The 68,534-nt window shown below is 48.9% G+C and overlaps 2 pseudogenes; one reads left to right on the forward strand and one right to left on the reverse strand.

The window, feature by feature from the left end:
• The first annotated feature begins 3,214 nt into the window (after window positions 1–3,214).
• LOC113894653 lies at window positions 3,215–6,537 on the forward strand (annotated as a pseudogene).
• A 6,940-nt stretch (window positions 6,538–13,477) lies between these two features.
• LOC113894654 lies at window positions 13,478–53,133 on the reverse strand (annotated as a pseudogene).
• Between the last annotated feature and the right edge of the window lie 15,401 nt (window positions 53,134–68,534).

The following is a 68,534-nucleotide window of genomic DNA, read 5'->3' on the forward strand; positions in this document are numbered from 1 at the left end:
CTAGGTGCATGCAGTTCAGAATCTGATACAGAGCAGGGCAACCATAGAGAAGACGTAAATATTTACCATGACCTAGAAGTTCACCCTAACATGATTTAAATATGAAGAGTTCCATCAGTGAAGATATAGCTTAACCTCCTGGCCATCACTTGCATGCATAGTTGCAATTACAGTGATTTTTAATTTTTTCACTTAGCATATTTTTTTATGTTTTACAGTTTCAACTTATTATATCTTTCTTATTCTTTCCTTTCACTATTTGAAATGAAGCAATGAATGAACAACTTTATGCAAGTATCATTTGCTATTTATCAAGTTAGATTGATTATCCACTCTAAATTCATCCATTACCCAGAACAGCAATAAAAAATTTTCCCCTGTGGGAAGATGCCTTCTAATTTAACTACATGTATTCTTCCAACCAGTCTGAATGGAGAATCATATGTATCTTTTTAACCTCCATTTCAACTAGGCTATAATTGCTTGATTTAATGTTGGTAATTTAATGGCACCAAGGGCTTCCCAGGTGGCGCTAGTGGTAAAGAACCTGCCTACCAGTTCAGGAGACCCAGGTTTGATCCCTGGGTTGGGAAGGTCCCCTGGAGAAGGAAATGGCTACCCATTCAGCACTCTTGCCTAGAAAATCCCATGGATGGAGGAGCCTGGTAGGCTGCAGTCCATGGGGTCGCGAAGAGTCAGACACGACTGAACGACTTCCCTTTCACTTTTCACTTTCATGCACTGGAGAAGGAAATGGCAACCCACTCCAGTGTTCTTTGGAGAATCCCAGGGATGGAGGAGCCTGGTAGGCTGCCATCTATGGGGTCGCACAGAGTCGGACACGACTAAAGCAACTTAGCAGCAGCAGCAGCAGCCAGTATTCTTGTCTGGAGAATCCCAGGGACAGAGTAGCCTGGTGGATTACAGTCCATTAGGTCGCAAAGAGACAGACATGACTGATCGATTTAGCAGGCACCACAGAGTAAAGATGTAAATTACCCAAAGAGGAATTCTTAAACTGCAGGCTTTCCAGAGTTCAAGTCTAAGAGTTGTAATTTAATAGCTTTATGACCTGAAAGATAAGAATTATCACTAAATGCACCTGGGATTTATTGACATTTCTTTAAGAACAAGAATTTTCAAGAACGTTTCAAATTCTGAAGTTCAAGAATGGCTGGGTAGTCCAGCTCTGTAATTTCTATAATACCCAGCAGGTGGCAGTATTGCTTTTTGTTATCATCCCAGAGAAGCCAGAAGAACCTGGAATTCAGAGCACAGGAGGATGGGTTAACCTTGGACAGAAATTTTCAAATTAAGGAATTAAGATTTTTCTTTTCACTAACCAAAAAGAACCCACATTTCTGTCCACCTGGGAAGCCCCAAATACAGAGAGTGTACAGGACCAAATTGAATTCTTGATTTGAATCTGATTTGGCTCTATTGAACTCGTCACTTCTCTGAACCTCTGTATTTATTTTAATTTATTTAAGAAACCTTACCGACATTACTGATAAGACAACTAATAAGAAATAGAAGTAAATGGAAACCCACTCCAGTACTCTTGTCTAGAAAATTCCAGAGATGGAGGAGCCTGGTAAGCTACAGTCCAAGGGGTCACAAAGAGTCAGACACGACTGACCAACTTCACTTCACTTCTTCAAGAAATAGAAAAGAATCACAACTAGACAGACTGTAGACATACTACATGCTCTGTATGGTCTCCCAAAGTTCAAGAAATAAATGATATTGTCTGCTGCACTGAAAGATCTTGTGGATTGGCAGAACCGAGGCACTAAATTCTAAGGAACTTGCTCCAATGCTCTGCTCCACTAAAGAAGCACTGAGATCCCTTGAGCCATCAACTTGCCTCTGCATCATAATTTCCTAGTCCCTAGTCTGTAAAATCCAAGTTTATGCCTTGTGAAATTGTGGCTGACATCTGGCAAGGATTGCTCATTCAGCCTTTCCTTCAATAAACATTAAGCCCCTAACAAGTTGGGGAGAGTTTGTTCCTAATATGCCTACATTCCTTTGGTTCAAAACTCTCTGTTTTTCTTCTTCCCTCTTTGGCTTCTTTGGGTTATTTTATATCTTATGTTGACTCCCTTGGAGGTGAGATTACTGACTTCCACTTCAATATGTGTGTGTGCGGGTGTGTGTGTGCGGGTGTGGGTGTGTGTGTGCGGGTGTGCGTGTGTGCATGTGCACACACCCACTAAGTCAGTTAGGTTGTGTCTGACTCTTTGTGACCCCATGGACTGTAGCCTACCAGGTTCCTCTGTTCATGGCGTTTTTCAAGCAAGAGTACTGGAGTGGGTTGCCATGCCCTCCTCCAGGGGATCTTCCCAACCCAGGGGTCAAACCCACATCTCTTTATGTCTCTGCATTGCAGGCGAATTCTTTACCACTAGGGTAACCTGGGAAGGCCTCCACCTCAATGTAGTCCCCCATTTTTCCTTAAACTTCTCTTCTACTTTCTTCCCTGACCTCTCCCATCATATACAGTATATTTATTTTGTTGTTGCCACAGTAAATAATTAAGGACAGATGTAATTTTTAATTATTGGAAGGGATGGGTTTAGGAAGCAGAAATTTTAAACCTCTGAGTGTATTAGTTATCTATTGCTGAGTGACACATCACCCCAAAATGTAGTGATTTACAACAAAGTAGCTATTTTCTAACAATTTCTATGGGTCATGAACCTCGCCTTGACTTAGCTGGGCCCTCTCTTTGGGGGTTCTCATGGCTGCAGTAAACATATTCGGTCATCTCCAGTCTCCACCAGGGGAGGGTCTGTTTCAGGCTCATTCATGTTGGGGTTGGTAGTTTTCAGTCCATCACAGGTCATTGTGTGAAGGCCTCAGCTCCTCGCTGGCTGTTGGCTGGAGATCACCCTCAGTTCCTTGCCATGCGGGCCTCTCTAGAGGCAGTTCATACATTGGCAGTTGGTTTCCATTCAGAGCACAAGCAAGAAAGAGTGAGTGAGATGGAAGACACAGTCTCTTATAAGCTCATCTCAGAAGTGATATACCCATCACATTTTTGTTTTAGTTCTTTTCTTTAAAAAAAATGTTTATTTTTGTATATTTATTCATTTGACTGTCCTGGGTCTTACTTGTGGCATGTGGGATCGTCAATCTTCTCTTTGGTATTTTTAAGCAGAAGCATTATATTAACTTTATTTCACATATATCCACAGATGTTTGCGGACCAATGCCTGGTGGCTCAGATGGTAAAGAATCTGCCTGCAATTCTGGAGACCTGGGTTCGATCCCTGGTTTGGGATGATGCCCTGGAGGAGGGCGTGGCAACACACTCCAGTGTTCTGGCCTGAAGAATTCCATGGACAGAGCCTGGCAGGCTACAGTCCATGGGGTTGCAAAGAGTCAGACACAACTGAGTGGCTTTCACTTTTTCAAAGATGTTTGTACAACATGCAGTGACCACTCTTGAAGCTTATAGCACTTTTTCCCCCAGTGGCACAAAGAGAAAGGTAGTGACACACATGTATCCCCACTGCAACACGTGTAACTCTGTGTTACATGTACACGTGTAACACACGTCACACATGTTATACATGTAACATTGTAGCTCTGGGTGGAGCCCTACAGAGGGAGGGTTGGGTTACCTGCATGGCAACTGCCCTGCTAAGTCACTAGGAAGATGATGGAGAGGCCAGACTGGGAACTGTCGTGGGCAGAGGCCCCCAGTCACCACAATCAGATGACTTATTTGGAAAAAACCTGATTACGGAGGACCCAGAGCTGTTCGGTTTTTTCCCCACTGTAAGCTATTACAGTGGAATAAAGCTTTGCTCTTTACCAAATCTTAGGCCAGTGTTCTACTTGCATGGTTCTTAAATACAAATTTTTGTTGTGGCTTGTGAGATCTAGTTCCACAATCAGGGACTGAACCCAGGCCCCCTGCATGGGGAGCTCAGAGCCTTAGCCGCTGGACCACCAGGCATGTCCCTACCCCTCCCTTTTGCTGTAGGCTGTATGTTGAAAGTGGGCCACTGGACCTGGCTCAGTCAAGCGGAGAGGACTGCACAAGGCTGTGAGGACCCAAGGGTGAGGTTGCCAGGGCCATCTCAGAATTCATGCTACATAGTGACTGAGAACAAAGGAGGTTAGGATTCTGATGGGACGCTTGAGAAATTGTTTAAAGACAGAAATTTGTTTATTTCTGGGCTTCCCTGGTAGCTCAGCTGGTAAAGAATCTGCCTGCAATGCAGGAGACCCTGGTTTGATTCCTGGGTCCAGAAGATCCCCTGGAGAAGGGATAGGCTACCCACTTCAGTACTCTTGGGCTTCTCTGGTGGCCCAGATAGTCAAGAATCCGTCTGCAATGCAGGATACCTGGGTTCAATCCTTGGGTTGGGAAGACCCCCTGGAGGAGGGCACGGCAACCCACTTTAGTATTCTTGCCTGGAGAATCCCCATGGACAGAGAAGCCTGGCAGACCACAGTCCATGGGGTATCTGAAGGTAAAGTTCGCTGGGGCCATCTTAGAATTCTGCCTGGTGCCTAGCACATGCTATATGATGACTAAGAATAAAGGAAATTAGGGGAAACCCTGGCATGGCGGCCCAGGTGAGGTGGCGGGCAGGAGCTGAGGGGTTGCAGGCAAGGCTGACCCAGTGGAGCAAGCAGAGCAGCTGGCCAGAGCGCGATTACTACTCCAGATCTCTGGTGCATAAGCGGCCAAAGAAGAAATGATATAAACCATCCATTGTCCAGACTTTAAAGTCACGGTGAGAAGGAAGGTCAGGAGGCACACGGCCTGGCCAAGTATTTTTCAGAGAGGAACTGTGCTCTCCCAGTTCAGCCATCACCACGTGGTCACATCCCTGCTCACCTTCTTCAGTTACTCCATTGCTCCACGCATGGAGAAAAACATTAGCAAGGTCAAAGTCAGTATCTCTAAGCAGTGGACCCCAGGTGCTTTTAACAAGTCCGTTGAACTGCCTGTGGAGATCTGGAGCAGCAGCCACATGTTTCCCAGTGCAGAGAAAGTACTCGGAACGCTGGACACCATTTTCCTCTTCTCCTGTGCTGTGGGCCTTCTCATCAGCGGTATCTCGCCGATCGGCTAAATTTGCGATGGGTTCTATCTTGTGGCATGTGCTTTTCCGCATTAGTGGTGTTCATCTTTGGCACTCTCATGGAACAGCTGCATTTCTACAAGGGGCTGTGCTGCAGCCCGGGGATTGTTGAATGGCCTGCTGCCATCCACCGGCTGGCCCCGCGTGGTTTTTGTTACCGGCAACTAGTTTGGGAAAGCTGGAGTTGTTTTTGGTCTCTGGAGTGCCGGTGCCTCAGTGGGCAATATTTTGGGAGCATGTCTAGCTTCTTCCGTTCTGCAGTATGGTTATGAGTATGTCTTCCTGGTGATGCTAGCTGTGCAGTTTGCTGGTGGGACCATCATCTTCTTTGGACTCTTGGTATCACCAGAAGAAATCGGTCCCTCAGATATCGAGACAGAAGAAAATTTTGAAGAAGACTCACACAGGCCATGAATTAATGGTGCTGAAAATGAAGAAGAAGCTGAGCCTAATTATTCAATCCAAGAAGGCAATACTGTGACCCAAGTCAAGGCAATAAACTTCTACCAGGCTTGTGGCCTTCCCGGAATTATAGCATATTCACTGGCCTATCGGTGCTTGAAAGTAAAAGTCGCTCAGTTGTGTCCGACTCTCTGGGACCCCATGGACTAATTCTGCAGGCCAGAATACTGGAGTGGGTAGCCGTTCTCCAGGGGATCTTCCCAAACCGAGGGCTTAAACTCAGGTCTCCCACATTGCAGGCAGATTCTTTACCAGCTGAGCCACCAGAGAAGCCCAAGAATACTAGAGTGGGTAGCCTATCCCTTCTCCAGGGGATCTTCCTGACCCAGGAATTGAACCGTGGTTTCCTGCATTGCAGGCAGATTCTTTACCAGCTTAGCTACCAGAGAAGCCCTTGGAGTTAGTGAAGTACTCCTTCTTCTTCTGATTGCCCTTTTATCTGAGTATCAACTTCAAATGGAAGGAGGCCGAAGCTGACCAGCTGTCCATTTGGTACGATATCAGAGGAATTATAGGTGGAATGCTGCAAGGCTTCATCTCCGACATGTTACAGGAAAAGGCATCAGTGTTAGCTCTCAGTCTGCTTCTGTCCATCAAGTCCCTTGTTGGATACAGTCATTCTCCAAATGATAAGTCCATCAATGCACTTCTGATGGCTGTCATAGGATTTTTTTATTGGTGGAACTTCTAATATGATTAGCTCAGCTATTTCTGTGAACCTTGGTCGTCAGGAGCTGATCCAAGGGAGCAATGAGGCTTTGGCAACCGTCACTGGGATGGTTGATGGAACCAGGGGCATTGGAACTGCCATGGGCCAGTATCTTTGATCCAGGACAACCTAGGGTGGATGTGGGTTTTCTACTTTTTCATTATTATGACAAGTTGCACAAGCCTGTTTATTTCACCATTAATAGTGATGGAAACATGCTCTGTTATGCAAAGACAACAAGCTCACATTTTAAGTGAGTGACCAGTACCCACAAAAGAACAAGAATAATCAAGAGACACATCAGGACTACTATTTCTTTTAATTCGCCCTATTTTGGGTTTGTCTTAAGAACTCCAACATAACCTCAGATTGTTGAGCCTCTTTCAGCAGAGTCAGCCCCTGGAGATGCTGACCAGAGTGAAGACTGGGTTGTTGTTAATGATTTTTATTTATCACCATTGTTTCATGACTGTACCAAATGAAGGCCCTGTGAATCTGCCTGCAACTCTGTTGGCCTGTGGAGGTTCACCCCTTTAACTGTAAATGCTTTATTGGCCTTGGGCCCTTGTTCTCCAGCCTGGAAAGCTGAGTGGCCATGAGGCACCTGTGCCTGGTTTGTAGCAACGACACACTCCATGAATAGAAAGGATCGTTGCATTTTGCTTCAGTCATGAGTTTACAGACAGTAGCTCATCTATGAAGCATCAAATCCTGGTCCAGTGCTCCAGCTGGGTCCAGTGTAAGCCTGTCTTGGACAGAGAATCCCTTAGTTAAGCTCTGGTGGGAAAAATCACATTACGTGCTGAGTGGTTCGGTTACTCTGTGTCTGCTCTGAAGTCGTTCAGCTCCGGAAGCAGAAATATCTTCCAGTGATCCTTAACTCTTCTCCATCTTCATTCAGAATTACCTTCAACTCCTGGAAGTCTTTTGTCTTCCTGTCAAGGACCATGAGGTACCTCAGTTGTAAACATTCCAGTATGTAATTTATAACGGAAGTACTCAACGCCAGGCTTGTTCTCTGGGAACTTTTTAGGATCCACTAGGAAGTCAGAGGCTCGATCTCTGTCATAACTGGGTTCCTTGCGTTACCTCAGCAGAAGACTAAAATCAGAGAAAAAGAAACCTTTTGGCCTTCTATGCATTAAGTATGTGATGTTGAATTACAGTGGATTACTAGGGCCTGAGAGGCATCTAGGTATCTATTTTTTAGAAGTCTGTAGAATACATGTCTTGAAAGCTGTGAATTGTATACTAATTATCAATATTTTAAGGTCATCCTCTATATATATTTTAAATATGGAAGTGAGCAGGTGAAAAATGTGCAATTTTTATGGCTGCCTAATTTACATGGAGTTAGGAAAAAATTTTCAACCTTTTGCTTTAATACTCTCAAATGTATGTTTATAAACTTGTTAATGTTATTGAATCAAGCAGATTTCCAATCAGTTAACTGCTCAATACTGACCAAAAGGAAAACTATGAAACACAGAAAGGGAAAATAAACTGACTTTTATAACAAAAAAAAAGAAAGAAAAGGAGATTAGGATTCTAATGGGATGTTTGAGAAATCGTATTAAGAGAGAAACCTGTATATTTCTATTTTTGTGTCCATATGTTGTGTATAAGTTGGTGCCTTTTAATAAGCTCTGTTCTGTTCTGTACTTGAAGCACCGTATCTCACTTCTGCTTTTTCATGGGCTGTTCTCTGTATTTGAAGCACAATTCCTCCTCCTCCTTACTCAGCAAACTCTCATCTGTGAGTTTCAAAATTCATCTTAGTCATCTCTTCTTCTGTGAAGTATTCCCTGAATTTCATTTTCAAGGAAAGCTAAGTGTTCTTTTGGTTTACTCCTATAGCATGGTAAACTCTATTGGAACTGCCGTTTACATTTGTCTGTCCTTCTGGGCTTTCAGTGCAGTAATAATGGCTTCTTCATCACTGTTCCCACTGTAAGTGCTTGACCTGTAACAGGAGCGTGATCAATGTCAGAATAAAGAAAGAAGAAAGGAAACACCTCATACTTTGGAAACGTATGGTTTCAGTTCCGCCTCTAATCAAAAGGCTTCTGAAAGAGTACAAACTGGAAATAAATGGAGAAGAGCAACAGAATATTTGTTGTTTAGTTGCTAAGTCATGTTCTATTCTTTTTCAACACCATGGACTAGGCTCCTCTGTCCATGAGATTTCCCAAGCAAGAATACTGGAGGGGGTTGCCATTTCCTTCTCCAGGGGATCTTCCTGACCCAGGGATTGAAACCACTTCTCCAGCATTAGCAGGCAGATACTGAGCCATCAGGAAAGCCAATTAGTCAATTACAAGATTTCTTATGTTAGATCATTGTTTTTCCTTGTAAATCCTCAGTCTACCTCTTATAAAGGTAGGATGGTCAGGTGATCAGCTATGGACTTAGTTGGACTCTTAACTTTCTTCATGGGGGTAAACCTATCTTCTACCATTTAATTGATGATCAAGGCATATGGATCTGTCTTTAGTAACACCGAATCTCTTCAAGTTGTTAGATTTGATCTTAAGAATATCAACTTGAATTCTCTACTAAGTCTAAACAGTGGGTAAATAGTTCATTTTTTTCCCCCTAAGTGTTCTACTTTTACTCTCCTTCCAAATAAGACCAAATATATCTTACAAACTTTAACTGGGCCATTTGACTGTCATAGAATAACTTTTACTGAATACATTTAAGTTACACGGAATAGTTATCTGAGATGACACTCACTATTATATTAATTGTATTAATAGATAATGTTGTGAAGGACATAATCTCCTGTGGTCTCCCTTATGTTGATCCATAAAGAAATTTCTCTAAGTTGTTTTTACTAGAAAATACAGTATCTCTTGGGCAGCTGATTTATTTTAAACTCATCCCCTCTGTGGATCCTATAGCCAATAATGTTTTTCCTCCTTTTCAGCTACCAGAAAGTTTTTAGAGACATACCTGTGGTTCGACTTTCAAAACTGCATAATTTATGAGTTGGATTTTTTTTATGTACTAACCTTTCAGTTAACTTTATTTTCCTATCCTTATTTCCCCTTCACTCAGATTTGCATATCTATTTAGCTTTTTCCCACTTGTGTATTTTTGTAAGTTTTTCAAATTCTTTTTATAGTATCAAGACAGGGCTAAACTAAATAAAAATACAATTATCTTATTGGATATCATGGTTAATCCTAGAGCATGTGCACTTCAAATGAAAGTGTATTCTGGGGATTTTTAAATGTAATGTCTGGAAAATATTTAGGTCTAACTGTTCTGTTGTATCATTTAGGATCTCTGTTGCCTTACTGATTTTCTGTCTAGAAGATCTGTCCATTGATGTGGGTGGGGTATAAAAGTCTCCTACTATTATTGTATTGCCATCAATTTCTCCCTTTATGTCTGTTAGTATTTGTTTTATGCATTTGGGTGCTCCTGTATTGGGTGCAATGGCAACCCACTCCAGTACTCTTGCCTGGAAAATCCCATGGATGGAGGAGCCTGGTAGGCTGCAGTCCATGGGGTCACGAAGAGTCAGACATGACTGAGCGACTTCCCTTTCACTTTTCACTTTCCTGCATTGGAGAAGGCAATGGCAACCCACTCCAGGGTTCTTGCCTGGAGAATCCCAGGGATGGGGGAGCCTGTTGGGCCGCTGTCTTTGGGGTTGCACAGAGTTGGACACAACTGAAGTGATTTAGCAGCAGCAGCAGCAGTATTGGGTGCACATGTGTTGACAGGTATATGCTTTCCTGGCCTTTTGGTTAGGATCAAATGTAGTCTGGAGGCTTCACAGGTGGCACAGTGGTAAAGAACCTGCCTGCAGTGCAGGACACACATGTTCAATCCCTGGGTTGGGAAGATCCCCCGGAGTAGGAAATGGCAACCCGTTCCAGTATTCTTGCCTAGAAAATTCCATGGACAGAGGAGCCTGGTGGGCCACAGTCCATGGGGTCACAAAGAGTCAGACACCACTGAGAAACTGGGTACACACACATGATTCCTGTGCCTGGATATCTGTTTTCTTCTTTAGGTTTGGGAAGCTTTCAGCCATAATTTCTTCAAATATATTTTTGACCCACTTTTCCTTCTCTCTCTCTGGAATCCCTATTATGTGTAGATGGCATGCTTTGTAGTATCCCATAGATCTCTTATATTGCTTTCTTTCTTTTTTTTTTTTTTCTTTACTTTCTGTATACTGTTCTGATTGGGTGATTTCCATTGTTATCTTCTAGATCACTTATTTGCTTTTCAGCATTATTGAATCTGCTAATCATTGCCTTTAGCACAGTTTTCATCTTGGCAAATGAGTTTTCTAAGTTTTCTTGGCTCCTCTTTAAAGTTTTTAATTCATTTTTATAGTAATCTTCATTTCTACTGATAGCCTGTCTGAATTCCTTCAGTATTTTCATTATCTCCTTTTTGAACTTGGTGTCTATCAGACAGAAGCAGTCTGTTTTATTATTTATTCTTTTGGTGAGGGGGTTCTCTTGATCTTTTAACTGGAAAGAGTCCTTCTGCTTCTTCATTTTACTTGTGTTTCTCTTACTCTGTGAATGTAAGAGAAACGATTGTCTCCTGCGGTCTTGAAAGGCTATTTTTATGCAGCAGTGCCCCTGTGTAGCCCGTGTGGGTTTAATGTTTTTGGTGCAAGGGCTGTTTCTAGTGTGGATGCCTGTGCCTCTTTCCTCAGTGTGTCCTAGCCGCTATCCCCTAGATAGAAGGTGTGACTGGTGCTGTGATGACCAGAGTCTGCACTGGATGTTGAGTGGGGGCTCCTCTTTGCTCTGTGGTTGTCACAGTCCTGTCAAGGGCAGGATCTGCTTCCTAGCTGATGGAGTAGAGGTTCCCAGATCCATTTCTGGGTTGTGGCATGAGGTAGGCAGAATTGGAATGCTCCTGGATGTGAGAGTTGGACCATAAAGAAGGCTGAGCACCAAAGAACTGATGCTTTCTAACTGTGGTGCTGGAAAAGATTCTCGAGAGTCCCTTGGACTGCAAGGAGATCAAACTAGTCAACCCTAAAGGAAATCAACCTTGAGTATTCATTGGAAGGACTGATGCTGAAGCTCCAAACCATGGGCCATCTGATGCAAAGAGCTGACTCATTGGAAAAGACCCTGATGCTGGGAAAGATTGAGGGCAGGAGGAGAAGGGGACGACAGAGGATGGGATGGTTGGATGGCATCATCAACACAAGGGACATGAGTTTGAGCAAGCTCTGGGAGATGGTGATGGACAGGGAAGCCTGGTGTGCTGCAGTCCATGGGGTTGCAGAGTTGGACACGACTCAGGAGAGGAGCCACTGCATATTCAGAGCTGTCCACTGGGGAACACACTTTGTGGTGTCACCTGTCACCCAGTGTGCAGTATTGCAAAATGTACTGTTCTTGGCACTGCACTTGGCCCTGCCTCAGCCATGGGAATGTCGGCAGTCAGCCCCGGTGTCCCTCAAGCAATCTTTTCACAAAACCACCAGTGCATATGCACAGAAGTCGGGTCCCAGGTCCACAGTTGTGCACCTGGACCGGCCATGGGGGCTACGGAGGCAGCCCAGCCTTGCCTCCATGTACACGCACCCAAAAGCCCACGGATACCAAGACTGGATCCATCCCAGCCACAGCAGCGCCCATGTCTGCTCAGATATCTCGCAGACCCTGAGTTTACAAAGCCAGCAGCGGTGGTGTACATCCCTAGCCACAGGGAGAGATTTCAACCGTTTCTTAAGAACTGGGGCCCCTGGGGCTCAGCTATGGTTTCAACCCTGCTTCTGCATGTAGACAACCCACTGGTGCCTGTGCCCAGAGCCTGCCTAGGCAGCGGCTGGTGTTTACACTCTGAGAGTCCACTGAGGTGGTGCCCTGTTGGCTGAGAGTATCTGTGAGAGTGGGGAGAAAGAGGCTGCTATGGTGGGCCCCCTCCTCCCTTTATGTAGCACTTAACAATGGCACTTATCTACTAGGGCAGGCTTAGGTTTTTTCCATGAACAACCCTAATTGTGACAATAACACGCTCCAGCCCCTTGAGGCTGTTTCCACGCAGCCAACCTCAGCCCTCTCCTTCTCTTCTAAATCCCCATGCTTCAGCACCCATTCCCCGCCTGTACAGCAGACGTGTGTCTCAGGCTGGGGTGCACGGAGTGGTGATGGGACAGTGAGCAGTCACACCCATTCTCTCCTCCCACAGCCCCAGCAAGTGCAAATCTATCTTCAACCTGTGTGGATTTGTCTATTCTAGACGTTTGATGTAAATAGGGAAGTACAGTATGTGGCATCTGTATCTACCTTTGTTTGTAGTTGTTTAGTTGCGATGTCGTGTCCGACTCTTTGCAACACTATCCATGAGATTCTCCAGGCAAAAATACCGGAGTGGGTTGCCATTCCCTTCTGCAGGGGATCTTCCTGGCCCAGGGATCCAACCTGCATCTGCTGCATTGGCAGGTAGATTCTCTACCACTGACCACCAGGGAAGTGCTGCCTTCCTTGGCTAAGTATAATCTTTGGGATGTTCTACATCCTTTTCTATGGCAGAGTAATAGTCCATTCTGAGGATACGCATGCTTTGTACATCCAGGTACCCAAGTGCGGATGCACACTTGGGTTGTGTCCACTTTTGATCACTGTGAATCAATCCTTCAATCCTTTCAATCCTTCAGGCACACCTCGGAGTAGAAGTTACCCTTTTCTTGTTGTTAATAATCCTTATATTGGATGTCCCCTGTTTCACCTGCTGTGGGTTTTTCCTTTCATCACTCAGTGCCTTAAGCTGGGAGGCCCTCCTGCTCGGCAGGTGTGCCCCTGGGGCACAGGGGGAGTCTGGAGTTAGACTCACAGTTTGGCTTCAAATACCAGGTTCAGGGCTGCAGCTCCCTGCCCTGAATGGTGTGTACAGTCTCCCTTCTGCAGGGCTGTCACCAGTCTGAGACGAGCCTGTGAAGGCGCCCAGCACACAGAAGGGCCACTGTTAAGCCTGGAGCCTGGTGAGATCTGGCAGGACCTGCAGGCAGATGCATTTTGGTATCAATGTGGGTATCCCCTCTGTCTTTAAGAGAATCTTCTATCTTTGACTTTTGCAAATGAAGGAGGAAGTATGAGCTTGTGAGAAGCACCATCCATGGGAGGAGAGGAGAGAGAGGACTGGTTCTAGCAGGCAGGGCAAGAAACAGGTCCTTATGCAATTTTTATTTAAGAAATCAGAACACCCCAATTCCATCCATTTCCTGCCCTTAGCCCACCAGACGGGCAGCTGTTCCCCTCATCTCTCCAGGCTGCTTTTCCGTGTCTTGGGCCCACAGAATCTGCCAAGGGCTCACTGCTCTTGAAAGTGAATGAAGAACATCCGGATCTCCTTTGGGTGGATGGCGATGTCGGGGCCTCTGTGGGGTGGCAAGGGACGGTGGGCGCCACCTGGGGGAGCAGAGGTGGTCTGTCACTCCCCTTTGGAGCTGCCTACTTCCCCAGGTCACCACATCCCTGCAACCCCCTCAGAACACTCCTCCTGTCTGCATTCTTGTGGCTCCCTCTATGGTAGTGGTCTTCAGGTGCCCCCTTCCTGACCGGATGCCACTGCCCATGGGCCTCTTTCATTTATGGCATCCCCTGATGGCTCAGCCACAGTGAAGGCATGTACAGGTGGTCCTGGCCCTACTTGGCCTTGTATCCCCTGGGATGTGGCCTCAATGCCTAAGAGCTTTTTCACTGAGGCCATGAAGGGGCCCTGCCTTTTATCTCACTGGGCTCCCCTGAAGTCACACACTGGGGTCTGGCTTCACTCTTGGGATGGAACCTATTCATCTGTCCATTTTTCTACCCATTCATTTTTCTATCCATCCAATCATCCATCCATCCATTCTTGTCCGTCCATCAAACCTCCTTCTATTCATCCATCCATCATGCAGCCATCTTCCTTCCTTCTATTCTTCCATTCATCCATCCACCTTCTAGCCATCTTTCCATCCATCCACCCTTCTGCCCATCCATCTAACCTCCATCTATTTATCAATTTATCTTCTATCCTGTTTTCATCCTGCCTTCTGCCTATCCATCAATCATCCATCTTCCTTTCTTCCTTGCATCTTTCCATCCACCCATCATCCAAACATCTACCTGTCCAGCATCCATCTACTTCCCTTCCTTCCTTACATCTCCTTTTTTCTAACCAACTGTGCTTCCATCTATCAGTGTATCACACGTCAACCAGATATCTACTCATGTACCCAGACTATTCTTTGTGTAGTAGACAAAGAGGAAATAAATGGGTCAGAGAAGAATGAGGAGGAAGGGAGAGCAGGGGAGATACCTACTAGCCTTGGACCTGGGGGAGCTTGATTAGGAACAGTCTGGGATGAAAGGGACAAGGACATGTCAGATGGTGTGATCGTCACAGGCAAAGACCGGGAGGCCAGAAACAGTCAATGATTTCCAAGAGCTAAGTGTGGAGTGTGCAGTGCAATGCACAGCGTGTTAGACATCAGAGCCTCCTGGTGTATGCTTGCAAGTCTGGAGCTCATCCAATCTATGGAGTGGGTGTGTGGCCTTGGAAACACACACACACACACACACACACACACACACACACACACACACGTGCAGCCTCTGTTGAACCCTGGCAAGTAGGCTGACCTGAAGCCTTCCTTAACTTGCTGCAGTAGATTCAGGGAGGCTGAGACCTGGAGAAGGAGGGCAGCCTGTCCAAGGTCACATGCGCCTTAGCGGGCAGAGCTGGGATCTGAGCTAGGTCTGTTGAGCTCCTGACCCTGGCTAAGGATCAGGCTGGAAATCCCGGGCAAAGCCTGAACCAGGGGCACACAAACCTCTGTGTTGGTGACCATCCTGTATCTTCCAGCTCCAGCGCTGCAGTGTGCCCACGTCCCAGGTCCCTGTGAGTGAGCACTCCTCCATGGACACCACGGAGCCCAGACTCCACAGCACAGACTGCAGGACAGGAGCACAGGGAGGGGTGAGCACCCAGCCCCAGATAAGAGGACAAAACAGAGGCAGCAACAAAACCACGGCCCAGGGGACAGCATCCTCCTACATTTCATTGTCAGAGCAAATCCCCATGGACAGGATGAAAGTGAAAGTTGCTCAGTCCTGTCCGACTCTTTGCGACCCCATGGACTATACAGTCCATGGAATTCTCCAGGCCAGAATACTGGAGTGGGCAGCCTTTCCCTTCTCCAGGGGATCTTCCCAACCCAGGGATCGAACCCAGGTCCTGCATTGCAGGCAGATTATTTACCAGCTGAGCACCCAGGTATGGACAGGACAGACAGGATGGTCATCAGGAGAAGCTGGTCTCCCCAGGTGCTGAGCTGGAGGAGCACACCAGGAGGGGGCAGGCACATGGAGCTGCTCCCAGCTGTGAGTCCCCTCCTCCCCGTGATGCTCAGGTGGAGCCCTGCCTTGCTCCAAGATGGCGTCAGTCATGTTATCCACCCCCTTTCCCCATAATGCTCAGATTGTGCAGAGAGGGGAGGCAGGGGGTAGCTCCATCCCTGAGGAGGAAGGACAGTGCTGATTGGTAAGCTGGGGGCTCTTCTGCAGGAGCTTCCCAGAGAGGGTGGAAGGAGGAGGCGTGGAGGGCGAGGCGCTCTGTGCTGCCACCATGCCCCCTTCTGCGTTTATGTCTGCTCCCGAGACTGGTGTCAGCTTGTGAGCAAGAGGTGACAAGGAGGAAGTAATGAAGCCAGTGCACTGCTGAAGCTGGGCGGGAAGATGAAGCTGACAGTGTCTCTGATGACAGCGGGCTGGGAATCAGTGAGGAAAGAGACCACTCCCCACCCTTATATTCATGGCTGTGAAAGGAGGGCATCGGGAAGACACCACAGGGAGGGCTCTAGGTTGGGTTGTTGGGATTCTCTCAGATTGCAAGTATCCCTGAAGCCAAAGCAATAAGAGAGAGATTTAGAGAAATTCTCCATAAGCAGGAGATGGGTAAAGAGCTCAGATCCCCCATGAAGAGGGCAGACTGGGGATAAAGGAGGGGTCTCCATACATCACAGGGGTTTGGGGGGGAGGATGTGGTTGGGCTGGAGGTCAGAAGCCTCACTTGTAGTGTGGGTCAGAGGGTGATCCAGGGCTGAGGAGGGGAGGGAGGACACAGGCAGGAATCTGGGGGCACTGACATCCATCAGGGAGTCAGGCGCCGTATGCACCTTATCAGCTGAGAGCATCAGCATCCTTGTGAGGAAAGACCCTTACCTCTCCATTTACAGGTGAGGACATGGAGGCCCAGAGCCTGGGGTTGGGGGGTGGGGAGCAGGATACCAGGCAGAAATGCCCAGACTCAAACCCTGGACTGAGTGACTCTGATCACCTACTCGATAATCCATGTGAGAATCTGTTTTGTTTTCTGATCCCACAAATAACATCTGTGTTGTGTAAAAAGATTTACCACAAGAATAAAACAAGAAACGAACAAAATACAGGCATGTGATAAGAATCGAAAAGTCTAGAAGAACACGAGTCAGAGGGGGTGGGGTGCCCTCATGCACCCCAGAGATCAAATCTCGTGTTTTTTATTTTTTATTTTTCAAGACAACCATAAGGCATATTTTAGCCAAGGTGGCATCTGAGTCAGGATGGTCACACTTGGGGTTTGACTTGGGGTCACACATGTGAGCATCTGCTTGTGTATCCTGACTCAGCAATCCAGGAGTGGGACGTGGGGTGGGGCAGGATACCTGCAGATTCACCATCACAGGCTGAGACAGGACAGGGTGCTGTCCCTTCTCATACAGGTGGTGGAGCCACAGCAGGACTCGGCAGAAGTCCACTTTGGCCTGTCCTTGATGGCCTTAGGGACAGAAGGAAGGTGGTGGTGAGGAACCCTGGTCTGTGCCTGGTACTTTACACACACCTCCCTTTCGCATCTTCAACCTCCCTTGGAAGCAGCCAACACAACCCCTACTTCACAGACAAGAAAACCAAGGCTCAGAGAGGGGTAGGTACTTGGTCTGCAACAAAAGAAGGAGTGAGGATTCCAATCAGGTCCAGCCAATGTTAACGCTCCCCACCATGCACACAGGGGCCAATGCTGATGCCTAGAAAGTCTTGGCCTCATTCACCGTTGTGGTCCTCACTGGCCTGCCCTCCAACCTGCCAGTTCTCTGGTATAGTCTTTCTGCCTCTGCCCCAGTGAACAGTGGTGTGGCTTCTTGACTCTGAGGCCAGCACAAAGTGATGTGTCATGTCCCACAGATGCTTTATCCTGTTCCTCTAATTGAGGAAGCCTGTGTTAGAAAACAGTCTCCATCTGCTCAGATCAGATCAGATCAGTCACTCAGTCGTGTCTGACTCTTTGCGACCCCATGAATCGCAGCACGCCAGGCCTCCCTGTCCATCACCAAGTCCCGGAGTTCACTGAGACTCACGTCCATCGAGTCAGTGATGCCATCCAGCCATCTCATCCTCTGTCGTCCCCTTCTCCTCCTGCCCCCAATCCCTCCCAGCATCAAAGTCTTTTCCAATGAGTCAACTCTTCGCTGGTCCCTGGTAAACAAAGGAGTAGGGCCCTCCTGCTGGCCCCCACTGGACACATGGCATAGGGGTGAAACTACCTTACGCTGTTAGGGCCCTGAGAGTTTGGGCTCTTTGTTATTGCAGCAGAAGAGTTCATGGACTCTCTTCCCCCTTCCTAATGCTGTGGTTAAGGACAGGAGCAACAGAAACAGGCGGAGACCTCTGGGTCCAGAACATGACAACGGTGATGGTGATGGTGATGGTGGAGACGGTGATGATGGTGATGCTGGTGATAATGAGGACCATGGCGATGATGGCGGTGATGACAACATGGGGTTGTAAGAGTCTGGGAGAGCAGGAGGCCCTCTAGCCATCTGCTGCTGCTCCCCTCGCTCGGTCACTTACTTTTCTCTAGGAAGAAGGACTTGCTTGCTTAGCCCAGGCTCATCTCTCCTCACCTTTGGTACAGGTTGCCTCCAGGAGGTGGGTTCTCAGTGGACTTTGTCTCCAACACAGGTAAGCATGACTGCTGCTGCAAGAGAAGATCCCCACCTCCTCTTCTGTGACATGTGGAGAAAGGTATGAGAGGTCAGTGTGAAGAAGCCATGTGGCTTACAGGATCGAGCCACAGACGCCAACACCCACTTTATTACCCACAAAGGTGGTATTTGGCCTCTGCCTCTTCCTTTCCCTCTTGATCCTCATCCTGCAGACCTCACACTGGAGTGTGCCAGCCCTTGGAGGATCTCTGGGAACATGGGGGCGGCTGAGGCACAGTCAGCCCCATGTTTGAGATGCTCTGAGTGTAAAGGGACACATAAGGTGTACCAGGGGCTTTGGCAATATGATGAGCTGCTTCCTGGCAGTTGTTTCCTCCATGGGGAGGTCCTCCTGGATGCCCTGCTGGGGGCTCCCCTCTGTACACACTCATTGCAGTCTAGATGGCACCTGAGCCCCACCTGTCCCTGGCTTGCTGAGTGACCTGCCTCTCAGTGGGCCTCCATCTCATTTGGCAGATAAGGAAACCAGATGACCTCACAGAGCCTGGATGACTCTGGGGAGAGCGCCTTTGCCTGGTGATGGGTTTGGGGACCTGGTTGACAACAAAGAGGCAAGAGTGAGTCTGGATGCCTGAACACCTGCCTCACCTTTCTGAAGATTCTGCAGGTGCTTTGTGTGGTTCAAGTTGTACGTCCAGCCTGGGATGCTGAGGATCTGCAGGTGGAGACTTGGAGGCAGCATCACAGCCTCTTGCTGCTGGAAGTCTGGGTGAACCCGGGTAGTCTCTGCAAGGCAGATGGACAACAAGGAGGGAGTTTGGGCCAAGCTTCTCCTCCTGGCATTCAGAGCCCTCCACATTAAGTGGAGCTTTCCACACACATTTCATCCAATCTCACACCCCTCCAACCTGTGGCCCACACCACAGGCAGCCTGAAGCATCTGCTGGTGAAAATGCCATCTCCTCACAATACCTTGGGCTACAGTGATTGACGCTTTTGAATTGTGGTGTTGGAGAAGACTCTTGAGAGTCCCTTAGACAGCAAGAAGATCCAACCAGTCCATCCTAAAGGAAATCAATCCTGAATATTCATTGGAAGGACAGATGCTGAAGCTGAAACTCAAATACTTTGGCCACCTCATGCGAAGAACTGACTCATTTGAAAAGATCCTGATGCTGGGAAAGATTGAAGGTGGAAGGAGAAGGGGACAACAGAGGATGAGATGGTTGGATGGCATCACCGACTCAATGAACATGAGTTTGGGTAAACTCCAGGAGTTGGTGATGGACAGGGAGGCCTGGAGTGCTGCAGTCCATGGGGTCGCAAAAAGTCGGACACAACTGAGTGCTGAACTGAACTGAACTGACAGTGATTGGTCAGGCTCGGGTCATGTGATTTGATCAGACCAATCAGATTCTTTTCCTGGGATCTTGGCTCTTGAGACCTGAGTCTGAGTCTAGTTCCTTTTGGGTGGGGAGACACACAGTCCTAGAGCTGTTTACAGCTACGTCTCAGATAAGAGGAGAAAGAAGGTCTGCAGACAGAGCAAAGCTCAGGTGACAGAAAGAAGGAGAGAAGGCCTCATGACAGAAAGATGACAGAAAGAAGGCCTCATGAAGCGTCCAGCGCCCAAGGCACAATTACACCCCAGCCCTTCTCTGGGGTGCATTGGCCTCTGAATAAAGTCTCCTTGTGGCTCAGGCGGATCTCCAGTTTCTCTCATGTACCACCAGAGGAGCCCAGGGTGGGACCCATGGATGGAGCTGACCACAGCCATGGAACTTGCTCACCATGGCTACATCTGTTCTGCAGGAAGGGCTCCCAGGTGCTAGGAAGGAACCACTGACTGACCCAGGAGCAGAACTGACCCTGCTGGTCCATCACATCCCCTCTCCTGGGAATCTGCCCCTGGACCTGGAGGTGGCCGGGAAGGCAGCTCTTGGCAGTCCTGGGAGAGATGGACATGAACACCTGCTCCCGAGAGGCCTTGAGCTGCTGTGTCTCCCTCCTGGCCTGGCCTCTTCTCCATCTCCTCCTTCTGTTCCACAAGCATCTCTGGGCCTTGTTTCCCCTTGGGATTCTTTTCTTCCAAACAAGAGAACATCAACTGATAGCCCTTGAAGTTGATCTCTGAACTCCCCCTGGTTCAGGATCCCATCTCCACCAGACCTACAGGGCACCAGGCCCTCTACTCAGCATCAATCCCTCTCCCGCTGAATTGGTTTCTGCCTGAGCTCATCTCCCCCTGTGCAGGTCAGCTCACCCCGGGGCAGGGATGACAGCTGCACTGAAAGGTGGCCCTCTTACCGCTCAGCTCTCGAATCAGCACTACGGGTCTGTGCTGCAGCGCCACCCCGCTCCTCTGGCCGAGGTCCCTGGTGAGGGTCGAGGGTCCCAGCAGGAGCCAGAGCACCGAGTGGACAACCGAGGTGTCGTTCAGCGTGACGTTGACAGACAGGGCCCATTGCTGTTTGATCAACAGCTGCCGATGGAAGAAGTCCTGCAGACCTGCAGGGAAGAGTCATCTGATAGGCCCCGCCTGGCCCCTGGCGGGCCCGTGGTGACCAGAGGGGCCTCCTCCTACCTCCATCTGCCCGCTCCCTTGGCTGGAGACGCCGTGCACCTGCTCCGACAGCAGCACCAGCCTGCTCTGTCTGTCCTGGATGAAGGCCGACTGAGTCATGGGGTAGTAATTCTGTGGACAGAAATATTGCCGGAGTGGTGGTCATGGTCATGGGCCAAGGGGGCCACCTGATCAGGCATCTCCGTCGGGCCCCCACCAGCCTCCCCCACAGGCACAGCGGCAGCTCAGGGCGGCACTGGTAGTGGTGGGGAGGGGCTCTGACTTGTGAGGTGGACGCCCTGGGATTCAAATCCAGCTCCACTGCTTCCTGACCTTACGAGCTGGGGGACTCAGGCTGCCCAAGCCTCAGTTTCCCCACCTGTAAAAGGGGCTCCAAAACCATTCCTGAAAAACTGTGGCAGGAAAGGAATGAAGGCTTGTGTGTCCGTCCAGTCTGAGATAGGCTAATGGTTGCCCGATAGTAAAGGGCTCAAGCCTGGGCTGGAAAGCAGTCACACAGTCCACACCCTTTGCTCTGTTGGAGCAAGATGTCCTGGGCTGAGGGCCTTGGACTCTCTGGAGCCCAGGCCACAGCGGGTGAGAACCAGCCAACAGGGATGAGAGGGACCAGAAACTCAACAGAGCAGGGAGGGGCACATTCCCCACTGGAAGGAGAAAGAACTCACATGGATTGAGGCTCAGGAGGTGCCCAGCCTGGCACTGCTCCTGGATCATCTCTGCTGATCACACAGCACTGGGTGGAGGTTACCCCCTTTCCCATGAGAGCACCGAGGCCCAGGGAAGCCAGGGGACTTGCCCCAGGTCATGCTGCTGGGGGCAAAGCATCTCAGAGCTGAACTGATTTCAGAAATCAACCTGTGCGGTTTCCCTGGCAACCAAGCAGTGGCTCGACTAAGAGCAGCAAAGGAGGGTCACGCTCGCTCAGGCCTGGACAGGCACCATCTGCTTCATCCTCAGAGCAATGCCAGCAGGTCAGTCATCTGACAGAGGAGGGCACGCGGTGCCCACAGTGGACCTCAGGGACTTTCCTTATATGTGGGGGCACCAGAGCTCTGACCTCAGGTCTGAACAAGCCTGGGTCTCAGCCCCTAATGGCACACGTGGGTAACAGAGGTTCTGGGAGATGCTCTGGAGGCCTCTGCCGCTGGACCTAAGGGGTGTCTCCAGCCTCTTTTGAGAGGCAGCCTCTCAGGTCTGCTCTGTGGCCACTGTTCCCAGGGGCACCACAGGATGTACCCGAGTGATAGTGTTCACCATGTACTGCTTGTAGGCTCTGCGCTGCATCTGGTACCCATTGTTGTCAGAGTAGAGGACCTGGGCAGTGTTGAGATGGGTGCTGGTCCTCCAGATGGCCTCGTGATTCAGCTCCAAGGGGCCCACCCTGTACTCCTGCTCTATGCGATGACACAGCAGCTCCCCGTCAGCTCCCGGGGGCCCGCGGGCCAGCTGGGAATAGATGGTGTACGTGGGGTCCCTGTCATTCACCGTCCTGGAGGAGGAGCAGAAGAGATACGTCAAGCTGGGGGAGACTTCCGGAAGCCAGTCCCTTCTTTCATTCCTCTCTTTCCCTCCCTGCCTGTTTCCTGCCAGGCAGGGCAGGCAGAGGGGCTTCTCAGGCAAAAGAACAGGAGGAGCCCGCTTCACCAGAGGCACTGAGCACCTGGCAAGTTCTGGGCTTACTTCTCTACATTAAAGAAAACACAGGAACGGCTCTCATGTGCATATCATTGTCGGTTTCCCAGGTGGCTCAGTGGTAAAGTCCCCCACCTGCCCGTGACCACCTACTGTGTGCTGTGCACAAGCAGAGGGCTGACCTCACCTGTAGAAGCATCGTTGAATCTCGGTCAAGAGCTGCCCCTCCAGGATCTCCATTTCCACAGCCGCCCACACTGGCTTCGATGTACCATTAGGAGCAAACACGTAGTTATTGGAAATGGATATCTGACCCTCGTCACTGTTATCGTGATATTCCATGAACTCCTGGGTCACCTGGATGGTTCGGTTACTCTGTCTGCAGAGGTGGAAAAGAAAAAGAGTATGATTGTTGTGGACAGTTTCTTCCAGGAATTCTCCTTGTGATGGGATCCAGGCTCAGAAGGCCTCTATTTAATATTAAGACACCAACATGGAACCAGGAGTGAACAAAAATAACTTCCTCAGAGCCTATGTGACTGTCATGAGGACCCTCAATGAAGCTCATGCGCTCAGCTTGGACAAAAGCTCCGTGGACTCACCAAGAGCCCAGGAGGTACAGATTTTCTCCCTATCCAGGAAAGAATCCCACAGGAGGAGGGGAGAGAGGCTGCAAAACCCCCTCCCGAAAGCATAAGCAGAGGGTGTAACACAGTTTCAGAGGCTCTACTCTCACTGCTTTATTGAGTTAAATATTTATTTATTTCTGCTTTATTGACTATGCCAAAGCCTTTGACTGTGTGGATCACAATAAACTGTGGAAAATTCTGAAAGAGATGGGAATACCAGACCACCTGACCTGCCTCTTGAGAAACCTGTATGCAGATCAGGAAGCAATAGTTAGAACATGGACATGGAACAACAGACTGGTTCCAAATAGGAAAAGGAGTACATCAAGGCTGTATATTGTCACCCTGCTTATTTAACTTCTATGCAGAGTACATCATGAGAAACGCTGGGCTGGAGGAAGCACAAGCTGGAATCAAGATTGCCGGGAGAAATATCAATAACCTCAGACATGCAGATGACACCACCCTTATGGCGCAATTCTGTGGGCACACAAAATAGCATATACATGTAGGGTGTAATGTGGTGACTTGTATGGTATGTGAAATATATCAACACGCTTGTCATATATGGAAGAACAAAGGCCCTCCTCCAGCAAACTGGCCCTGGGGTGGTCTGCGCACATGGTGGCTGCCCCCCTCAGGCCTCTGCACAGGCAGGTCCTTCTAAGGAACCACTGTCCACTCGTCTGACCCACGGATTCCCTGCAGACTGCAAGGCCTCAGGCCTGGCTCTGGGTGTCTCGTCCCTGCCAAGCCTCCCCTGAGCCGCCCTCTCTCTCTCTATTCCAACAGGGTTCCCTCTCTGTGTGGCAGGTGCTGGCTGTGCCCCTACTGGGAGGTGAGGGAGCCGGGTGAGAAGTACAGCTTCCCTCACCTGAGTCCAAAGCACCTGAAGACACACAGACACCAGGCAGACGGACAGCAGGACACTCCTGGGAAGGGCTGGGCGGGGGTGGGGCTTGGGTGTGGGGCACCCGCGGGTGGGCAGAAGGGGATGGCGAGCTGGAGCCAGCCCTTCAGGGGCATCCCAGAAGGGGCGTGGGGCTTGAGTGATGATGGAGCCCAAAGCCAGCCTGCAGGCTTCACCTTTCCCTGCCTGACCAGGGAAGCTCACATGTGCTGGGGTTGTACCCCATTTCTGCTGCCCCCCACACCCTCTGCTGACCTCCCATGCTGGCTGCAGTTGGCCTTCCCTACCTGCCTCATGCTCTCCCAGATGTCCCTGTGGACTGACTGAAGGACAGAACTTCCCATGAGCCCCACTGAGGGGCAGTCCTGGTCTGAGCTTACAGAGCTGCTGACAACTGACAGGGCTGAGCTCCAGGTGATGCTCGCCTTTCTCACGTCAACACCCCGTCTCCCTCCCCTGCAGTCTGCCCCCTTTCCTCTCTTTCCTTCACATCGGTTTCTAGCCGGTGCTCCTCCTAAGCTTCCTGTTCCCCTGAGTCTTCTTCCTGTGAGGAGGTCACAGGAGGAAAGGGAAGTGGGTGTGTTGGAAGAGGCAGCTGAGGAGCAATGAAACTGCCTGGGATGGGAGCTGAGGATGGACAAGGGTGGCTCCAGACTCTGGGAGCCAACTTTCCCCTGATAAGTGACTACATGAGTGAATGGATAGATAGATGGAAGGATGGATGGAGATGTGGAGGGGTGGGTGCAACGATGAATGTGTGGTGAGTGGATGGATGGATGGGAGGGTTGGTGGATGGATGGATTTTTTGTGTCTCTCAATTAAAAAAAATTTTTACAACAGCTACACTTTTTCCATGGTGAACTTTTCAACACCCCCCCCCCCTTTTTTTTTTCCTGTGGAACAACATATTTGGAATAAACAAGTTCACAAAAGATTTTCTTGACCTGGCCCAGTCACACACTTCTCCAGCGCCACAGTTTGAAAGCATCAATTCTTCAGCACTCAGCCTTCTTTATAGTCCAACTCTTACATCCATACATGGTTACTGGAAAAAAAACATAGCTTTGACTCTACAGACCTTTGTTGGCCAAGTGATGTCTCTGCTTTTTAATACGCTGTCTAGGTTTATCAGAGATCAAACCAGTCAATCCTAAAGGAAATCAGCCCTGAATATTCATTGGAAGGACTGATGCTGAAGTTGAAACTCCAATTCTTCAGCCACCTGATGCGAAGAGCTGACTCATTATAAAAGACCCTGATGTTGGCAAAGACTGAAGGCAGGAGGAGAAGGGGATGGCAGAGGAAGAGATGGTTGGATGATATCATTGACTCAATGGACATGAATTTGAGCAAACTCCGGGAGACAGTGAAGGGAAGCCTGGTGTGTTGTAGTCCGTGGGGTCATAAAGAGCTGGACATGACTAAGCAATTGAACAACAAAAACAAGACTCACACACCTAGAAATAGAGCTGGTTACACAGCCAGAGGCTTCACCATCATCACATCCCTGACATACAACTGAGGAAATGGAGACCCAGGTGAGGCATTACCTGCCCAGGTCCCAGGACCCTCCTGGGCTCAGAGGCAGCAATGGCTGCACCTCACCTCTCCCAGATGCTGTGCATCAGGTTGGTGTCCTTGTCCAGGTACACGGTGTAGCAGTCATTCTCCATGTGCACCGGGCGCCTGCCCGCTTGCCTACGATTTGTCCTGGGTCTGCGGCCAAACTGCTTGGTGCTGTCCACAGAGGCCCCAGTCTCCTGAGTGTCCTTCTGGGCCCTCCTCATGGGCCTGATGACGTAATGCCGGTAACTGAATCCTGGGATCGTGGTCAGCACAAGCAGGTCATAGGCAGATGGCGTCTCCTTTGAGTTCTGGACCTTCAAGGCCAGAGGGACAGGATCACATGATGGATGTTACGGGGGGAAGACATCTGAGTCTCCTTAGCAACCCTGGGCTTACACACCTCCCGAATGGAGTGCTCGCTCCCCACGGGGGCAGCAGGGTCATCCATCACTGGGCTGAGCTGGGCTCCCCTCCTGCATCCTCTCTGCTCAACAGGGTCCCAGCCCAGCCCATACTCCCTCCTCCTTCCTTTCTCCTTTGGGGCTGAAAAACCAACGTCCCTCCTTCCCAACTCTCCCTGCTGTTTCCTGCCTCTGAACTTTTGCTCACACTGTTCCCTTGACCTGGAGGGCCTCCTCTTTGGAGGGAGCTCTCTTGTCTTTTCATCTTCCAATTTCCCGGAGGAGGGAGGTTTTCAGGATTTTCTCCATCTCTAAGTTATCTGATTTAGGGATGGGATGAGGACTCTGGATCCATGTAGGGAGCCCCGTCACTCTCTAGAGATTGGGTCCCATCCCTGGGCTGTTGAGGGTTTTGTGGAGGGGGGCAATTAACAAGCTCATGTTGCTTCTCACCACCTCTAGTCTGGTTGTTCTCTGAACTAAAGCAGACACGATATCCCCACGCATACCCCTCAAACTGTCCTGAAGGCTCACCTCCACAACAGTTATCATCTGTCACATTCTCTACTTTCTAATTTTGTTTCCTACTTGGATCCCCCTGCTAGAATACTAGCCCCCTGAGGGCAGGGATTGTTGCCTGCTTGCTTGTTAAAGTTTCTCCAGCACCTAGCATAACCCTGACATGCAGTAAGTGTTCAATAATATTAAATGCGTTTATTCTTAGTGGGTATTGCCTTTAGGTGGGGAGAGGGGATGTTGTGTGTTGGGTCTTGTCAAACAATATCCTTCCCTCCTCCATCAATGTGAGACAGTCTTCCTCCTGTGTCTCAACTAAGTGCTGGTTCCTGGTCATCACTCCATATCTTAACTGTCCATTTCTGTGTCTGCTCCCTGAACCCCAAGTGACTCCAATGTCCAGTACTCAGCTTGAGGCCACATCCCAGATAGGCGTTTGGAAGTGTTTACTGAATGGCCAAGTGATGGCAGTACCTGTACCATCTCTGCAAGGAAGGATCAGCTGGGGATATGTAGGGCACCCTCTGAAACCACTTTTAGGTCCTGGTTGTGGACGGAGATGAGGAGGAACCACACACTCACACTGGATGTGGGTGTTGCAGAAAGAGGCAGCTTGGGCTCAGCCCCTAACATGGCACATCCATAATGATCCACCTTTAAGATCCTTTATGCCCTTCCACACAAGGTGGAAATTTACGAGCATGTGTGCTAGTTCATTTCAGTCATGTCCATCTCTTTGCAACCCTATGGACTGTAGCCAGCCAGGCTCCACTGTCCATAGGATTCTCCAGGCAAGAATGCTGGAATATGTTGCCATGCCCTCCTCCAGGGGATCTTCCCAACCCAGGGATCGAACCTGCATCTTCTGAGGCTCCTGCATTGCAGGCAGATTCTTTACTGCTGAGCCACTGGGGAAGCCCAGAAATTTATATGAGAATATATATATTCCCAAAGGAGAGGCAGGAGGCGAAGCTTCCCATGCAGCTTAGATCACCCTGAGACATTCCAAGGAGGTGACAGAAGGCACTTCTGGTCATGTCAGATGCCCAAAGCCCAGGGTCAGTCCCCTGGGTGGATCTCACTGACCCTGATGGGCAAGTGCCCCATTATGGTGATAGCAGAGTTATTTCATGATCATGTCAAAGTTTTCCACTTCTAGGGGTCCCTGCCTGGATCAGAGGCAGTAACCACAAGTGCAGCTGAGGCAGGACTCCTACCCATACCTGGGCAGGTACGGGGTTGCCTGTCTCATCTGTGAGGTTGACCTCGGGGAAGTCCGCAGTCGGGGTGACGATGGTGGTGACTGTCCAGGCCAGGGGATGGTAGACCATGGCAAAATGCCCCCCAGGCTCTGGTCCTGCACACAGACACCTGACACTCCATACATCTGGATGCCCCTCGGAACAAGGGAAACAGGCTGGTGAGCCCGGCCCTGCAGATCCTAGGTGAGTGGGACAGGCTGAAAATTGGGATTAGACATGCGGCTCCCTCTACACTGTTCATACTATGGTTCTGATTCCCAAGCTCAGGGGTGGGGGGGTGGCCCTCCAGAAGCTGAGGGTCCATGAAATCCTCACCCATCTCTCCCTGTCAGCCCACTTTACTGGTGAGGACGGTGAGGCCATGGGAGGTAGGATCACCTGCACAAGATGACGCATCTCCTAAGGCCTGGCTCCAAAGCACTTGGCAAAGGAGGGGTAGAGAATTCTCTGGAGTTTGGAGGGTCAAGTTCAATCACCTAGTTCAGCGCTGGAGGCCGCTGTGATACTGACCTGGATACCCCTTCCATTCCATACGCCACCGCCCCCCCCCCCACACCATGTCTTGTAGGTTCTGTCCTTTCCGATGACTCCCTGATCCCTGAACACCCACACTTTCCAGCCCCTGGCCTCTGCCCGGGCAGCTCCTATGGCAAGATGCCTTTCTGGGGTCCCCACCTACCGCTTGCCCAGGGAACTGCCCTTCTGAGCTCATGGCAATGGAAGGTCCCACCAGCACTGAATCAGACCCCAGTTCTAGCTCTCTTTCTGAGACTGTCTTCCCCTCCCAGTCCCAGTCTCTGTGGGCAGGGGCCCGTCTGCTGCAGCCTTGGTCCCCAGGACCTGTCCCAGGTATGAAGTAGGATGGGATTGTACACAGATACAGAGGGGAGGACGGAGCAGGTGAGGCGAGCAGCAAGGCCAGAGGGGGAAGGGCATGGTGACAGAGCAGGCTGAGTGTGGACCCCTGCAGAAGGCGCGGCAGGCCTGGCACCTGCCCAGGGAGACCAACTTGTGAGTGTGGACCCCTGCAGAAGGTGCGGCAGGCCTGGCACCTGCCCAGGGAGACCAACTTGTCTTTGCTCAGGATTTGCAGGGATGAAGCCCATCAGTTTCAGGCAAATGGCTGATCAGTCACTTTACCTGTGTGAAACTGTCATAGTCACACAAGCTGGTCAAATGGTGGGCCTGACATAATGTGGCCCCAAGCTGAGCTTGGGAGGGACCATGTTAGCATTTATTTCTCCCTCTAGTTGTCACATCACCCCTTCTTTGTTCACAGAGAAGAAACAGAGGCTCAGAGAAGTGACTGCCCCTTGCCAACTTCCTGATGAAAGTAAGAACCACATCTGGGATTGGGACTCGGCGTTTGAAGCCCAGGGGAACAGGAGTCTCCACAGACCGCAAGGTTCTCTTCTTAGAAAGGTATGGGATCCCCGCCAGGCCTCAGGATCCACCACTGGGGGCATGCTTACCAGAGAGGACCAGGGACCTGTCCTGGATGATGGAGGCCATCAGCTTGCATACCCCCTGCATCCCGGCGCCCAGGTGCTCCACAAACATGTCTCTCACTTTGGGGGGTGTGAGTCCCTATGATGGTGTAATGGCGCTGGACCTGGGCCCCCCCCAGAGCTGGAAGGAGTGGGGTCAGGACCTGCCCCTGCTCAACACCTGCTCTCCTGGCACCCACTGGGCACTGGCTCTCCTTCCTTTTCAGCGGGTGCTAATGGAGAAGGTGGGGGTTCCTCCCGCTTTACAGAAGAGGAAACAGGTCAGATAGACTGATGGACTTGCCCAACTTTGTTTACCTTGATCTGAATCCCTGACCCGGGACAAAAAACAGACTTCTGGAAGTGACCCCCGCCCACTACCACCCCCAGCTTCACCTCCCAGGCCTAGTCATCCCATAAGTGCTGCTAACCTGCTCAGACATGCTCCATACATGACCTTGAACTTGTCTGCACTGAGTAGGGGTGGGATTACCTCTTTTTCACTGAAGTGAAACTGAGTCGTCATGGGGTGAAGTGATATTTCTGGCCACTCCAGTGGAGGCATAAGTCAATCTGCTTCACCCGGCTACACACAATGACTGGTCCTGCCAGCCGTTAATTCCCTTTGGGTAACAATGAAAGTCATGGTCAGTGAGGCCCATTTCTGACTGGGTGAGGACACAAGTTATAGAACTTCTTAGATCTCAGTTTCCCCATCTGTACAGTGGGGGACAAATGAGATAGAAATTAGTGAACAACTTCCTTTGTAGCAGCCACAAAGCCCACAGGGCTGTGTGTTCAGTATATTATCCCATTCAATTGGCTGCCTTGCTAGGTAGACACGTAGTTCTCATTGTCCAGGGAGTGAATTGGGCTCAGAGAGGGAAAGTCACTTGCCTGAGGCCACACAGCTCAACTGAGATTTGAACCTGCACAGGACGGTTGGGCACCAATACTGCTCCACTTTGCCCTTTACCCTCTGGGTGAACCTGGTTCTAAAGCTCACTGAAGCCACAGGTGGGAGTCTGGGGACCTAGCCTTGATGCAGCTTCATCATGCACAGGTCCTGGGACCCAAGGTGACCTCAGTGTTCTCATCTGTCAAGTGGACCTGTAGTGACCGGGGACCGGGAGGATCTGGCGGCCTAGGGAGGGGGAAGCACACACCCAGGAGGGTCCCATCCTGTTCCTGCCACTGAGAGGTGTGGTGTTACCTCGGACACCGCCCAGCGGAGCTTCTGGAGCTGCTGCAGGCCCCAGGCCTGGTCCAGGAACCGGTGTGGAGCCAACATGAAGCGTGTGAACATGGACTCCCCGGCATAGAGCAGAGCACTGGCTCGCCGCGCCAGCCCCTTGAGCCCACTTCGGGAGGCATAGAACCCAGTCCCGGAATGAAACATATCCAGGAGAAAAAGGCCAGGAGTGGGTGTGAGGTCCTGCCCATGGAGGCCCCTGAGCCCTAGTCTGGGAAGGGCTGAGGAAGATTTGGCCAGTGAAAGGTCTGCCTGGATAACCCGGGAGATGACCCAGGATAGGCATTGATCTCAAGGCTCCTACCCCAACTAGGCCAGCAAAAGCACAAGACCCCTGAAAGGGCTGGGTAGATGGGAAGGTCTGGCTGGTCTGGGCCAGGTCTGGAGAGGCCTGGACCCTGAGGTGACAGGAATGTTGGAGACATGAATCCCAGTGTGAGCCTGAGGGTGCTAAGCCATTTCAGTTGTGTCCAACCCTATGCGACCCTATGGACTGCAGCCCGCCAGGCTCCTCTGTCCATGGGATTCTCCAGGCAAGGATACTGAAGTGGGTTGTCCTGCCTTCCTCAGTGTGAGCCTGGGACCCTGGGAAAGCCTGTGAGCAAAGGTCTTGGAGGACTTCAGGGGAGGAGGGAGTGGGATGAGGGCCAAGAGGACAAGACCCAGAGGGGAGGGGCCTAGAGTGCTGGCAGCCCCTGTGTGTGTCACTTTTAGGGTGAATAGGAGCCTGGACAGGCCTGCATTTCAGTGGGGTCCCTCTGGCAGCCTGCAGGGAGGGGCAGGAGAGGTGGTGGCAGCTGAGAGAGGCCAGTAGACACTGTCCTGACCCTGACTGAGAGGACAAGTTGCGGGTGGGAGGACGGAGGCTAAGCTCCTTGGCGACAGGCTGTCTCAGAAGGTGGTTCAGTGTCCCCCACTATTTCTGCTTCCTGCCTCCTCCCCAGGCTGGGGGTGGTTTGGTGATTTAGTTGCTAAGCTGTGTCCAACTCTTGCAACCCCATGGACTGTGGCCTACCAGGCTCCTCTGTCCATGGAATTCTCCAGGCAAGAATACTGGAGTGGATTGCCATTTCCTTCTCCAGGAGATCTTCCTGACCCAGGAATCGAACCCAGGTCTCCTGCATTGCAGGCAGGTTCTTTACCATCTGAGCTACAAGGGAAGCCTCCCAGGCTGGGCTGTGCCCCTATTCCCTGTTCGTCCCTCAAAGGACCTGGCTCAGACCAGGAAGGGTAGCCACCTGGCCGGGGGAAGGGTCACAGATGCAAGGGTCATCCACAGCTCCTCCCCCGTGATGAGTGTGTACAGGTCAGGCACAGCCTCTCCACAGCCTCAGCTCTAAGCTCAACACCAACTGACCAAAGCTGACAAGATCCCACAGCCCTCAGATCAGGACCCAAACCTCCTCTGTGATGTCCAGTCTGATTAAATGGTGTTTCCTCCAGTAGGCGTAGAAGGAAATGGCAACCCACTGCAAGATTCTTGCCAGGAGAATTCCATGGACAGAGGAGCCTGGCGGGCTACAGTCGATAGAGTCACAAACAGGACTGAGCAACTAACACATCTCCAGGAGTTTACATAGCCACCCCCACCCACATCCACACCCACTGGACTTCTCTGCATCCCCTCCACCTGGATGAAGCCACTTCCCCACAGACGTCCCCCTCCAACCTCAACATAACCCCTCCTACATCCTTGTATCCCCTCCCACCTCAAGTGTAACCAGACCCACATAGAGCATCCACTTCCACCTGGGGTGGAGCCCCGCCCACTTCCATGTAGCTCCTCCCATCTACACCAGCCGTCCAGGCTCCTATGTCCATGGAATTCTCCAGGCCAGAATGTAGCCTTTCCTTCTCCAGGGGATCTTCCCAACCCAGGGATCCAACCCAGGTCTCCTGCACTACAGGCTCATTCTTTACTGTCTGAGCCACCAGGGAAGCCCAGGAATACTGGAGTGGGTAGCCTATCCTTTCTCCAGGGGATCTGCCCAACCCAGGAATCGAACCAGGGTCTCCTGCATCGCAGGTGTGTGTGTGTGTGTGTTCAAGTCACACGTTGCTGTGTGTGAATTCTTTACCAGCTGAGCTACCAGGGAAGCCATGCCAGAAGCCAGTCCTCCCCTAATCTGAGGTTCCCAGGAAGTGTCCTGAGAGCTAAGCAGTTTCCCCTTCTCACCACTCAGATAAGAGGCCAAGGCTCGAGAGGCATGACCAACCCAGGTCTGTGGGAGTCAGGGCAGCACCCAGACCAGAACCAACCCTGTTAGTGGGGGCCCATCCTGGTGTCTCTTTGCAAGGGAAGGAAATGAGAAGAGAAGTATTTACAGTTGAACTGCCAAGTGGGTGTCCCTCCAGGCCTCCTGGAACCCACTTCACTGATAACAAAGTGGAGGCTTAGAGGGGTGACGTCACTTACCGAAAGCAACTCAGCCCGTGAGGCGAGGAGCTGTGATCTAAACCCAGGTGAGCATCCAAGTCACCATGTGGGGCCAGCCCTCCTGAGGCACTGTGTTGCCGAATGGTGAGGGCGGGCAGGGGACAGGCCCGGGACAGACCTAGCTCCAGGGACCCTGGCCCCATGGTGAATGTTCAGCTAGAGGATGCCCTTGTGAGCTTACCTAGCCTGTCCTGTGTGGATTGCCTCACATCTCCTCTCTGCCTTTCACAAGGACCTCTCCAGCTGAGTGATCCCCGCATGGACCTGGGGCTGGGCAAAGCTGGCTGGAGCCAGGACCTGATTTGTCCCTGGGATGTCCTGGCTAAAACTGACCTGAGTCCTTTCCTCTCTCATTCCCCAGACCTCGGCTTCTCCTTCTGGGCAAATGGGGAGCAAGACAACAAGGATCCTTCAAGGGCTCTCATATTTTATGTAGTGAAGGTATTAGATGGTTCAACAATTTGGACAGCCCCATTCCCCACTGATGCCCTGAGCAGGTCCTGAACCGGGGTGTGGAGGGTATTTCTGCCTCCCCAGCTCAGTGTGATGATAATTCCTGCCTGAATTACAGACAGAGGAGCTGGGTCAGCAGGGGGGTGGTGGGTCAGCAAGTGGTGTGAGTGTGGCTCGTCCTGGGAGGGGTGTTAATGTTGGGCTTCCTTTGGGGCACCTAAGGCCCTGAACTGGCTTCCTCAGCAGGCACTGCCTGGATCACGTCTAGGTTTTGACCCAACAAAAAAAGACAGAGTAGATGCCAGAAGCTACATCTGCTGAGCGCTTCTTCTGGACAACTTATCAGGCTAAAACCTCTTATTGTTCCACTTTGTTTTGACACGTGATGGACTAAGCAAGATTAATGTTCCCCCTGTTTTACTGACATGGGACAGTGCCATGTCATGCATGTACCCAGGCAGAAGGCTCACCCCACAACCTTGAAATGACTTAGACTGTGCTGCCTGCAGCCAGAACAGTCCTGGCCTCTGGGACACAGGCTGGAGGGAGACAAGGTCCCCCATAATGACTGGGTGGTAATAGAAGAAAACTGGGGCCCTGGGGCAAGGAAGGGCCAAGTGATCTAGCTTTAAAGTCAGGAAAGGCTTCCTGGAGGAGGTGATGCTGCAAGACAATTAGGATTAGCAGGAAGAGAAGGTGCCAATAGGGCACTCCTTCAGGCAGCACTGTAGTTAAAGGCATAGAGGCAGGAACCCGCTGTGTGTGGACAATGGTGAATGGCTCGATGTGGTGGGAAGCAGGCTGTGTGTCTCTATGAGTCAGGTAGGTGGGGCAGGGACCATCTCTGCCCTAGTGCCTCTAGTAGGTTCCCAGCACAGGGCTGAACAGACACGGAGTTGGGGGAATCTCGTACCTACCTGGCACCAAATCACCTCCTCAGTCTCCAGAGCCACACACCTGAGGAATAGGGCAGAAAGTTGTGGTGGTTTCGGATATGCCATGATATATGTGTAGAGTGTATGGCTTGGAAGTAGTCAGTGTGGCGTACTCCAAGAAGACACCGGTCTTGGGTGTGAGGCTGTTGATGTAGTTCATCAGACGGTCCATGTTGGCAAATTGCACTGAAGCATTGAAGCCCTGTGGGCCAGAAACAACACCCTGCACTTCTGGAAGCAGAGCCCAAACTAAACAGGGTGAGTTCCTCTTCAACTCTCTCCCATTCTCCCTGGTGGGCCACAAGCTCCCAAACCAGCTCCCAAGCCCTGTGCTCTGGATGTTTCTCTGTGCCCCTCTCTCTTTCTCTCTCCTTTTTTATATTACATCCCCCATGCTTGTTTATCCTCTAGCTCCAGGATTATACCTTTTCACCACATTTCCCCGTTTCTCCAACCTTCTCAATCCTCTCTCTGCAACCACAAACTTTCATATCTTCTTCTCTCCAGTATTCTTGCCTGGAGAATTCTATGGGCAGAGGAGCCTGGCGGGCTACAGTCCATAGGGTCACATAGAGTTGGACACTACGGAGTGACTAATACACACACACAGGAAGTGTGAACAGATAGAATACTAGTGACGAAATTAAACTAGTTTTCAAATGCCTCCCAAGAAATAAAAGATCAGATTTCAAGGAGATTTCTACCAAATACTGAAGAGGAATTAATACCAATCTTTTTTAGTCTCTTCCAAAAATTAGAAGAGGATAGAACACTTTAAATAAGTATGATTTTTTAAGATCAACATTACCCTTACATCAAACCAGACAAGGAAGCCTCAAGAAAAGAAGATTATAGCCCAATGTCCCTGGTGAATATAGATATAAAAATGCTCAACAATATATTCACAAAACAAGTTTTACAATACATGAAAACAGTATTACACCATGATCAAGCAGGATTTATTCCAGGAATGCAAGGGTGTTTCAACAGCCACAAATAAATTAGTGTGCAACACCCCATTAAGAAAATGCAGATAAAAATCATATGATCATCTTAATGCAGAAAAAGCATGTGACAGAATTCAGCATTCATTTATGACCAAAAATCTCATCATAGTGGGTATGGAGGGAATATACCTCAACCTGATGAAGATCATGTATGACAAACCGACCCCTGGCAACACATTCAGTGATGAAAAACTGAAAGCTTTTCGTGTAAGATCAGAAAAGACACAGATGATCGCATGTACCACCTTTATTATGGTGTTACAAATCATAGCTGCAGCAATTAGGAAAGAAAAGAGAAGGCACAGGAATTAGAATAAAAGCAACTAAAAACTGTCACTACTGGCAGCTGTAATGATGTTATATATAAAAATCCCTAGAGATATAAATTGTTAGAATTAATAAATTCACTATAGTTGTAAGATAAAAAGTCAATATACACAATCATATGTTGATGAGCATTTCTCTATACTTACAACAAACTGTCATAAAGAGAAATGAAGGAAACAATCCAGTGATAGTTGTATCAAAAAGGTGAAATACCTAAGAATACTTTTAACCAAGTAGGGGGCAGACCCGCACACTGAAACCTGTAAGGCAGTGATTATAGAAATTGAAGAAGACACAAATAAATGGGAAAATATTCTGTGCTCATGAGTGAAAGAATTGATGAAATGTCCACATTTCCCAAATCTATCTACAGATTCAATGCAAAGCCTATTACAATTCCAATGACATTTTCCCTAGAAATAGAACAACCAATCCTAAAATTTTTGGAACCACAGAAGACCCTGAGTAGTCAAATCACCCTTGAGGAAGAAGAACTGTACAGGAAGCATCATGACTCTGATTTCATCATATGCTACAGTTCAGTTCAGTTCAGTCGCTCAATCATGTCCGACTCTTTGCGATCCCATGAATCACAGCACGCCAGGCCTCCCTGTCCATCACCAACTCCCGGAGTTCACCCAGACTCACGTCCATCGAGTCAGTGATGCCATCCAGCCATCTCATCCTCTGTCGTCCCCTTCTCCTCCTGCCCTCAATCCCTCCCAGCATCAGAGTCTTTTCCAATGAGTCAACTCTTCGCATGAGGTGGCCAAAGTACTGGAGTTTCAGCTTTAGCATCATTTCTTCCAAAGAAACACTCAGAAAGGAATTGTCTGAGGAGACACATGTGCTGACAAAGCAAGAGACTTTATTGGGAAAAGGCACCCAGGTGGAGAGCTTCATATGCTACAAGGCTATACTAATCAAAATAGACCAATATTGACATAAAAAGAGATACATAGATCAATGGGGGAGGATAGAAAGCTCAGAAATAAGCCACACATATAAGGTAATTATTTTACATCAAAGGAGCCAATAACATAAAATAGGAAAAGGACATTTTCTACAATAAATAGTGTTAGAAAACTGGATATCCTCATTCAAGGAATGAATTTGGACTACCATCTGACACTGTACTCACATATTAACTCAAATTAGTTGAAGACTTGATGATAAGACCTGAAACTATAAAGTAAAAGAAAACATAAGCAATAAACTCCTTATCATCTATTTTAATTGTATTTTTGGATTTGACACCAAATGCTAAAGCAACCCAAGGAATAATAAACAATTTGGACTACATCAAACAAAAGCTTCTGCACAGCAAAGTATCTTCAACAAAATAAGACAACCTACTAAATGGGAAAAAATACTTGCAAATCATAAATATGAAAAAGGTTGATATTGAAAATATGTAAATAATACATACAACTGAATAGTAAAATACAAGCAATTTAGGTAAAAAATGGGCAAAGGACCTGAACAGACATTTGTCCAAGGAACATATAGAGATGCCAACAGACACAGGAAAAGATACTGAATATATCAAAATCACAGAGAGGTACCACCTCAAATCTATTAGAATGATTGTTGTCCAAGAGACAAGAAACCAGAAGTGTTGCTCAAGATGAGGAGAAAAGAAAACTTTCATGCACAGTTAGTTTGAATGAAAATTGTTATAGCAACTATAGAAAACAATATGGAGATTCCTCAAGAAATTAAAGATAGAGCCACATATGATCCAGCAATCCCACTTCTGTGTGTTTATCCAAAGAAAACAAAAACATTAACTTGAAAAGACGTCTGCACCCCCAGGTTCATTGTTGCATTATTTAAAACAATATATGGAGTCAGCCTATGCATCCATCAGTGGATGAACAGATAAAAAAAATGTTATATAAATATTTATAAATGTGTATATATATATAAATATATATAGTTATTCACCAATAACATCATCAATAAAAAACAGGAAATCTTGCCATTTGCAGCAACATGGATGGGACTCGAAGTCATTATGCTAAGTGAAGTCAGATAGGGAAACATGAATGCCATATGATCTCACAGGTGAATTTTTTTAATGGACGTAATATAAAAATAAGCTTATGCCTGGAGAGAACAGATTGGTGGTTGCTTAAATGACTGATGGAAGTCAAAAGGTATAAATTTCCTTCGACAAAATACAGAAGTCTTGGAGATGCAGAGTACATCATGGTAACTGTGGCTAATGATACTCTATCATGTATTTGAAAGTTGCTAAAAGAGTAGATCTTAAAAGCTCACATCACAAAAAAAATTTTTGTAACTCTCTGTGGTGACAGATATTAACTAGATCTATTGTGGTGATCGTTTTGCAATATATTCATATATGCAAATATTAATATATGCATATATATTCATATATTTGTTTATGGGGTCATTATGTTGTATTCATGCGGCTAATATAATGTCATACACAATAAAGAAGGAGAGAGCTACAGTTCTAAAAAAAAGTACCCCCCCAACAGTCACAGTATTCTGTGTTTTCCTTCTTGAAATTTGGCTTTGGGGAAAGTACATATAATAGAATTATAGTGAGAATATATGTAAGAGGCAAGGCTCACAGGAGTGAAAGTCTTCCTTTGACTGAGATGAAATCATGTAATGGATAAAGTTGTTCAGAGGCATTTCATGTGTATCTCAAATGTTGGACTCGAATGTCCAGCCGCCTCTGAATGCATCTTTATTAAAATCTGCAATTCCTGGCTCACAGAAATCTTGCAGAGGAGATTATCTTACTCTCGTGGGTGTGTGCGTGCTCAGTCAATTGGTCGTGTCCGACTCTTTTGCTACTCCTTGGACTGCAGCCCACCAGGATCCTCTGTTTATGGGATTTTCCAGGCAAGAAGACAGGAGTGGACTGCCATTTCCTCCTCCAGGGGCTCTTCCTGACCCAGGGATCGAATTCACATCTCCTAAGTCTCATGGTGTTGGGAGGCACATTCTTTACCACTGAGCCACCTGGGAAGACTCTAGTGGGCACAACAAGGTAAGATCAAAGAAAGTTCTCTTTAGGTTTTGACAGGTGAGTCCAGGCGAAATTAGTCCCGTGAGTGGCCAGAGGGATGAAACCTTCAGAATTTATTGCTCTCAGGCTGGCTAAAGAGATATTTCATAAAATCTATTCTTATCTTTTCTCTCTCATGAATTCTGTGATGAGCTCACCACAAAAACTCATGAGAGTGTATAGCACAATAAACAGCTTAACTTCCCCGACACAGGTGGGCAGATCCCTGGACGGGGCTGAAGCGGCCCCAGGGTGAAGGTCTTTGATCAGAGGGGAAAGGTCATGACTGGATCTTACGGGGCCTCCGAGTGTGTTCAGAACCATCTCCAGAAAGAAATGCCAGAGTAATAATATGTTGATGAAGCAAGCCTAGATTTATAAATCCTCCAGCACCCCACTTTGACAGTCATCATAACAAGTAAGAAGTAGGAGGTTGCTGCTGCTGCTGCTGAGTCGCTTCAGTCGTGTCCGACTCTGTGGGACCCCAGAGATGGCAGCCCACCAGGCTCCCCCGTCCCTGGGATTTTCCAGGCAAGAACAGTGGAGTGGGTTGCTGTTTCCTTTTCCAATGCGTGAAAGGGAAAAGTGAAAGTGAAGTTGCTCAGTCGTGCCCGACTCTTAGCAACCCCATGGATTGCAGCCCACCAGGCTCCTCCATCCATGGGATTTTCCAGGCAAGAGTACTGGAGTGGGGTGCCATTGCCTTCTCCAGTAGGAGGTTAGAGGTAGATTTTTATAAACTTTTGTGACCCGGACCCAAGTTACTTTAGGCAGGTGTTTCTATTTTCCTTTGGCAAATACCACATTCTGAACTCCCAAGGCAGTAAAACTGACTGGATGAAGACCAGCCTGGTTAGAGCTGCAAACAGGTAAAGGGTAGTAGCAGGTACAGAGGCCAGACCCATCATGGCAATCTCTGGGTGTAGTTGAGGAATCAGGGCCTGGGATGTGCCCCCTTACCCACGGCCAGAGAACATGTCCTATCTGGAACCAGATGAACTGTTCCCATGTGTTGTTCAACAGTTTCTTGGTATACATCTGAATGTTGTCCTTACTGACAGGCATGTCACTGGGGGTGAACATCTCATCCATGCATTGATCTTGGAAGAAAAACCCTTCGCTGAGAGACAGGGAAGAGTGTTAGGGGGCTGCACCCTGGAAAGGAAGGCAGCCTGGGGTCCAGGTGGACTGGAAGTGCTCTATGAGGCCAGAGTGCATCTGGGCCAGCAGACCCCTCTGATGGCCTCCATCATCCATCAGTCTGACAGGCAGGTCAGTGGTGGGCAGATGAGAGCTTTGTGGACAGAGGGGCCACATTTCAGCCCTGTGGGGGACCTCAAGCACATCTCCTTACAGCTCCTGTATTCCTTCTGCTGCCAAGTGAAGCACACAACCTCTGGGCCCCACTTCCACCATACGGATTAAGTGAGGACCGTCTTGATTCCTCCTTCCTTATGTCAGCTCCATGCTCATCAGATCCACTCCCAAGGACGCAAAGAGGCTGGGGCCAAGGGTAAGCAAGGAACACAGGCACCGTGGGCACCAGACTTCGGGGGTATAAAAATCTTGATACCTAAATTATGGTATTTTAACAATATTTTTAAAGTAAAAATGACTCTGAAAAACTTCTTGATGAGCAGAATCTCAATATTCTGTATAAAGACAGGCCAGCATGCTGGAATCCACAGGCACTAATGTGGTTTGGGACCCACCAAAAGTGAACTTCTGGGGTCTGGATAGCCCACAGCAAGGGTCTTTGCCATTCATGCCAGGAAGCATAGAGGTGACATCTCAACCAGGCTCCAGGAATGACCACTCTGAATCTCTGTGAATCTCAGTTTGCTAATCACTAAGGTATACTAAAATTGAATTGAATTGAAGAAAAATTGACTTAAATTGAAGAAAGTGGAGAAAACTACTAGACCATTCAGGTATGACCTAAATCAAATCCCTTATGATTATACAGTGGAAGTGACAAATAGATTTAAGGGACTAGATCTGATAGACAGAGTGCCTGATGAACTATGGACTGAGGTTCGTGACATCGTACAGGAGACAGGGATCAAGACCATCCCCATGGAAAAGAAATGCAAAAAAGCAAAATGGCTGTCTGAGGAGGCCTTATAAATAGCTGTGAAAAGAAGAGAAGTGAAAAGCAAAGGAGAAAAGGAAAGATGTAAGCATCTGAATGCAGAGTTCCAAAGAATAGCAAGAAGAGATAAGAAAGCCTTCCTCAGCGATAAATGAAAAGAAATAGAGGAAAACAACAGAATGGGAAAGACTAGAGATCTCTTCAAGAAAATTAGAGATACCAAGGGGACATTTCATGCAAAGATGGGCACAATAAAGGTATGGACCTAACAGAAGCAGAAGATATTAAGAAGAGGTGGCAAGAATACACAGAAGAACTGTACAAAAAAGATCTTCACGATACAAATAATCACGATGATGTGATCACTGACCTAGAGCCAGACTTCCTGGAATGTGAAGTCAAGTGGGCCTTAGAAAGCATCACTACGAACAAAGCTAGTGGAGGTGATGGAATTCCAGTTGAGCTATTCCAAATCCTGAAAGATGATGCTGTGAAAGTGCTGCACTCAATATGCCAGCAAATATGGAAAACTCAGCAGTGGCCACAGGACTGGAAAAAGTCAGTTTTCATTCCAATCCCAAAGAAGGGCAATGCCAAAGAATGCTCAAACTACCGCACAATTGCACTCATCTCACACGCTAGTAAAGTAATGCTCAAAATTCTCCAAGCCAGGCTTCAGCAATATGTGAACCATGAACTTCCAGATGTTCAAGCTGGTTTTAGAAAAGGCAGAGGAACCAGAGATTAAATTGCCAACATCTGCTGGATCATGGAAAAAGCAAGAGAGTTCCAGAAAAACATCTATTTCTGCTTTATTGACTATGCCAAAGCCTTTGACTGTGTGGATCACGATAAACTGTGGAAAATTCTGAAAAAGATGGGAATACCAGACCACCTGACCTGCCTCTTGAGAAATCTGTATGCAGGTCAGGAAGCAACAGTTAGAACTGGACATGGAACAACAGACTGGTTCCAAATTGGGAAAGGAGTACATCAAGGCTGTATATTGTCACCCTGCTTATTTAACTTCTATGCAGAGTACATCATGAGAAATGCTGGGCTGGAAGAAGCACAAGCTGGAATCAAGATTGCCAGGAGAAATATCAATAACCTCAGATATGCAGATGACACCACTTTTATGGCAGAAAGTGAAGAGGAACTAAAAAGCCTCTTGATGAAAGTGAAAGAGGAGAGTGAAAAAGTTGGCTTAAAGCCCAACATCCAGAAAACTAAGATCATGGCATCTGGTCCTATCACTTCATGGCAAATAGCTGGGGAAACAGTGGCTTGACTTCACTTTTTTGGGCTCCAAAATCACTGCAGATGGTGATTGCAGCCATGAAATTAAAAGACGCTTACTCCTTGAAAGGAAAGTTATGACCAACCTAGATAGCATATTGAAAAGCAGAGATATTACTTTTTCAACAAAGATCTGTCTAGTCAAGGCTATGGTTTTTCCAGTGGTCATGTATGGATGTGAGAGTTGGACTGTGAAGAAAGCTGAGCACCAAAGAATTGATGCTTTTGAACTGTGGTGTTGGGGAAGACTCTTAAGAGTCCCTTGGACTGCAAGGAGATCCAACCAGTCCATCCTAAAAGAGATAAGTCCTGGGTGTTCATTGGAAGGACTGATGCTGAAGCTGAAACTCCAATACTTTGGCCACCTGATGCGAAGAGTTGACTCACTGGAAAAGACCCTGATGCTGGGAGGGATTGGGGGCAGGAGGAGAAGGGGACGACAGAGGATGAGATGGCTGGATGGCATCACTGACTCAATGGACGTGAGTCTGAGTGAACTCTGGGAGTTGGTGATGGACAGGGAGGCCTGGTGTGCTGCGATTCGTGGGGTTACAAAGAGTTGGAGACGACTGGGCCACTGAACTGACAGAAGGTATACTAAAGATTGTTATAATTAAATGACAATAGTTGACGGAAAGCACCAAGAAACAATGCCAGGCACAGAATGCGCCCTGACATCAATAACCTGGTAGTGAGCCCCTACCCACCCTCTATTCCCAGCTGCCCCTTCATCCTGCTGACAATCTCCCCTCTTCAAAGAGGGGCTCACTCCTGTCTGTGGCCTCACAGGCTCAAAGGGACAGAAGGTGACTGAACCCAGGTCTTCCAACCAGACAGCCCACAGGAGGGCTGTTCCCATGACTTGGAGGTCTTGGAGTAGCTTCCTGAGCCCAGTGTTACTGCCACATGGCTGCTACCACAGGACCTTGGCTGGATATCTAGACCTCAGTTGTTCTTTCTGTAAGATGGGTGCTCGGTGAGTCCCCTCGGGCTGGCCGTGAGAGTTGGGGCTGATGTGCTTCAGGGAGAGGGCTGGGAACAGGGTCTGGCCCTAGGCAAGAGCTCACAAGCAGTAGCCGTTCTCATCCAGGTCATGCGTGAATGTTTCCTGCTGCGCCATCAGGGACTTGGATCCTCTCCACACGAACTGCATCTCCTGCAAACCCAGAGGGAACAGTGAGGGCCCAGGGGCAACAGGATGCCCGGCTCCCCTCCCCAGAGCCCGCCTGAGTCTCATGGCTGCCTGCACCCCCTCCTCTCAGTGGCCCACGGCCAACGTCTCCCTCTGCTGCCTCCTCCTCAAGATTCCTCCTGACCTCCCAAAGCCACAGAGGGTGGAGGAATTTGCCCTTCAGAAGGTGCCTGCCTGCACGTTCATCCCACCCCTCCTCAGGGCCAGACATGCTGTCAGAACCTGTCAGCCATTTTCTCACTAACTCTGCTTGAATGCTCCTAGACTCGGAGGGCTCATCACCTCTCACTGAGGGTGCAGTTCATTTTTCAAGGTCAGATGCCTAGAAAGAGCTCAGAGCTACAAAGCAAGGATAAAATCTTGCTTCTGTGAGTACTATCTCCGATTTATACACAGTTCACCAACTCCTCTGTGATTTGGTCTCTGAACATGAATCTCTGGCAATCACACCCAGCTCATAGACTTACCTGCAAGAGAATCGAGCTGCTATGGGAAGTGTGTGCAGTGCTAACTGCAGCACTCAGTGGGGTCATTATAAAGTTTATTTCTCTTGCCCACTGAGAGCCCAAATCCTCTTTGATAACTCCTGCTGGCCATGCTACCACTGCTCTCCAAATCTTTATTACCTGAGTGATCCTGCACCGAATCCTTACATTTTGGCCTAATTTTCCCATTTATGAAATGGACTAAATTATATGACTCCTATCTGTAACTGTGTGAATAGCGTCCTAGAAAATATATGCTTAAATCTTAACCCCAGTGCCTCAAATGTTGGTTCTCTATACCTTGTAACTGAGTAACAAGGGTAGATAGACCCTGATCCCATGTGACTAGAGTCCTCATAAAAGGAGGAGCTGGACCCAAACATGAGCAAAGGAGGATGATGGGCAAACATAGGGAGAAGTCAGCAGTCTGTAGGCTAAGGATGCCTGAGGCCACCAGAAGTAGAGAGAGGCCCAGAGCCAACCCATCCGAATACTCTCAGAAGATGCAATGCCCTGTCCAGGGTTGACCTCAGCCTTCTGACCTCCAGGCCTGTTAACAACACATTTCTGTTGTTGGAAGTTCCCAGTTTTTGATACTTTCTTCAGACAGCCCTGGGAAATACAGAAACTATATCACAGGGCTGTTGTTTTAAAGGAAACCCAGAGGGCAGTGGCTCCCACCAGGACTGGCACTTCGTAGATGACAAAGGCAGTGTCTGGGTGGTTGTTGAGTGTTACATTCACTCATGCTCGCTGCCCACCCATCAGAAGAGTTATTATGTCCCAGGTATCCTGAACCCCCCACTGCCTCCTCTCTGCATCGAGCATGGTTTACTGAGTGCAGGTCTGTGCCAGTCCCTTTGGAGACTCAAAGAAGAAGGCAGCGCCAGCCCAGCTGAAGGGGGAAGGGGACTCAGAGCCACAGGCATCCGAGCTGGGCCTTCAGCTCAGCCAGGAGCTAGACCTGCGGGAGGAGAGAACCACTCATGCTGGAGGGCACAGCAGGGCAAAGATGGGCCTGGGACATCCCATGGCCTGTGTAGCCGCCAGCATCCCAAATGCTCGGGAGAATAGCAGGGGCTCTGAGATGCCGGAAGGAATAGAGGGGGAAGAAGCAGAGGCGAGTTGGGAGCAGTGGATGTGGCTTGCTGCTCACCTGTTTCTGCTGCATGGTCACCTTCAGGTCATAGTCTATGCGGGAGATGATGTGGCCACTGAAGCCTGCCAGGGCAAACAGGGTGGGAGTTGTGGTGGATGCGCCAAATGAGTACACCTGCCAGGAGAACTGCGGCTGGATCCCAAAAGTTTCATAGAGAAACCCATGTCCTTCTGCAAAGAGATCAGCCTCCTCAGTGACTGAAGGGTGGTCCCTCACCCCCTAACTCCCTCAAGTCCCCCTGCCCTTCTCTAGGACTGGAGTGCCATCTACCAGGCCAAGCAGGGTCTTGCTGCTGTAGACACTAATACAGAGGACTCCATCTCAGAACCATCCGACCACTAACTTACTGAATTCTGACTTACAAGCTACTACATCGAGCCACATCAGCATCACCGATTTGATGGACATGGGTTTAGCAAGCTCCCGGAGTTGGTGATGGACAGGGAGGCCTGGTGTGCTGCAGTCCATGGGTTCGCGAAGAGTTGGACACGACTAAGCGACTGAACTGAACTGTAGTGATATTGAGCCAGGCTGTTCTGAGGCCATCAGAGAAAAGAGATGGAAAAGCACTTGGTCCAGCCTCCAGGGAGAGGGGCTGAGCTAACAAGCCCCTCACTGACTGGGCCAGGCTCGGGTCAGATCCATGGTTCTTACCTGGTGGCAGCGTGACTTGGGTAAGTTTTAGTAGGATTTGAGCCTCAACCTTTACCCCTACGGGTGGAGTCTTGTAAGACTCCCCATCTCCAGGACTGCCTCAAGGACTGAAGGGACTAAGTGTACGTCTTGTACTTAGAACATGAAGTTTATTGTGAGAGGAAATCAATGTCCATCCTCCGGGGAGCTTGGCTGGTCTTGGAAATGATGCTTCATGAAATCCCCTGGGGAGGAACCATTGCCCGGAGGTTCATGTCCTTTCCTACCCCAGGGTGATGGGAACACAATTGTGCTGGGATTCTGGTTGCCATGGTCTAGGCCAGGCCTCTAGGGTCATCTCTGGGGCATTCCGGACAGTGGGCATGGTGGGCTGAGACCAGAGGTGAGGGCTGTCCCCACCGTGGTCACCCCCGAGGAGGGGAGGGGGTCAGCACCTATCCCCTCCTTCCAAGCTCAACAGCACTTGTCTGACCAGATTCTGGGCTGAGCTCTGGGGACCCAGAGAAGGATCAGACACCAGTCACTAGCAGAGACAACCTGTAGTTTCCAGGTGGAGAGGGGAGATGATAAGGTCCTGTGAGTTTAATGGAGGTTCCTGGACCATGAGACCCCTCAGCTGAGTCTGAGATGAGCTGTTCAGGTGGAAACAACAGGAAAGCTTGTGATTGAAAGCACAGGAGGCCCTGTTGTGGGAGCAGCTTAAGAGCAGCAGGAGGCAGAAGGATGAGGTAGAGGCCAGGAGGTGAGGGCTGAGACTGCACTTTGCAGACTAGGAGTTTATTTAACAAAACTTAAACATTCCCATCATGTTCCTATTTACACCTAGAAATAAGTCCATAGAAACTCAGAAGGAAGGAACCACAGATTAAAGGGGTGAAAGGAGAGACGGTGTAAAGAAAATTCTCAGAAAAAATCCAATGCCATCTTGATGTTCGACACTTGGTGTAACTGGGATCACACTTAGGGGGGTGACAATGGGCTAGAGCTGTAATCAATGCTGGCTCATCCACTGCCCCTTTGACCTTCCATTGGCCTCAGCCTTCGTGCCTGTTCCACAAAATGAAACTTAGAACAGTGATGCTCCCTTAGTACCCTGCCTTTCAGTTCAGTCTCTCAGTCGTGTCCGACTCTTTGCGACCCCATGAACCACAGCACACCAGGCCTCCCTGTCCATCACCAACTCCTCATGTCCATTGAGTCAGTGATGCCATCTAGCCATCTCATCCTCTGTCATCCCCTTCTCTGCCTTCCCTCAATCTTTCCCAACATCAGGGTCTTTTCAAATGAGTCAGCTCTTTGCATCAGGTGGCCAAAATATTGGAGTTTCTGCTTCAACATTAGTCCTTCCAATGAACACCCAAGACTGATTTCCTTTAGGATGGACTGATGGATCTCCTTGCAGTCCAAGGGACTCTCAAGAGTCTTCTCTAACACCACAGTTCAAAAGCATCAATTTTTCTGCACTCAGCTTTCTTTATAGTCCAACTCTCACATCCATACATGACTACTGGAAAAACCATAGCCTTGACTAGATAGACCTTTGTTGACAAAGTAATGTCACCCTGCCTTTAGGGATGGGTGAAGCTATTTCTTGTGAAAAAACATTAGTTACATAGCTTGGAATGGGTGTTTGGTGCAAACTATGCAAGGGGATGGAGAACACAGTGGGGATAGAGGGGATGGTGGTGATATGGTGGTGGAGGTGATGGTGGGTGAAGCAGTGGTTGCGGTAGTAATGGCCATGGTAGAGATAATGACGGTGGTGGTGGTGAGGATGGTAGAGGTGGTGATGAAGTTTTTGAACTGCTCATGATGGTGTTAGCATTAATGGTGGTGGTTTTGGTGGTGGTGGTAGAGTTGACACTGGAGATGTGTTTGTTTTTTGTGGTACTGGTGGTCATGGTGTCAGAGGCTGTTGGAATGGGCAGGTGATGTGCTGGTGGAGGTGGCCCTTCTGTTTGTAGTGGCAGTTGTAATCATGGTAGTGGAGTTGGTGATGATGGTGGTAGAGGTTTTGTTGGCGGTGAAGATGATGCAGAAGCTGGTGGTAGTAGAGGTGTTCATGAGGTGATGTGGTTTAGGTAGTTGTCCAGGCGGTGTTTGATGAGATGGTGGTGGTAGCAATGAAGTAGAGGTGTATGAGGTGGCTGAGGTGTTTGAGCTGATGGTGGATGTGATGCCAGTGGTGCTGCTGGTGGTCCTCGAGGTGGTGTAGGCAGTGATGACAGTGGCAGAGCTGCTGCTGCTGCTGATGGAGATGTGGTGGTTGTTGATGGTGGTGGTAGTGCTGATGGTGTAGACAGAATGATTGAGGTGGTGGTGTTGGTAATTATGGTGGTGGTGGTGATGGTAGTAATTGTGGTGGTGGTGATGGTGTACATGTAATGATCGAGGTGGTGATGGTGTTAGTGATTATGGTGGTGGTGGTGTTAGTAATTAGGGTGGTGGTAGATGTAATGATCAAGGTGGTGGTGTTAGTAATTATGGTGATAGTGGTGATGGTGTACATGTAATGATCAAGATCATGGTGGTGTTAGTAATTATGGTGGTGGTGATGGTGGAGTATGTGCTGTTATTGGAGGTGGTGGGGGTGTTGGAGCTGATGCAGATGGTGATGGTGGTGGTAATGGTGTGAATGAACAGTGCTGGAGTATGTGGTGGGTGGGGTGATAACAGAGATGGGATCTAACCTTCACTGACCATTTACTGGAGATCCACACACTACACTCAATGTGCTCTGTTTGAATTATCCCAATTCAATCTCAATAACAATGCTTTGAGGTACCTCATTATCAAACTTTTTTATAGAGGAGGAAGTTGAGACTTAATGGGGTTACATCACTTGCCCCCTGTTCAGAGGGTTGAGAGCCAGGATCTAGCCAGCCCATCTGGTCTAAAATCCACACTCAAGCCCTGCACTCAAGGGCGCAGGCAAGGGTGTGGCATCAGCCAATCACAGTTTTTGTGGATCACAGTCTCCTGCTGAGAGGTGAGCCTGGAGGCCGGACCAGGGCTCAGATACCCAGTCGCAGCCTAACAGGAGACCCAAGGGACCCTGGGTCTGGGAAGGGGTAATCAAACCCGTGAGCTGGAGGATCTGGTCATCGACGTGGGTCACGGCCTCATCATGCATGACCTGGCCTCCAAGGACAAACTCCAGGCGTCTTTGGGCCACAAGCTCATGGACCTTGGCATTGGAGGCAGAGAGAAATAGCCAGGTGACAGCCCCCAAGCTGAGCCTGGTTGTGTTTGTTGGGGACATGCCTACAGAGTCTCATCGTCCTTCCTTCAAACTCCTCACCTTCATTTATTCTGCAAAAGCAGGACCCGTCTGTCCTGGTCAGCACTGTGTCCAGTACCTAGACCAGCACCTGACCCGTGACGGCAGCTTCATAAAACACATATATAATATATAAGTATATATCTTGAAATTTTGCTTTTGGAATAATTTCAAACTTAAAGAATACTTGCTAGAATTGTATCAGGCACTCCCATAAGTACTTCCCCCAGATTATCTCGTCATTATTTTTGCGTGTTTCCTTGAATACGCTCCCATATCCTTACACATACTCTGTTTCTTCAAAGCCATTTGAAAGCACAAGTTAGCCTTTAGAATACTTCAGTATAGGTTTGGCAAGAACAAGATTATTGTAACTTTTGCATACTTATCAAAATCAAGAAATTTAATGTTAAAAACGCTACTATGGAATTAAGGAACTTTAGTCAAACTTTGCCACTTGTTCCACTAATGTCCTTCCTCTGGTGCAAGATTCAATCTAGGATCACGAATTGGTTTTAATGTCATTTCTCTTCATTATCCTTTAATTCATAACACTTCACGAGCCTTTCTTTTTCTTCCATGTGATTAATAATTTCAAAGATTACAGGCTAGTTATTTTGTAGACTGTCCTTCAAATTGGGTTTGTCACATGATTGGATGACAAATTTTAGTATATATGAAAGAAAGGGAGGACGGAAGATGGGAGATGAAGCTGAGCGGAGCTGACCCCTGGGGATGTCCCTGGACATGTAAGGGCAAAGGCTATGGCAGTAAGGTGCCATCCACTTGACAGACTGTAGTTTTGGTTTGATTTCTGAAGGTACAGTATTTGAAGCTCATTCACTGAAAATATACTGAATGACACCTACAAGTACTGTTTCAAAAAACACCTACTACATTCTGGGCATCGCCCAGGTAATGAGGATTCCGCCAGAACAAAGCAGAGAAAAACTCTCTCTTTGTGGGCTGTCCCACTGAATTACCTTAGCCAGGCCACACCTCTCTCTAGGGGAGGAGACAGATGTTTGGGGGCATCCATGTAAAGAAATGGGAATTTTCTACTGAAGACCTTGGAGAGTTATGCTTCGAGTCAGGATATCTGACCCAGAATCCCACCTGTCTGGTATAAGCTGTGTGACCACGAGCCAGTTACCTGCCCTCTCTGAACCTGAACCTTCTCTGTAGTGAGGCTGTTGGGAGGAGTCAATGAAATAATGTATAGAAAGTCATAGGCCAGCACCCGGAATGCCACAGAGCCCATCAAACGGGAGGCTGGTCCTCTCAGCTCTAGGGTTGCAGGTTCACATCCTCTCTGGGGGGACCTTGTGGACACCCTGCTTCACCATCTGAGCTTTGCTACCTTGAGCAGGTCTCTGGGCCTCTGAGACTCACCACTGGGGACTGTTCTGAGGGAAAGGGAAGCCTGGAGGGGCCAAGCTCCAGAGAGGCATCCCAGGTGCTTCCATCATGTGGTTACTCCAAGTAGAGCCTCTCTGAGGAGGGAGATCGCTCCCACTGTAGATGCGGCTGACAGAGGCCACTGGCCACCTGTGATCACCCAGGGAGGTGGGGGAGCAGGCCCTGGTCCCAGGCTGCCCTCCATGGAGTGGGGCCTCTCACTCCCTGTGATGAGTGAAGCCAATCTGCCTCCAGCCTTGAAACCACAGGGACTGTGGCACCCCCTGGCTGGGTCACCAGCTCCCGTCCCCAGGGGGGCCACACAGATGTGTAAATGAAGGAAGAGAGTGTGGACACAGGCCCCCCTGGAGTGCCCAGCATCAGAGGTGACCCCATTCACGCCAGCTGAGTGCCAGCGGGGTTGCCACAGCTGCAATGAGTAGCCAGAAAGGCGGGATTAAACACAAACCTATCTCCGGGGCATGGGGCTGACCACAACTCTCATCTAAACTCTGAGAGCAGCCCCAGAGAGCTTAGGGCCTCCTGGTTTACACAGCACAGCCCCGGCCACAGAGAGCACTGTCCCAGGAGCTTCCTGGAGGGTCATCACTGGGACCCCCAGGCCACTCCTCTCTCAGCTCCCCGGTGAGGACCACCCTGGAGGGCAGCGTTACCTGGACTTTCTGCTTGGCTGACGCGACGCCATCCCACCACAGCCGGAAGAACTCCTGGTCCACAATGATGAACCTGTGCTGCTTATTACGGGTCAGGTCCTCCACCACCGAGGTGTAGACTGTGGTGACATAAGCCTGCGTGCTGCCCTAGACCAGGGGGAAGGGGAGTGGGGACACCATCACACCAGCTCCATCGGGAATCCCGGAGGCCAAGGAGTAAAATCCAGGGACCCACAGTGTCAGGGGGTCCCTGGCACTCACACCATCTGCCCAGGGCCCTGCCCTCTGCTCTCACTGCTGTTCCAGCAAGGGAGCCTCTGTGCCCACTCTGTGCCAGAGGCACGATACACAGTGCGCTGGGGGAAGGACATGGGCAGACACTCCGTGATGGGAAGGAAGGTGCTCTCCTGGGGAGACACATGTGGAAACAGATCATGGCACTGTGACAGAGGGACGTGCCGGCCAGGCCCGGGGTCGGGGACAGCCTCCCAGAAGGACATGCTGGGTGGCCCCAGGGCTGCCATGGGGGGACAGACCAGTCAAACCCAGGGGCCCCAGGGGAGAGGTCCAGGGACTCAGAAGGGCTTCCTTGGGCTGGAATGAGGGGTGTGGGTGCTGAGAGATGGAGCTGAGAGGAGCGGACCCCCGGGTCGTCCCTGTGGATCTACCTGCCTCGCCCCAGGCAGGGAACCCCCAGGATGGAGCCACGCCTGCTTCCCATCTAGGTCAGCCTGGCTCACTGTGCAGCCTGGAGATGCTGGTAAAGGAATGCAGAGAGCACTGGGCAGGGAGTCAGCAGGAATGGGGGCTATTTCTGGTGACCTTGAGCAGCACCAACCTTCTCTGGGCCTCAGTTTCCCCTTCTGTAAACTGGGGGTGACAGGTCAGCAGCTCCACACACAGGTCGGTGGCCCCCACAGAGGCTACCCAGTGGGCCCAGGACCAGACTCAGCCTCAAGGCTCTTGCTGCCCCTCTGTTTAAAATGAGCTCCTCACTTGTTAACATCTCATGTAAGGAATTATATCCATCATCACAGAGTGGGGTGGTGTGTTTATTTATTTCCTTCCTTCTTCCATAAGAAAGCTCAAGGAGGTATGTCTAACAATTTAAAGTCACCTAAAGAAATCAGAGTCTTTCCCCTCTCTCCTTCCTGGCATCATTCATTCATTCACTCAACAAACACTCATGGAGCCTCTACTCCATCCATCAGACGGGTTGAGAATATGTTCGTAGACACAGTGGATGAAGCCCCTACCGAGGCAGCTGATGTTCTAGTTTGGAAACCAGAGATTTACAAGCTGGTAAGAAAAATATAAGGAAGGGAGTAGGGGGAATATATACAGGGGAGGCAATGGCACCCTACTCCAGTACTCTTGCCTGGAAATTCCCATGGACAGAGGAGCCTGGTAGGCTCCAGTCTATGGGGTCACTAAGAGTCGAGCCGACTGAGCGACTTCACTTTCACTTTTCACTTTCATGCATTGGAGAAGGAAATGGCAACCCACTCCAGTATTCTTGCCTGGAGAATCCCATGGACAGAGGAGCCTGGCAGGCTATAGTCCACAGGATCACAAAGAGTCAGACCCGAGTGAAGTGACTGAGCACAGCACATACAGGAGAGTACGCAAGGGTGCCAGGAAGGCCTCACCATGAAAGCCCTTTTCAGGAACAACCAGGAGATAGAGAGGGACTGAACCCCTCAGGCATCTGGGAGGAAAGACTCTGGGGCAAAGGGAACAGCCAGTGCAAAGGCCCTGAGGCCCCTGCTCCCTATAGAAGTGAACCTCAGGGCGCAGAGCAGGTCCCCAGACTGAGCCTGTGACCATGTCCTTCCTCAGGCCTGTGCACACTTCATCTGATCTCTGCTGCCTGTAATTTTCCCCAGTACATGTGGGGAAAATAAACTACAGAGACAGGAAGCGACCAGCACAAGCTCTGCCACACAGACCGTCCATAACGGAGGCAGAACCAGAGCCCAGGCTGCCCCTCCCTGTGGTGCAGACCCAGGACACAAACCCACACTGGATTCCAGTGCGGGGAAAAAAAGGAACTGCAGCTCCAAGAGGTGAGCAAGGATCACGGAGGACACCCACCTGGAGGTGTGGGGGACCCATGTCCACGAGGTGGTGGGGCACCACGAAGACAGTGATTTGTGATGGGACCAGGGCCTCCTGGGGCCTCAGCACTGGGCATGAGCACGGGCAGCCAGCTGAGTGACTCCATCACACTGGCCTGCAGGCAGGGGCTGGAGGACTTCACTCTGCCTATAGGGCCTGGCTTCTTTGGAGCTGATTGGGCTACCACCCCTCAGGAGAGGAGGGAGGAAGAAAAACAGGAGAGACGCCCACATAGATGCCGTCACCTGAGCAGTGCAGGCTGGAGACACTGCCCTTCTGACGTTCACTCCCATCGGCAGTTTCCTGGCAATCTCTGTCCACTTTCAGGCCAAATACTGAATGCCACCTCCCCAGGGAAGCCTGCCAGACTTCACTCCTGCCAGGAATGCTACTCCTCACTCCAATGCCCATGCCCCTCCTTTGTGCCTCTCCAAGCTTTTCCTGCTGGGCTTCCCTGCCCATCTCTACTTGCAGCCCTCTGACTGGCTGATTGACTCAGAAGCTGCCCTACAAAACTCAACACTCCATCCGGGGAGTGCCACCACCTGGAAGCCTGCCTTGATAAACTCTCTGTCACATGGAACCCCCAACTGGGGCCTTGCAGTAAGGATTGCAGTGTACAGTATGGTCTTAGTCACTCAGTCGTGTCCGACTCTTTGCTACCCCTGGACTGTAGCCCGCCAGGCTCCTCTGTCCATGGGATTCCCCAGGCAAGAGTACTGGAGTGGGTTGCCATTCCCTTCTCCATAAGGAGTGTAATCTCCATTTTAAGGAGGAAAACGGCTTTCACAAATAGTACCTGACTTACCCAAGATCACATAGCTAGTAGAGGAGCAAGACTACCTGAAACTTTCTAAATAGGATCTGGGTAATCAATAGTGACCTTGACGAGATGCCTAATCTCTCTGGGCCTCAGCCCCTCATCTGTAAAATGGGATGGCCATAGAGGAGCCGGGGATCAGTGACAGGATGCACAAGAGATAACAACCTCAGGGTCTCTTCCCTGGGGGAAGGCTGGTCACGTGGTGCAGCTGAGTGTTGCCTGGCATTCTCTCTGTGCCCCTTGACCGAGGAGCAGGGGATCCACAGGGTGGGCTCCTCTGCCTGAGATCCAAATATCTTATTGGCATTTTCTATCATGACCAGAGCTGAGACTCATTCTCCCTTCTGGCCACCTTGTCCACCCATTCATCAAATACAACTGGAGAATACGGTCTCCAAGCAAGTCTTCATCCTCTCTGTCCCATCTCCCTTCCTTGGCCCACATCTGACATGATTTGACCTTGACTTTCCTCCTGTTGAGAACAGAGTCTAGTTTCTTCTCCCTTTGTAGCTGGTGGGCGTGTGACTCACTAGTAACCAACAGAATGTGGATAAGATGCCCTGTGTGACTTGGAGGCTGTCAGAAGTGGCAAGGCAGACGTTGCCTTGGTCCCCAGGGGACTCACGTGTGGAGGCGGGGCTGCCATGCTGTGAGGAAGCCCAAACCAGGCCACGAGGGAAGGAGATGTAGAGAAGCCCTGAGAGCCCTTCGAGAGGGAGAGGCAGGCCAGCCCCGCTGCTCCAGCCCCACCTGACTGCACGTGTCACACACGTGTCCGTTCTTGTCCTTTCCTCCAGGCCTGTGCATTAGCTGTTCTTGTTGTAGCTCGCTCAGGGTTGTATCTGATACTCATACCCCCACCTACCCATCTACCACCCATCCATGCCTCTCACCTCCAGTGAGCATCTGGGCTGGAAATGATGGCTGACCTGGTGGGGGATACCCAGAGCCTCATTCCCGAGGGGCCTGACCCTTGATTAGCATGCCTTCCCGAGTCACAGCACTCACCTGTCCGTTCACCTTCCCCATCAGGAAAAGACGGCCAGAGACGCACACATCTGTTACCATCTGAGCCTTCCCTGCCTCCCTGTGTTCAGCCCGCCTGACCTACCTCTTCCTGTGGTCTCCATCAGTGATCCCCGCTAGACTGCTGGCCCTTCCCCTCCCTCATCTGCTGGTCTCTTGGCACAAGCAGTGCAAAGGGACCAGGGCCACCAGTAGGTGGTCACCTGGTGGATACATCCCTCCTTTGGATGCCAAACCTTTGGATGCCAAGTCCAGAGTCATGCATGTGAGAGTCCAGTTCCCAAGTAGGTCGCTGGGACTGATGATACATGAGGCCCTCCTGTTTCCATCTCACATATTCTACCCACTGGGGGCCCCGTGCACTGGCCATGGATTTGGGGTGTACATGCCTCCTAGAGGATGGCGCCCCAGAGTCACAGGTGCCGTCTCCAGGCTCCGGCTCGCCTGAACCTTCACCTGGCCACTCCATTCCTCACTCAGGCCTGCAGCTTCCGGAAACTGGGCTCACAGTGGGACAGAGACCCCATGGCCATGTGTCCCCCATCACATCTCCTCACTAAAATGCACGCCTTGCCTGGTGTCACTATGTCCTCTCTTTGAGACTCACTCTGGAGGAATCAGCAACCACATGAAGAAGCCACGTAGGGATCTGCTGAGGTGTCCTCCCCACAGCCAGCATTAACTTGCCTGCCACATGCAGGTACCTGGCCTCTCCTTTCCTCATCATATCACTTCCAGTGCCACCAGGGAGCCCCTTCTGTAATGGCATGGCTCTCATCCTCCCCAGCCTACAGGGGCAGCCCCAACTCTGAGCTTGGTGATGCCCGTGCTTTGTAAACTGAGTATCCTCCGGGCCTCCTGGGGAACACTGAGCTCACCCACCACCTTCACTGCAGCCCCTTCCTACATCTCTGCATCTTTAACCCCTTCCCCCTCCATCCACCATGTAGAGCTGGCATCTCTTCTTCACGCATGTGGACCAACACTGACCAGTTTCAGAACATCTTTGCAGCCTATCAGTCTGCCTCTTGCTGTTAAGTCCTTTCTGGCCGGCATTTATTCTACTTTGGCTGTCACAACAGGTAACACAGAAGGGGCTTAAACAGCAGACACGTATTTTCTCACAGTTCTGGAGGCTGCAAGACCCCCAGGAGGGTGGCAGCGGGCGACGTTTCTGTGACAGCCTCAAGGGCTCACTGTCCTTCCCTAGGAGGTTAGCATGTCCCTACAGGGCCAGGCTACAGCACAGGAGCAGCTTTTCTAGGACATGTTCTGCATGTCCAGCCTGAAGAGGCTATCTGAGGTCTTGGGTTCTGTGACCAACAGCAAATTGTTGTCAAGCAAAAGGGCCAGTGCCACATGCTTTGGCCACTCCCATGAGATGCACCACATTGGATCCAGGCACCGTGAGAAGAACACAGGGTGCTGCCAGCTTTCCCCGCAGCAATGCCAACTTGTTCCCATCATCACATGTGGGCGTGTGGCCTGTGACCTCTTCTTGATCCAGGTCATAGCTGCACACGAGAGTGTGAAGTATGACTCGTTCTGGGTGATCTAGAGAAAGGACAGCCCGACCCTACGTTATGGTGCGTGGGAGCTTGTAGGATGGACACGCCGGCACCATTTCCGTTTGTTTTTTGTAAGAACAAATCAGTGCTCTCTGTCTTCTAGGGCGAGTGGACTGGCCTCTGGGCTTAGGCTTGCCTTGATGGGCAGATTGCCTGGGGCTGCATGTGTACCAGGAAGGTCCCCACAGCATCGTGGACCCAGCATCCTCTTGCTTCCAACCCTCCATCGCTCCCAGTGTCTGCCCTCCAGGCGGTTGGCCCTCAGCCTGCATCTCAGACCCTTAGGACTTGTCCTACCTGCCTCTCTGGCCTCATCTCCCACACCCTCTTCTGCTCCATTCCAGAAGTTGCTGGAAGGCCCACTGCCCACCATCCCCACAATGCCTTTCCTCTGCTCTTTCCTGGCCTCTTGTGTCCCCTCCACCTGCAAGGATTCACTTCCTCCCAGCACCACCTCGGCATGACCAAATCCTCCCTACGAGCCCTTTGAGACCTTAGGCTCTTTGCAGGTGGTGTTGCCTCCACTGGGAAGCATCTTCCTCCACTTTCTGATGGGCAGGTTGTTAGTTCTCCTGTACGTGTTTTCCCTCTCTGGGAGATCTTCCATAGACCTCCTACCTGATGCTCCATAGCATTACTGATGAATATAACTCTGCATTAATCTGTGTGTTTCGGTAACACTCTCCTCACTCACTAGACAGGCTTCATGAGGCTTCATTCTGTTCTCTACTGTATTAGCACCTGGGACAAAGCAGGAGCTCTTTATCTTTTGTGTGGACACATGGATGTAATCATTACGAACATTCCTGTTCGCTTCTACCCTGGTCAACACGGGTGATTCCCAGGGTGCAGTGTATAAAGCTCAACTCAGCCACTCATTATAATTCCATTTCATCCTGATTCATTGGCAAATTGCTTAAGCCTGGAGCAGGGTGACACACAACTCCTGCAGCCTAACTCAGAGCCTCAGGTTTCTGACCTCTGTACTGGGGATATGTACTGCTGCTGCTACTAAGTTGCTTCAATCATGTCCGACTCTGTTCTACCCCATAGACGGCAGCCCACCAGGCTCCCCCGTCCCTGGGATTCTCCAGGCAAGAACACTGGAGTGGGTTGCCATTCCCTTCCCCAATGCATGAAAGTGAAAAGTGAAAGCGAAGTCACTCAGTCATGTCCGACTCTTCGCAACCCCATGGACTGCAGCCCACCAGGCTCCTCCGTCCATGGGATTTTCCAGGCAAGAGTACTGGAGTGGGGTGCCATTGCCTTCTCCGTTGGGGATATGTAGGTCTGCCCTTAGGGTGATTTGGATGTTAAGCTGTTGGGGATGTAAAGTGATCACCCAATGCCTGGCCACAGAGAACAACTGCTTATACACAGCAGGCCTGCCCCACTGCAGGCTGCAAGGCTGCCCTGGGTCCTTTTCTTACGTTTTCACCAATACACAACCCCTCAACCCCACTCTATCTCAGGCTCTATGCTGGGAGGTGAGGCAACAGGAAATGTGCTGCTTTCAGGATGTCCTTGCTGGGGAGAAGGGCCTTGGCCACGGTGGGCTCTGCCCACAGGAGAAGATACTGTGGTGGTTTGGGGGCTCCTGGAGGACCCAGGAGGCCTTCCTGGAGGAGGGGTGGGGGTGGCGACAGGGTACTAGGGAGTTGGCTGTAGGCCACTAGTCTGGGACTATGATGTGGATGGAGAACCATGGGGAGGCTGGGAGCCTCCAGGCTCTTTCTGTCTCTGTGCTCCTCCTTCTCTTCCTTTCAAAGCTCAGGTCGGCCCCTCTCCCTGTCCATCTTTCCTCTGCTCCATCCTGGGGCTAAGGGGTGTGGCAGGCAGGGAATTCAAGTCCATCCACCCTTCACTGTAGGAATATGTGTCCCAAGTGAGAGATTTCTATTGTTGGATTGGGTAAGGTAACTGGGACTAGGAAGGGTTCAGTTGACCCCCTGCCCTTTAGGATCATGTCTTGGGGTACCTCTATTTTCCCTCTTTTTAGTTGCCCTCCCAAGTCCTGGCCCAGTTTATAAGAAGCGCCAACTTTTGGGCATGAGAGAGCTGCAATCCCTGCCTCCAGCTGGGTTCAGGTTGGGAAGGGTCTTGGACTGGGGTCAGAACAGTTGGACTTTGAGTCCTACCTTGGCCAGCTATTCTGTCTTTCTCTCTCCCAGCCTCAGTTTCTCCTCCAGGAAATGGACATCATAAATAGGCAGGTGACACAGCAACTGAGTGTTGACAAGGTGACCATGGTGACTACTTGGCACAGAATTGGCTTCTGGGACCCAAAGCTCTCTCCTTAGCACTTCATCCTCGGTCCATCACCTTGTGACCAAGCCCTGGAAGGTACTCCTAGGCATGCCCCTTGGTCCCTGTCCCTTCTCTGGAGTAGAGTTACAGAGAGGAGTTGGAGGAGGAGGCAGTGGCAGGGGGCTTGGCATGAGGTTGGGGGAGGAGATTAAGGAGTGTGTTGGCAAGAAAGCTATCTCAGTCCTTCAAAGTTTCTTTGGGCAGGTCTAACATCAAAGACTGGGTATTGTTCTTGCTTTGGCTCCATCCCTTCATTCATTCTGGAGTTATTTCTCCACTGATCTCCAGTAGCATATTGGGCACCTACCGACCCATGGAGCTCCTCTTTCAGTATCCTATCACTTTGCCTTTTCATACTGTTCATGGGGTTCTCAAGGCAAGAATACTGAAGTGGTTTGCCATTCTCTTCTCCAGTGGACCACATTCTGTCAGACCTCTCCACCATGACCCGCCCGTCCTGGGTGGCCCCACATGGCATGGCTTAGTTTCATTGAGTTAGACAAGGCTGTGGTCCATGTGATCAGATTGGCTAGTTTTCTGTGATTATGGTTTCAGTGTGTCTTCCCTCTGACCCCCTCTCGCAACACCTATGGTCTTACTTGGGTTTCTCTTACCTTGGACGTGGGGTATCTCTTCACAACTGCTCCAGGAAAGTGCAGCCCCTGCTCCTTACCTTGGACGAGGGGTATCTCCTCACGGCTGCCCCTCCTGACCTTGAACATGGAGTAGCTCCTCTCGGCCCTCCTGTGCCCACGCAGCCACTGCTCCTTAGACGTGGGGTAGCTCCTCTTGGCCGCCGCCCCGACCTCAGGCATGGGGTAGCTCCTCTCAGTCACTCCTGTGCCATCACAGCCTGGCACTCTCGGTCACTGCCCCTGACCTTGGGCGAGGGGTAGCTCCTCTCGGCCACGCTTCTGCGCAGTCACCTAGAGCCAGACATCCTGGAATGTGAAGTCAAGTGGCTTAGAAAGCATCACTACAAACAAAGCTAGTGGAGGTGATGGAATTCCAGTTGAGCTATTTCAAATCCTGAAAGGTGATGCTGTGAAAATGCTGCACTCAATATGCCAGCAAATTTGGAAAACTCAGCAGTGGCCATGGGACTGGAAAAGGTCAGTTTTCATTCCAATCCCAAAGAAAGGCAGTGCCAAAGAATGCTCAAACTACTGCACAATTGCACTTATCTCACACGCTAGTAAAGTAATGCTCAAAATTCTCCAAGCCAAGCTTCAGCAGTACGTGAACAGTGAAATTCCAGGTGTTCAAGCTGGTTTTAGAAAAGGCAGAGGAACCAGAGATCAAATTGCCAACATCTGCTGGATCATCAAAAAAGAGAGTTCCAGAAAAACATCTATTTCTGCTTTATTGACTATGCCAAAGCCTTTGACTGTGTGGATCACAATAAACTGTGGAAAATTCTGAAAGAGATAGGAACACCAGACCACCTGACCTGCCTCTTGAGAAACCTATATGCAGGTCAGGAAGCAAGAGTTAGAACTGGACGTGGAACAACAGACTGGTTCCAAAAGGAATACGTCAAGGCTGTATATTGTCACCCTGCTTATTTAATTTATATGCAGAGTACATCATGAGTACAGTACGTTGGGCTGGAGGAAGCACAAGCTGGAATCAAGATTGCCAGGAGAAATATTAATAACCTCAGATATGCAGATGACACCACTCTTATGGCAGAAAGTGAAGAGGAACTAAAAAGCCTCTTGATGAAAGTGAAAGAGGAGAGGGAAAAAGTTGGCTTAAAGCTCAACATTCAGAAAACAAAGATCATGGCATCTGGTCCCATCACTTCCCGGCAAATAGATGGGGAAACAGTGGAAACAGTGTCAGACTTTATTTTTTTGGGCTCCAAAATCACTGCAGATGGTGATTGCAGCCATGAAATTGAAAGACGCTTACTCCTTGGAAGGAAAGATATGACCAACCTAGATAGCATATTGAAAAGCAGAGACATTACTTTGCCAACAAAAGTCTGTCTAGTCAAGGCTATGGTTTTTCCAGTGGTCATGTGTGGATGTGAGAGTTGGACTGTGAAGAAAACTGAGCACCGAAGAATTGATGCTTTTGAACTGTGGTGTTGGACAAGACTCTTGAGAGTCCCCTGCACTGCAAGGAGATCCATTCCCAAGGAGATCAATCCTGGGTGTTCATTGGAAGGACTGATGCTGGAGCTGAAACTCCAGTACTTTGGCCACCTCATGCGAAGAGTTGACCCATTGGAAAAGACCCTGATGCTGGGAGTGATTGGGGGCAGGAGGAGAAGGGAACAACAGAGGATGAGATGGCTGGATGGCATCACCGACTCGATGGATATGAGTTTGAGTGAACTCCGGGAGTTGGTGATGGACAGGGAGGCCTGGCGTGCTGCGATTCATGGGGTCGAAAAGAGTCGAACATGACTGAGCGACAGAACTGAACTGAACAGCAAAGACATAAAACAGATTAACAGGAGAAAAATAATTTTAAGCACACAGGAACCCACATACATAAGAAGTTCAATGGCAATAGATAAAGTAAGGCATATATGCCATCCTGAGCTAGGAGATTGGAAAGAGGCCTGGGACTTCAAAGGGGAGGAGGGAACTTTTCAGGACAATTGGAAGAAGAGCAAGTGTTTGGTAGTTTGATGAGTTGCATGCCCTACAGATGGGTCGCTTAGATAAAAGTTCACTCTGGTAGTGATTCTCACTCTGAGAAAGACTCCCAAATTTCGGTTCTTCTAGGTAGTTAAGGGAGGGGCAGAAATATCTCTTGAGTCTGCTGGGTAGTTTTCTTTTCTGTTTTTAAATTTATTTATTTTTAATTGAAGGATAATTGCTTTAAATATTGTGTTGGTTTTTGCCATACATCAACATGAATCAGCCATAGGTATACATACGTCCCCTCCCTCTTGAATCTCCCTCCCACCCCATCCCACTCCTCTAGATTGTGGCAGAGCCCTGGTTTGAGTTCCCTGAGTCACACAGTACATTCCCACTGGATATCTATTTTACATATGGCAGTGTGTATGTTTCCACGCTGCTCTGTCCATTCGCCCCACCCTCTCCGTTTTGCACACCATGCACATCAGTCTAGTGTGCAGAGTCTCTGTGTCTAGTCTGCAGAGTCTTGATTGCCTTTGGCTCAAAATAATCCACAGGCCAAAGTGGCACACCTTGAGGAGGCTTGTTCCGAACACCTTCAGTTCTGTCTTTGAAAATTCTCCAAGTCCACAGCCCAGAAGCTGAGGGAGATCTCTCCATCTCATTGAGTGAGTCTCTTAGTCTTGAGAATAGGTCAGTTTAGTCAAACAGGTGTGTCTCATTTCAAGAGGTGGTGATGCAGGCGGGTTCCCCAAATTAGGACCATAGTGCAAGCAATCAGGTATTTAATAAGAGGTATTTCCGTGGAAAACACTAATGATTGGAGCAACTTGTAGTCTCACTCTCTGAGTTCTGAAGGCAGTCAGTAGAGAAGATTTCTAGATGTCCAGTTCAAAGCATCTTGAATGAAGCAGGCAGTGACATATTGATGGTGAGAGGGTAACAGGTAGGAAGGCTAGGGGTCCTCAAGTGGCAGGAGGAAATAAACTGCAACTGGCAGACTTTTTTTTTTTTTTTTTCTTCCCTATACAAAACTAAAGGAGGCTTCTTTTACATTCTGTGTTGTCATGACAACACCTGGTTCCGCCTGGCCTGAACTTAACATTTCTCAAACCTTGAGCTAACCAATGAGCTTTTCTTATGGAAGTGTTTCTCTTAAGCTATGTTAATGAAACTACGTATTTGCTTGGAAATCTGCCTTTCTTCAAGATTCACGCCAATTGTTTTATGGCTGGGGATAACTCACCTTGTGCCAGTGCCGTCTCAAAATGCATGCTATGTTAGAGGGGCCTGGTGCAACTCTCTCAGTTTTAAGGTGATTCTTTATCTGATTAGCAAACAGATGTATAACTCCTTGCTAAAAACTAGCAAGGAGATATCATTCTGCTCCCTTGTGAACTCTAAGTCAGAAGCTTTCACTATGTCTTTTATTCTTTAATAAAACTTTGCTACACAAAAACTCTGAGTGATCAAGCCTCTTCTCTGGCCCCAGATCGAAATCCTTTCCTCTGGAGGTCACAAATCCTGGCATAGCTCACCACTCATGGCAGCAACCTTTCAATAGGTTTTCCTTATTTGTAGTTCGAATGTCTCTGATGATCTTTCTGATTGGCCATGTGGCAACAGGTACAAGACTGTTCACACACAAACTGCTGTGGTGATTTCTATGAAGTTTACATCAGTTTGTCCAACTTCAGCTTGCATAGCTTTTGCAAACAGGAAGATTTACTTCTCAATAATTCCAAGGCAGAAAGTGGGAGAAAAATTCAAAATATTAGTTTGGAGAGTTGTAACCAAATATGGAGGTTAACCAGAATTCAGGATCCAGTTGAATTTAGGGGTGGAAAACAAAACCTTAAAAGACCCATGGACAACACTAGAACATAATATCCACAAAGACTGATTACTGAAATACAATTTTTCTCTCTAAAATCATTCCCTTTTAACCAAAGATAGCCAAATTAAGACCAATTTGTTGGCAAAATAAGTCTAGATTCAACAAACTTGTCCTTATTATTTATGTAAGTGCACTAAGAATAGTGAAAGATCACAGAGGCTCTTTTAAATCCACTTTGCTGAAACTCTTTCATAAGGAGTCTCAGATTGAACTTTTAAAAGCCTCTTGAGGCCCAGTGGCCAAGTTAAAGTTTATCATCAGACTCACCTGCAATAACTATAGATTTGTGTTAATTCCTCTCTGCTTCAGCTCACCTAAATGTCCTGAGGTTCCTGAATACACCAGGAAATGAACTTTCCCAAAGTACCAGTCTGTTTTTTTCAAGGGGATTTATAGCACCATAATGTCAGTCTTACTTCCTTAAAGCTATCTGGTCATATCTGAGTCTATAAACTCTCAAATTTGGTATTCCAGCCCAAGTCTTGGAACAACAACCAATGTTTCAAATTGTGTTCTGTTATAAAGAGAACAGGATTTTATTGAACTTATGCAAATACCTATATTGCAATGAAAATAAGAATATTTACTAAGAGTTTCCAAATTCTGGAGGAATGAAGTAGGGAAAATAAGATGAATCTTTCAATTCTGCCTACAAAGCTGCCCCCTTATCAAATTGCTTTAAGTCACAGTTAGCTTAATAGGAAAAGTTTACTTCCATCAGAAAAGAAAGCATTAGAGAACCAGCAAAAAAGTCATCAAAGTGGTAGGTATTGCTAGTTCATTTAGTGTCCTGTAATTGATTCTTGTGGATCTTTTAAAAAGATTTTATTGGCGTGTAGTTGATTTACAATGTTGTTAGTTTCTACTGTGCAGCAAAGTGAGTCAGTTGGACAAACACATATGTCAACAATGCAGTCCATCAGCAGTGGAGGAGGATACCCGTTTCTCTACACTCTCTCCAGCATTTACTGTGTGTAGATATTTTGATGATGATTTTGACCACTGTAAAGTGACTGCTCATTGTAGTTTTGATTTGCATTTCTCTAATATTAGCGACACCGAACTTCTTTTCATGAGCCCTCTCTGCCATTTGTATGTCTTCTTTGGAGAAATGTCTATTTAGATCTTCTGCCCAGTTTTTGTTTTGATTTTTGTTTTTTGATATTGAGTTGCATGAGCTGTTTGTACATTTTGGAGGTAATTCCTTGTTGGCCACATAATTTGTAAGTATTTTTTTCTCTTATTCTGTGGGCTGTCTTTTCATTTTGCTTATGGTTTATTTTGTTGGGCAAAAGTTTTTGAGATTAATTAGGTCTTATTAATCTGGCGTCCCTGCCTCATCTGAGTTTCTTCTATCCTGATTTAATTTCCTGTTACTACTGTCCTGATTCCTAGACCTGATTCAGTTCTGACCACTTCCATTCAGAAGGTGGTGCTGCTGACAGAACCCTTTTTTATTAGACCCTCACATCTCTTTCTTTTAAAAAAAAATTATTTATATCTAATTGAAGGATAATTGCTTTGCAATATTGTGTTGGTTTCTGCCATACATCAACATGAATCAGACATAGGCATACATACATCCCCTCCCTCTTGAGCCTCCTTTTCTTATAGCAAATTCCCACTAGCTATCTATTTTACATACGATAGTGTATATTTGCATGCTACTCTCTTTATATTTGATCACGATGCCTGCCACAGAGTCCTCCTACGTGCCAGGACCTGCTCCTGTGCCCTCATGCATGCTCACGCCTAGGAGGAGGGCTGTCACCCCCTGTGCCCGTGAAGGTGCTGAAGCTGAGAGAGTGAGCCTCTCCCACCAGGCAGGTCTGCAGCACCATTATTGAACCTGGTTCCCTGACTCCAAAAATCTGAAAATTTTTCATTTCTCCTGTTAAAATTTGAGCGAGGCCTTTCAGTATGAAGCCATAGCAAGGAAGTGGGAATGTGGTGGCCATCTTGTAGTTACCTTCATACAAACTTCTGAGTCTCCTTAATGCAGCCACAGGCCTCACCTCCTGGCCTCATCCTCTTCTACTTCCTGCTGTCCTTGACCTGTTCTGACCATAGGGCCTCCCGTGCCTTCAGTCACAAGGTTTCCTATTGTTTCCATTGGAATAGCTCATCTCAGACTCAGCTGAAGGGTCTCATGGTCCAGGGGATCTTCCCAACCCAGGGATCAAACCAGCATCTCTTGGGTTTTCTGCATTGGCCGGCAGATTCTTTACCACTGAACCAACTGGGAAGCCCAGAGCTCCAGTTATATAAACTGGAGCTGATCCTAATGGATCAGTACAGAAGTTGAAATTGAAGTAAATAGTGTAATTTAAAAAGGCTGCTTGGTTAAAGAATGTACCTAAAGAGGACCCATTCAAAAACTTACTCTTCTGACTACATCTGGTATAAAAGGACTCTTTTAAGGTCCTCCTTAAAACAGGGGTGCATTTTATCAGTATCCTTCTTATAATATGTCTACTAATTTTTAAATGCTTTTCCAGGTCCCAGGAAAAGCTATCAAAGTGAGATAAAGTTTTCGTAACACAGACTATTCACACTGGGGCTCCAGAATTCTTTAATGTGATAGTCAATGGCTTTCTTACTTTTAATCTTGAACAGTTGACTTCACCCACCTTTTGCAGGGCATATTCAGAGGGGCTGTCACTCCTGTTCCTCTCAGGGCTAAGGCGTGTCTAAGAAATAGGGGGCTTGAAAGTGAGCATGAAACTACCGAGTCTTCCCGTGGGCTAACACCCCACCCCTCCGAGTCCCCGGCCTCCTGCCTCTTGAAGAGTGTTAGCCTCCTAGGCCTTCTCTGAGTTCCAAAGGATAAATTTAATCAGAGAAGTGGCAAAATGCAGAAACAAGGAGAAGCAGTAAAGGAAGAGGAAATAATAACAGTTCAGCCATAGAACAATGTCAGACCTTTAGTTCCCCCTTAAGGGCTGGAGGTAATTACTTGATTTGTACTTTGAGTTGTTTATACGGAAACTAGACACCCTCCACTGGGTGAAAACTGCTGACCTCTAGCCTGTAGACCCCAGAAGGCTGATGATTGAGATTCCAATAACATCAGCCGAATCAGAGGATTATATATAAGCTGATCACGCAGCCTTCAATCCTCCCCCGAATGTTACTTTAGAATCTCTTCCCTGAAAGCCATCAGGGGCTGAGGGTCTTCTGGGCATGCGTTGCCTCTTTTCCTTGCCTGGCATCCTGCACTGAGCGCTGTTTTTCCTACCTGCTGTCAGTTGATTGGCTTCTCTCAGCTTCAGAGTGGTAACAGGACTGCTCAGTGCTGATATCTCTGCCCCTGAAGGGCCAGGATGAGGGCAGAGGATTGGGAGCGTTACAGAAATAGGTTAGTTTGCCCAACACAGAGAAGCCAATTTTGAGACATTGAGGTTTGGAGCAGAAAGAGGGTGTATTCATGAGGAAGCCGGGGGAAAAAGAAAGTTCATCTCTAATCCACCTTCCTGAAGTCAGGGGCTTAAGGTGTTTATGAGATAAATAAATCTCATTTATTTACCTGGTGATTAATCTGGCCTGATGAGTGGGGAGCACAGAGAGTGGTGATCAGAAATAAGAAACTGATGGTGGGAGTTCCTTGGTGGTCCGGTGGTTAGGACTCTGTGTTTTAACTGCAGAGGGAGTAGGCTCAGTCCCTGGTTGGGGAGCTAAGATCACCCCCCACGAAAAGAAAAAGAAAATGAGGGAAATCACCATTCTACACAGGTGCAGCTAGGTTATGAGTTCTTCATATTCAGAAACTGGCAAGATTGGCAAACTCTGAAGGTACAGTTTGAGACCTTCTGTTGTCAAAATATCACTGAACGGGCACTCTGACAAGCACAGGTAGGGGGTTGACGGTCCTAACAAGTCTTAATTGGCTGGAGTATGCATTAGACACAACGGACTCCGAGTTCCTGAAAAGCATCTTGGGCAAGCATCTTACTGTTTAGTTTAAGAAACACTTGGAGGATGTGCAAGTCTTTTCTAGCAACAATTAAAGCAAGTTTGACAATCAGGATAGGAGACTGGCGTATGCCTCTGACTGATGGTCACCCTTTGTTCAGTAGCAGGAATATCCAGGATGGATCCCTAAATTTGATGTCCCTGCCGTGGAACTCAGGACAACCTAATTCACCTGTGTCTGCTTTAGCGTTCTCTGTGTAAAGTGTGGTCATGGCTGCCCACTCCTGGGCCCCTGGAAGGATTCAACTGAATAACGCATGCGGAGATGTCTTTTTTCAACTGGGGTAAAATATATATGACGTGAAACATCATTTTAACCTTTTTAAGTTCAATGGAATTTAGTGTGTTCAAAACGCTGTATAACCATCCCCTATACCCATTTCTGGAAATTTTATCTTCCCAAACAGAAGCTCCCTGGTAGCTTATATGGTAAAGAATCCACCTGCAATTCAGGAGACCCCAGTTCAATTCCTGGGTCAGGAAGATCCACTGGAGAAGGGATAGGCTACCTACTCCAGAATTCTTGGGCTTCCCTGGTGGCTCAGTTGGTAAAGAATCTGCTTCCAATGCAGAAGATCTGGTTTGATCCCTGGGTTGGGAAGATCCTCTGCAGGAGGGCATGGCAACCCACTCCAGAACTGGCCTGGAGAATTCCGTGGACTGTATAGTCCATGCAGTCGAAAAGAGTCAGACACGACTTGAGCGATTTTCACTTTCAAACAGAAGCTGTGTACTCTTTAAACACCCAGCCCCACCATTCTCAGGGATCAGGCTGGTGGTCTCCGTGTCCAGACATAGCAGGCCCACTTCAGTCTGACAGCATTAGTCCCGGAGTGGGTCTCACACTGCTCAACAGCTAGTCCTGGACCTAAAATTTGGGGTCCTTCCTGCCTGTCTCCCCTCTCCTGCTATCTCCATCTTTCTTTTACTCCTTCCTCTCCCCTTCTAATATCAGCTAAAAAAGTTAATGCAGGTGGTTACAAATAAGAAAAGCATTTATTTTTGGTCTTTAGAAACCAATTCAGGAGACACAGATACAGGTAACCCCCAAAGAGTGTCCAGGAAAGAGAGAGTCAGGGGCTTTAAAGACAAGCACTGCCAGACTTTTGAAGTTACCTGGTGAGAACTGTGATTGACTCTGATGCTAGGGAGAAAATATCTGCTGTGCATCCTGGCCTGTGCCCCAACCTGCAGCTCAGACTGTGCAGATGCATCGCCTCAGTTTCCTGATCTGTGAAATGAAGATAATTCCCGCCTGCCTGCATTGCTGCCTGGATTGCTGCAAGGATTCCATGGAGCCAGGGAATGACCAGCACC

The sequence above is a fragment of the Bos indicus x Bos taurus genome, chromosome 6 (genome assembly GCF_003369695.1).
Source record: "Bos indicus x Bos taurus breed Angus x Brahman F1 hybrid chromosome 6, Bos_hybrid_MaternalHap_v2.0, whole genome shotgun sequence".
NCBI lineage: Eukaryota > Metazoa > Chordata > Mammalia > Artiodactyla > Bovidae > Bos > Bos indicus x Bos taurus.